The sequence below is a fragment of the Phaseolus vulgaris genome, chromosome 2 (genome assembly GCF_051622355.1).
Source record: "Phaseolus vulgaris cultivar YP4 chromosome 2, ASM5162235v1, whole genome shotgun sequence".
In the NCBI taxonomy this organism is placed as follows: Eukaryota; Viridiplantae; Streptophyta; class Magnoliopsida; order Fabales; family Fabaceae; genus Phaseolus; species Phaseolus vulgaris.
In genome coordinates this window covers 24,436,709-24,508,797 of record NC_143499.1, presented here as the reverse complement: position 1 = coordinate 24,508,797, position 72,089 = coordinate 24,436,709, and the positions used below count along the sequence as shown (strand labels likewise).

The following is a 72,089-nucleotide window of genomic DNA, read 5'->3' as shown; positions in this document are numbered from 1 at the left end:
TATGTGAATTTTCTTGTCTTTAGTCGTTCGGATGCTAAGTTAATGGGGTTTAATTTTACACGTTTTTTGCAGAAATTGTTCTGAAGATGGATCCGGGTTTGAGCAAGTTTATGAAAAGTTTGAAGAGGCAAGCGGACGATCGTAAGATCTCCAGTATAGCTAGGATTTTGCCCCCACCCGTTGTCGCAAAGGTGGTGCCGGCCGAGACTACTATCGCTACTCCGGTCGTGAGTAAGAATAGGGGGCGTCCCTCTAAAGCACAAAAGTTAGAGACGGGCACGTCGTCTAGCAAGTCAGTCAGTATGCTGGGCTTGGGACTAAGAGTCACTCCCACAGTGCAGTATGAGCTCCTGCCAGAGGACGAAGGGATATTGGCTGCCATTCCCACCTTGGATTTGATCGAAGAGATGGTTGAACTCCAGTGTCAGGCGACAGTGGTAAGTAGGGCCATTGGAGATGAGTTAAAGAGGGTCGAGTCGGTCGTGATTCCAAAACTGAGAACCAGACTCGACGACTCGACCCTTTCTTTGAAAAGGGCTTTGCAAGCCGTTGACAAATGCCGGGAGGAAAAAGAGAAGGAGAAACAGTTGGCTAAAGAAGAACATGAGGCTCTGAAAGCTACACTTGCTAAAGTGATGGCCGAACAGGACCAACTGACGAAGGAGAAAACTGAGATAACGGCTGAGAAAGATTCCCTCAACTCCCAAATTGAGTAGTACCAGGGGTACATGCTACGTATTAACGAGGAAAGCTTTAATCAAGACGTTCGTCAGGTAGCATTCTTTCATGGTGTGCCGGCCGAGGACTCACGATATGACCTGGGTATGGATGTGGTGAACGACCAATTGGTGCCACTTAGAGGAGATGATGCTGATGATGCCGACCAAGTTATGGTAAACCTGGCAGTAGAAGCCTCCCAACCAGACGAAACCATTGAAATCATTTGAGTTTGAATTCACCTGGACCTGGGGTGTGGGCTTAAAACAGTTTTATTTTCGCCTTTACTTTAATTGTGTTTGAACAATCGCCTGTACGTTCTTTCTTTTATATAACTATGCTTTTCTTCCTGTACGAATGGTATGAATGATGTAGTTTCTGACCAAACGCTTCGGTTAATTAATTAATAATTAACATCATTAACTTCTGACCAAAATAGGTAAATAACGTTTAAGTTATAACTATGACCGAACGCTTCAGTTAATTAATTAATAATTAACATTATTAATTTCTAATCAAAATTGGTGAATAACGTGTAAGTTATAATTCTGACCGAACGCTTCGGTTAATTAACTAATAATTAGCATTATTAATTTCTGACCAAAATAGGTGAATAACGATTAAGTTATGATTCTGACCGAACGCTTCGGTTAATTAATTAACATTATTAATTTCTGACCAAAATAGGTGAATAACGATTAAGTTATGATTATGACCGAACGCTTCGGTTAATTAATTAACATTATTAATTTCTGACCAAAATAGGTGAATAGTGATTCTGACCGAACCGCTTGGTTAATTAATTAATAATTATGATTATTAATTAATGACCTGAATAGGTGAATAACGACTAGTTATGATTCTGACCGAACGCCTCGGTTAATTAATTAACATTATTAATTTCTGACCATGATTAGTGAATGCTCTATAGAGACAGATTTTTTAAAGTGCCTCGTTAAAACCTTCTCGGCCGAAAATCCTCCTTAGGGATAAAATGACCGAGCGAAGAAAGACTGCACGAACTTTATTTATCAGCTGTAATAGAATTTGAGATGCGTGGCATTCCACGTTCTCGATACAGATTTTCCTGACAAATGTTCTAAGTAATATGCCCATCCGGTCGCTGTGTCGGCAATGCAGAAGGGTCCTTCCCAGTTACTTGAAAACTTTTCGCAGTCCTTCCGAGCGTCATTGCGCATGCGTCAGACTAAGTTTCCTTTTTGAAAACTTCGTGGCTTCACCTTCAAGTTATACCTTCTTATCGCCCGTATCTTGCATGCTTCTTCTCGTATCCTGCACTTGTCCCTCAACTCGTTGATGAGGTCGAGGCCGACCAATAGACTCTCTTTATTTAGGTCCAAATCTAACTTTTGGCGACATAGTGAGGGCTCGCCTATCTCGACCGGAATCATGGCTTCGGTGCCATACGTCAGACTGAAGGGCGTTTCTTCAGTTGTTGACTGTGGGGTACACCGGTAGGCCCACAGGACTTCCAAAAGTTCTTTGGTCCAAATTCCTTTAGTTGGATCAAGTCTTTTCTTAAGCTTGTTGAGGATGACTTTATTGGCAGCCTCAGCTTGACCGTTGGTTTGCGGATGCTCGACCAAGCTTGTAATATGTTTGATGCTGAGTTTTTCATAGAATTATGCTAACCCTCGTTCGGTGAATTGTCGATCGTTATCTGTGATAATAACTTGAGGTAGACCAAACCTGCATACAATATTCTTCCATACGAACCTCGGTCGGTGATGGCCGTCAAAGGTTCGGCCTCGATCCACTTGGTGAAGTAATCGATGCCGACCATTGTCCCTTGCCAGGTGCGAAGGGTCCAATGATATCCATTCCCCACTTCACGAATGGTCAGGGAGATAGGATGTAATGTAAGTTTTCTGGTTTTTGATGTGACAGGGTGCCAAACTCTTGGCATTTCAAGCATTTCTGGACGTACTCGGTGCAATCCCCTTGCACGGCCGGCCAGTAGTATTCGGCTTGCAGTATTTTGGTAGCCATAATTCGAGCTCCAAAATGGGTCCCACATACCCCTTAGTGCAATTCAGTCATCACGTAAGTGACTTGTTCAGGGTCAAGACACTTTGGGAGTGGACGAGAGTATCCTCTCCTATAGAGATCTTGGTCAATGAGTATGTGTCGTGCGACCTGTTGTTTCATCGTTTTTTCCAGGTGCGAGTCACATACTCCTTTTGTCAAGTATTGTTTGATGGGGGTCATCCAGTTAGGTTGAGTGTCGGTCGCCATGCATTCTTCAGCTCCAACACTTGGCTTGATCAGAGTCACGTGTATGACCGACCGATGAACTCCCTTCTGTTTGACGGTGGCTAGCCTTGAGAGAGCGTCTGCTCGGGTATTATTCTCCCTTTGAACGTGTTGGAATGAGATTTCCTTAAATCTGCTTAAGAGATTTTTTACAAAATGAAAATACTGTTGAAGCAAGGTTTCTCTTACCTCATACTCTTCTATAAGTTGTCCAATGACTAGGCGGGAGTCACTTTTACAAATTAGAGCAATTATTTCTAATTCGATTGCCAGGTGAAGACCGACAATTATAGCTTCATACTCGACTTGGTTGTTTGAAGTTTTGAACTCGAACTTCATGGCCTGTTCAATAACAATCTCACCCTGTCCTTCCAGCACAACTCCTGCTCCGCACGAACGATTGTTCGAGGAACCGTCTACGTACAATGTCCATCTGGATTCCCCTTCTTCGGTCGAGCGGGGAGTGAGCTCTGTTGCGAAATCGGCAAGGGCCTGAGATTTAATGGTCCCCCTGGGTTGGTATTCGATATGGAACTCTGATAGTTCGATCGTCCAACTTATCATTCGTCCGGCTAAATCAGGTTTAGTGAGGATCTTCATAATGGGATAGTTAGTTTTAACTATGACTCGATGATTTTGGAAATACATCCGCATCCGTCGTGCAGTGATGACTAAAGCCAATGCGACTTTTTCAACCATTTGGTATCGGACTTCTGCACCATGCAATACTCGGCAAACAAAATATATCGGTCGTTCCTTTGCTTCTATTTCCTGTAAAAGGACAAAACTTACTGCTTCGTTGGAGACAGCGAGATATACTATGATGGGCTCGCCTGTGTTCGGTTTTTGGATAACCGAAGAGGATGCTAGAAATGCCTTACGCTGGAGGAAATTATGTTCACATTCGCCTGTCCATTCAAACTTGGTTGTCTTCTTTAATAGCTTAATGATGGGTCTCGTTCGTTCGGCAAGCTTAGGTACGAACCGAGACAACGAAGTAAGGCGACCGATCAATCGTTGAATTTCTTTGAGCCCGCTGGGACTTCTCATTTCTGTAATAGCCTTGCACTTCTCAGGATTTGCTTCTATGCCCCGATGGGTGAGCATGAAACCTAAGAATTTTCCACCTTCCACGCCGAATGTACACTTTTTTGGGGTTTAAGCGCCTGCGATATTTACGCAAGGCTTGAAAAACTTCTTTCAAATCTGAGATATGTTGTTCGCACGAGTCTAACTTAACAACAATATCGTCAACATATACCTCTACGTTCCGTCCGATCATGTCATGAAAGACATAGTCCATTAGGCGCTGATAGGTGGCTCCATCATTGTTTAGGCCGAACGGCATGACCTCATAGAAGAAATTGTTGGAGTTTGTTCTAAATGCTTTTTTTTCTCTGTCGTGATGGTGCATCTGAATCTGGTTATATCCTGAGTATGCATAGAGGAAACTTAAGATATGGTGTCCGACCGCGCCGTCGAACAGTTGGTCAATGGTAGGTAAAGGATATGAATCCTTCAGACATGCTTTGTTAAGATCCGTATAGTCTACACACATTCTCCATTTGCCATTTGACTTCTTGACCATTACCACGTTGGCCAACCATGTTGTGTAGCGGGCTTTCTGAATGAAGCCAGCTTGCACCAGTTTATCAGTTTCTTCTCGTGCGGCCTTGCGCCGCTCTTCACCCAATTTTCTTTTCTTCTGAGCGATCAACCTGACTTCTTTATAAACGGACAAGCGATGAGTGATAACATCAGATTTTGCTCCTGGCATATCTGCAGCAGTCCAAGCAAAAAGGTCAGCATTTTTTGTTAGTGTCTTACCGATTGGTTCTCGGTCGTCCTGCTTGAGGGACGTTCCCATGTGTGTTTTGTGATCTTTGTCACGAAGGAATATGGGTTGAAGGTCTTCCCCAGCCTCTATGCGAGGATCGTCCAACCGGGGATCTAGGTCAACGAGAGCAACCAAGTGCCTTCTAGAACCTCTTTCTCTAGAACACCTTTCTGGTGACCCACCTCTTCGACTTGGAGATCGGTTGTTCGTTGTGGTATAGAGTCGTCTAGTTGGCTCGACTTTCAGGCTGGCTACATAACATTCTCGTGCTATTTTCTGATCTACATGCACTGTTGCGATATCTCCATTGACGGAAGGGAATTTCATGGCCAGATGAGGGGTCGAAACAATAGCTTTCAACCTGTAGATGGATGGACGACCGAGCAAGATATTGTAGGATGTATCGGCATTGACCAACAGGTATCGTATGTTGATAGTTTTACTGAGGCAGTCATCACCGAAAGTAGTGAATAAGTCAATATATCCCCTTGTATCTACCCTTTCTCCCGAAAATCCAACTATTTGTTCGTTATAAGGTTGTATTTCTGCCTCTGAAATCTCCATTTTCTTAAATGTTTCCCAATAAAGGATGTCGACCGAACTACCTTGGTCCACAAAAACTTTGGCAATTGCGAACTTGACAATTTCCACGGTTATGACCATGGGATTGTCCTGAGCAGGGTCAATCGCGGTAAAGTCGTTGTCCGTGAACGTGATTGGTGGTATGTGCGATCGGCGATGTCTGGAGGCCGAATGGACGGACTGAATCGCCCTCAAGTGTTTCTTCCTTGCTGAATTGGAGCACCCTCCACTTGCGAAACCGCCTGTTATATAATTAACCTCTTGGGGAGGTACGCTGAGCGACACTGGTCCGGCAATCGTGTTGATAACTTCACGAACTTTCTGCTTGGTTCGGCTTCTACGTTCAGGGCTTTCACTTTGAGGTCTTGTTCGTCTGACCGGACTTTCGCTTTGTTTTCTTCTATTTGTGCGACGATGGTCGTCGCGGTTTCGGTCGTCTCTTCGTCTAGAACGTTCCCTATCTCGAGAATAATCAACGTCGCACTGGGGCGATCGAGGTGTAGACAAGATTGTCTTTACAAACTTGCGAAGATGGCCGGCATGAACAAGTTCTTCTATTTTATCCTTCAACGCTTGACAACCTTCAGTCGTATGACCGTAGTTGCGGTGATATTGGCAACGCTTAGCTGTATCGACATTGGGAGGTGTCTATGTTTGCTTTAATGCCGGGATCAATTCAGTTTGGAAGGCCTCGTCCAAAATCTTCTCTCTAGGTACGATCAACGATGTATAATTGTGGAAGCGTGGGCCTCTATTAGAGCGATACCGGTCTCGAGCGGCCGTTACCATTGGAGGGTGAGTTCCCTTGTTCCTTTCTGTATTTTCCACATGTGTCTTCCTGTGATAGTCAACATGTTCTTCAATGTGCATGAATTTTGTTGCCTTGGTTCTTAACTCATCCATGCTGTACAGTGGTCGTTTGATAAGACTTTCTGTAAACCGTCCAGGCTGTATGGCCGAAACCAAGTGGTGCATTGCTATATCCGGATTCAAATTCCGTATTCCCATACAAACCTTGTTGAACCTGTCCATAAAAGATCTCAAGGACTCGCCTATTTCTTGCTTGACGTTAAGGAGAGACATGGAGGACGTCCGATGGGGTCTACTCGTGGCATATTGAGTAGTGAATTTTAGTTACAAAACGTCAAAGCTAGCGATGGAGTTAGTCGGAAGGTCAGTAAACCATCCGAGATGTCCTTCTCTGAGTGACGTGGGAAAGACTTTGCACCACACCGTTTGATCAACCGTGTACAGAGTCGTCAGCGTTTCGAAAATATTAAAGTGCTCGTCCGGATCGGTGGAACCACCATAAAGGTTCATGGTTAGACCTCTCCATTTGTTAGGGAGAGGCGTAGCGATGATGTCATCTGTGAAGGGATGGCCCCATGGGTTTGCTACTCTGCTTGGGATAACGTGTTTAACGCTTTGATGGGTTTGATGGACGAGTGATGTATGAGGTACCATTTGGGTCAACACTTTTGTCCCATATTGATGTGGTGGTGGTGTGGGTGCACGTGAGTGTCCCTCTCGTTCAGATTGTTCGAGTCGTTCTAGCAATCTTTTATTTTGCTCCTTTAACTGAGCCATTTCTTCTGCTTGTCGTTGTCACTCCTCTTCTTGTTTCCGCCTCTCTTCCTCATGACGCAATTGGTCTCTAACTCCTTTTTGAAGCAACTTCTGCATCTGAGTTTGGAGGGTTTGGAGCATCATCATATGTTCTTCTGCTGTGTTATCATTGTTGGTGTTGTTCACTGCTGAAACCATCTCTGCTTGCTGGATTCCTTGGCTATGGGAAGAGTGATTACCCGAGCCCCACGGTGGGCGCCAATTGTACCTGTGTGGATGTCAAGGCCAGAGTAATGTTGATCCACGTCGATACACATTTGTCTTCGTGCCAGCAACTACCTAATTCACCAAGTCCTTCTTCCTTCCTATGCGCGTTCGTCCGGTCGGCGGGGTACCTGCGATTGCACTCTGACACTCAAGTCAGTGCTATAGTCTCTATGATATTATGTAAACATACCTTTCCCCCTTTCAGAAGTCCCTCTTGTAGGTTGACTTGGGTTTTGGTTGGTGTGGGTCAAGTAACCGGTTCCTCAAGGCATGCGTAATGGTCTCTAGGTCATCTGTAGTGGTCTCCTAATATTAAGGGAGTGCTTCTCAAAGTGTCTTTGACCCACTCAACGTTGGTTACAACCATTGCTCTGCCACATACTTATCATATTGTGTTATTTAATACTTACCTTCGATCTTCCGGAGCCGACCGGTACACTTTGTTTCTTCCTTTCTTCCTGTAACCCTTTATATTCTTATATCACCCTTATAATTTAAAAAGTAATAAGTTTTATATTATATATTTTGACAACTATGTTTTAAATATCCATTTAATTTTTAAAATACATTAATTTTGTTAATAATAATAATGAAAATTATTATTATTAATAATTTTGTATATATATATATATAACATAATTTAAAGAATCATAAATAATATTAAAATTATCTAAATAAATTTACTTAAATAATAAAATTAATTTAAATTAATAAAATGGAAAATAATAAAATTATACTTACATTTAAAATTATATATAATTATTTCTTTGAACTTTACATTTTTTCTTTTATTTATAAATAAAATTTTAAATTATTTTAATTAACTAAAATATGTACAAAATTGATAATTTTTTATTCTTATCTTATATACAAGAAACATAAATAATATTAAAATTATCTTAATAAAATAGAAAATAATAAAATTATTTAAATATACAAATTATTTATTTATTTCTTTGAATTTTAAATTATTTTTTCTTTTATTTATAATTAAAACTTTAATTTCTTTTAATTAAATATAATGTGTACAAAATTAATTATCATTTATTTCTTTTTTTTTTATATACAAGAGTAAATTTGTAATGTTACAATTTACATAATTAAAAATAATTCAAAATATCCTTACAGTCATCACATCACTGACATATTTGAATAAACTTTCCTCACACATTCACTCTAACATACCTAAATTCAAATACCCTCAACTTTCTTCACAAATCTTCACACTTCCACTCTCCCACACCCTCAACTTTCCACTCCCTCATTCCCTCTAATCCAAACATAGCATAAACGTTTTTATTTTATTTTTTTTATTTTATATATATTAAGGCTAGTATATACTTTAGGAAGTGAATTATCGTGACTTATTTAGGGACATAAATATTAAATAATTTATTTAGTACTTGGTAAAAAAATAATCGTTTAAAATAAGAATGATTGTAAATGTTAAAAATATTATGTCAATTACATCTTTAATATAATCGTTTATCTCTTGTTAAAGAATGATATTTTCAAAATATTATGTATCTTTAAAAGAATATGCTTCATGCTAATATTAAGTAAATCTGAAATTTATTAAAAAAAAAAGTGAATAAATAAATTAAACGACATTAATATTTAAAAAATTATTGAAACTCGAAATTACTTTATGCCAATATTATACGTACATAAACAATATTAAATATAGATACAAAAATTGAATAAATATATATTATTCCAAATATTGTATTTATCCATATTTGTAAGAATAAATTTATTATTAACAAGCGAATTATTAAATGACTATTATGTTAATATGTATTTTTACTTCTTCATATAAGATCTGTAAATAATACATTTTTCTATTGTAAAGGTATGGGCGAGGCCGAGGTCCACCTGGCTGACCGAGGCCGAGCCTACTTGACCGAAATCAGGGGAACCTGGCTGAAACTCAAGAGATGTGACCGAGATGCCGAGGCCGATGGCTCACCCGGCCGAGACCTTAGAATACTTGGGCGAGACCACTGGGATTTGGCCGATGGCTGACCCATACCATGGGAACTTGGCTGACGGCCGACCCCTACTACAGTTAACACTCAAACCAAGATCAATGAAGTTAATCCGTCATTAAGAATTAGGTAATGTTACCCTAAGCGGTATCCACCTCGATAAACGGGCCCAACAAGGTAGGCCCATTAGAATAATATAAATAGCACGCATCCCAAGGAGTAAGGTATGTCATTTATTACTGTTCACCTACCTGAGAGCTGACCACCCGCTTTACTGATTTGAGCGTCGGAGTGCCTTCGCAGGTACCCCCACCATCCGGTGTTCATCCGAGGCCGAGTGTCGAAGGAGAAGCAGGAGGAAGAGAAGAATCTGAACTCACCACCCAGTCACCTGACCGACCGAAGGAAGGAGAAGAAGACTTCAATAGTTCTCTAGGTCCCATCTCCCTAGCAGGAACAATTGGCGCCCACCGTGGGGCCGAGGGAAACTAGCTGAAGGAAAAAAGTAGATGGTCTCAACCAGAAGCATGGAGAGAATGACCGAAGCCGACCAGACGGTGCTGCTGCTATCTCTCCAGAGAGAGATGGCCGAGATGAGAAGGAAGACCGAGGAGGCTTCTCAGAAAAACGAGCAAGAGCTGCAAGTCCTCCGTAGGGAGAACAAAGAGATGAAGAAGAAGCTGGGGGAGGGAGGACCCTCCGTCATACCGACGAATGTTGTCGGCAAGTCATACACCTCTCCCCCCGACCCAGATGTGGCTGAAGGGACGAGAGGCCGACCTCCTCCTCGAGACACCGAGATGGGCGACGAGTCGTGCCTAATGAGGTCCCCCCGAACGATCCTAATGGCCGACCCGAACCGCCGACATCCTTTTACCAACACCATCATCGAAGTCCCACTGCCTGAGAAGTGGAAGGGTTTCAACCGAGACCGATATGACGGGTCGACCGACCCGGACGAGCATATGGACGCCTACACCACCCATATAAGTCTCTACACCTCGGACGATGCCATGTTGTGCCGAGTGTTTCCCACATCCTTGAAGGGCGCAACCTTTAGTTGGTTCACCAAGCTTTCACCCAACTCCATCGATAGCTTTGCCACGCTCGTAGCAAAGTTTGAAACTCAGTTTGCGACCAGCCGGCCGCACCACCTAACCTCCATCACCCTGGTAGGCATCCGCAAGGAGAAGGGAGAGTCGCTGAGAACTTTTGTGGATAGGTTCAGTAAAGTGGCAATGAGCATCCAGAATCTGAGTCCGGACGTTGCCATGCACCACATGCTGACGACCCTGCGTCCGGGGCCCTTTGTCGACAACCTGTGCATGCAGCCGACCGACAGCTTGGACGAGCTGAGAAAGAGAGCTGCTAAGTACATGCAACTGGAAGAGCTAAGAGAATTTCGTAACCAGGCCCGTGCTGAGGCCGGTGGGGAGAAAAACAAGGAAGAAAAGGATCGCCAAGGGTGGCCGAGTCAAAGAAATGACCGACGCCGGGACAACCGAGACTGACCGATCCGGTTCTCGAGGTACACACCCCTGACGACCGAGAGGAGGAGGATTCTGGACGAGGCCCTCAACGCCGAGTTGATACCTCCCCCAAGAAAGGTGGCCAACCCAAATAATGCCGATCGAAGGAAGCAGTGTCGGTACCACCAAAACACCGGACACTCAACCGACGAGTGTCAGGCCCTTAAGGATAAGATCGAGGAACTTATCCAGGCTGGGCATCTCCGCCGTTTCGTCAGGAATGGCCGAGACACACCCGGCCGGGCGGATCCACCCAAGCGGACGAGGTCACCTCAACGCGGCCGAAATGACCAAGATAACAGAGGCAACCGATAACCCGCGAGAGCCGACCCCACTCGAAGAGACGATCCCCCAGGGAGGCCGATAGGAGAGGTAACCGAGAGGTTATCAACACTATAGCCGGCGGCTTCGTCGGGGGAGGAAGCACGAACAACGCCTGGAAGAAACACCTCCAGGCGGTACACCAGGTAAACACAGGGGCATTCCGACCGAGGATGCCACCCATCACGTTCACGAACGAGGACTTTAAGGGTGTAGACTACCGTCAGCAGGACGACCCGATGGTGATAGCGGTCGACATAGACCGATTCACCATACGGAAGACACTTGTGGACTAAGGAAGTTCGGTAGACATCCTCTACTGGAAAACCTTCAAGGCTACGAGGATGGCCGAGGCCGAGATGATGCCATACGACGACCACGTGGTAGGATTCTCGGGCCAGAGGGTGGGTACCAAGGGTTACATCGAGTTGTACACCATCTTCGGAGAGGGGAAGAACACCAGGACCATCAAAATCCGATACCTGGTCATCGACGCCAACACCTCCTACAACATCCTGCTTGGTCGACGATCCATCAACCGGCTAATGGTCATAGTGTCAACCCCTCACCTCGCAATGAAATTCCCTTCGAGGACAAAGGACATTCTCACAGTCCACGTAGACCAGAAAGAAGCACGAGAGTGCTACACCGAGAGCCTCCGGGTGGAGCCTTTAAGGCCCGACACCTCTCCCCTCAAGGTGAGAAAGTCCTCCTGAAAGGACTGCAACCCCAGGAAGGATCGGCCGAGGATGGTCCAGCCAACCGTGGCACTAGTAGACCTCGACCCCCGGGCGACCGAGGACAGGCTAGAGGCGAGAGAGGAGCTGAGGAGAGTCCCCCTCCTCGACGAAGAGCACAGCACGGTTGAAAAAGAATATCGACATGTTCGCATGGACGCTGACCGACGTGCCGGGGGTGAGCCCGGATGTCATCACCCATCGACTGTCAATATTCAAGGAAGCCCGCCCGATCTCCCAAAAGAAGAGGGACTTGGGCGACGAAAAGCTCCTGTCGGCCGGGTTCATAAGGGAGGCCCGATGCACGACATGGTTGGCCAACGTCGTCATGGTCACCAAACCGAATGGTAACTGGAGGATGTGCGTCAACTATAGAAACATCAACAGCGCATGTCCGAAGCGCACCTACCCCCTCCCGAACATGGACCGACTGGTGGACGGGGGGCAGCCGACCACAAAATTATGAGCTTCTTGGACGTTTACTCTGGCTATAACCAGATAAGCATGCACCCGAGGGACAAGGAGAAAACGACCTTCATGACGGCCGACGCCAACTACTATTACGAGGTCATGCCATTCGGCCTCAAGAGCGCAGGGGTGACCTACCAGCGCCTCATGGACAAAATCTTCAAAGGCTTAATTGGCCGGGCGGTAGAAGTGTACGTGGACGACATAGTCGTGAAGTTCGACTCGTTTGATCAACATCTGAAGGATTCGGACGAGGTCTCCAGGGCCTTAAGGGGAGTCAACATGAAGCTCAACCCCGAAAAATGTACCTTCGGGGTTGAGGGAGGGAAGTTCCTAGGCTTCATGCTCACCCACCGGGGGATAGAGGCCAACCCCGACAAATGTCAGGCCATACTCAACATGAGAAGTCCGAACAGTGTGAGGGAGGTACAACAGCTCCTAGGGCGGCTGACCGCCCTCTCCCGGTTCGTCCCCCGTTTGGCCGAGAGGACGAGGCCGATGGTCCAGCTGCTCCGAAAGGGCAAAAAATTCGCCTGGGACGACCAATACGAGGAAATCTTCAAACAGTTCAATGAGTTCCTCACATCCCCGGCCGTCATCCAGAAGCCGAGACCCGTCCACCCTATCCTTGTATATCTAGCAGTCTCGGAGGAAGCAGTCAGCGCTGCCCTGGTACAAGAGACCGAGGGCGAGGAACGACCGGTGTACTTCGTCAGCTGAACCCTCCACTCGGCCGAGACCAGGTACCAGATGATAGAGAAGGTGGCCCTCGCCCTAGTCCTCACAGCAAGACGGATGCGCCCCTACTTCCAAAATCACTCCATAACTGTAAGAACTGACTACCCTATTTTTAAAATTTTGTCTAAACCGGACCTTGCAGGGAGGATGATAGGATGGTCAGTCAAACTCTCCGAATTCGACATACGCTACGAGCCGAGGGGCGCCATCAAGTCTCAATGCCTGGCCGACTTCTCGGTCGAGCTAACACCACTACCCACCCTCTGGGGCAGGTGGACGCTCTATGTGGACGGCTCCTCAAATAAAACAACCTGTGGGCGGGAGTCGTCCTGGAGCGTCCGGGTGACCTCTTCCTGGAACAAGCTCTCCAATTTGGATTCCGGGCGACCAATAACCAGGCCGAGTACGAGGCCTTGCTTGCTGGGCTGAACCTAGCCTACGACATGGGAGCACGCGAAGTGACATGCAAAAGCGACTCCCGGGTGATGGTCGGCCAAGTCATTGGGGAGTTCGAAGTTAAAGAACCTCTGCTGCATCGATACTACCACGCGGCCAAAAATAGAATCGCCCGCTTCAGCAAAGCACCCTTGGAACATATACCAAGGGAGGACAACAAAAGGGCCGACATCCTGTCCAAACTATCGGTTACCAAGAAGAAGAGCCACCAGAGGTCAGTCATACAAATATGGCTAAGACACCCTAGTGTGACTGAGGCCGAGGCCGACAACTGGATGACACCAGTCATCCAATACCTAACGGTCGGCACATGTAAGGCTGACCAAGAAAAGGCGATGAAGCAACAATGTGCCCGATACACCATGATCAACGAAGACCTGTACCAGAGAGGTTACTCGACCCCCCTACTGAAATGCATCACTAACAAACGGGCCGAGTACATTCTGGCCGAGATCCTCGAAGGGATCTGCGGAAACCACGTTGGGGCAAGGATGATGGCCGCAAGGTTCTGAGGGCCGGATACTATTGGCCGACCGTACAAGGCGACTGTGCCGAATATGTGAAGAAATGTGCCAAGTGCCAGGAGTTCGACCCCCTCCACCACACCAGGCCTGAAGAGCTGCACAACATCATCTCCTCATGGCCGTTCGCCATTAGGGGGGATGGACATCATCGGTCCCTTCTACCTGGGGAAAGGGCAGACCAAGTTCCTCCTGGTGGGAGTCGACTACTTCACCAAATGGATCGAGGCCGAACCCCTTGCCTCCATCTCGACAAAGAATGTGCAGAACTTCGTATGGAGGAACATTGTCTACCGGTTCGGTGTCCCGCACACGATAATAACTGACAATGGCCAACAGTTCATTGACTGAGGCCTACAGTCCTTCTATGACGACCTTGACATCAAGTCCATCACGAGTTCGGTAGAGCACCCTCAAACCAATGGACAGGCCGAGGCCGCCAACAAGGTCATACTCAACGAGCTGAAGAAGCGGCTGGGGAAGGCAAAGGTCCGATGGACCGAGGCGCTGATCGAGGTACTTTGGGCGTACATGTGCACCCCCCAAACTACTACACAAGAGACACCCTACAGCCTGACATACGGGACTGAGGCCATGATCCCGGTCGAAGTGGCCGAGCCCACCATAAGACGGCAGATGTTCGATCTCACCCTAAACGAGGACAGCCTAGCGGTCAACCTCGACCTGGTAAGTGAGTTTCGTGACAAAAGCAGGATTCGGGAGGCCGCTTGCAAAGTCCGGGCATCTAGGCGATACAACACAAAGGTCCGGCCGAGAAGTTTTCAGAAGGGCGACCTTGTCTGGAGAATGCGCAGCGACGCAAGAAAAAATGAAGAGAAGTTCTCATCCAACTGAGAGGAGCCATTCCGAGTCCGAGAAGTCGCACAGGGAGGAGCTTATAATTTAGAATGACTTTCAGGAAAAATTATACCGAGGACGTGGAATGCCACGCACCTCGAGTTCTATTACAGCTAAAGTCAATAAAATCACGCACTCTTTCCTCACCCAACCAGGGAGGTTTTAACGAGGCGTTTTCATCAAAGTGTTGGCAATATTCTGCTACAACCTCTCAGCTACGCACACCCGAGACCGAACAAGCAATGGCCGGCCGTCAACTACACTTGCTCGATTAACATCGCAAGCGCCGACCGACCGCCAACTACACTTGCTCGATTAACATCGCAAGTACCGGCCGGCCGCCAACCACACTTGCAAGATTAACATTGCAAGTACCGGTCGGCCGCCAACCACACTTGCTCGATTAACATCGCAAGTGTTGGGCGAACGCCAACCACACTTGCTCGATTAACATCGCAAGTACCGACCGACCGTCATCCACACTTGCTCGATTACCATCGCAAGTACCGGCCGACCGCCATCCACACTTGCTCGATTAACATCGCAAGTAATGGCCGAACGCCCACTCATATTTGTTCGATTAAATATCACAAGTACTGGCCGACCGCCATCCACACTTGCTCGATTAACATCGTAAGTAATGGCCGAACGCCCACTCATACTTCTTCGATTAAATATCACAATTACCGGTCGACCGCCATCCACACTTGCTCGATCAACATCGCAAGTAATGGCCGAACGCCCACTCATACTTGTTCAATTAAATATCACAAGCAACAGCCGAACGCCCACTCATACTTGTTCGATTAAATATCACAAGCAACAGCCGAACGCCAACCAAACTTGTTCGATTTAACAAATAACCGAGTTCCCAACATTACTCGTTTGATTTTATACGTTATCATTAACGGCCGATCGCCTATGCTTTACTGGTTCGATTAACATCACAATAAGTATGGCCGAACGCCTGATTCAATTAAAGGCCGACTAGTTAACTTGTGAATTTTATGCAAAGCCATTATGAAACGAAGATTGAACGATATATTAAACAAAAAGTGGCCGGTACATCAAAACGAAAGATGGGCGTTACATCAAAAAACAAAATAAGGAGACCACGCCCCGACCTCGGAGGATATCAAAGCAAAGAAAAGGCCACAACCCGGCCAAGAGTGAACCTAATCTTGAATCTCAACACACTCACCCTCCTCAGCCTCAGCCTCCCTACCTTGAGCCTCTGCCTCCCCCCTGGGTTCCGGCCGGATCGGCCTCTTGAGCAGCCAAAGCGACCGCCTCAGCACTTGGCATCAACCGACCCTGATAAACCTCACAATCAAGGTCGAAGCTACCAGTGGCCGGCGGCCCACCATAAAACACGTGCGCTTGACGCACGACCCTCTCGAAGCATTACTTCAGCAACTCCTCAGCCTCCTCGTAATTTTCATCAAGCTCGGCCTCGGCTTGCTCCTTGGCAACTTTAAGGGCGACTATCTCAGTGGCTGAGGCAGAGAGCTGCTCACCCCTCTCCTCGACCAGCTTCTTCAATTTGGCGATCTCGGCAGCCGCCCTCAGCTTCTCGTCCTCCAGCTGACGTCTCGCCTCGGTCGCCTCTCTCTGCGCCAACTCTTTCTCGGCCGCCTCTGTAGCAATCAGGGTCGATAGGTTGGTGTTTGTGGCCAGAGATTGCTTCAGGTCTTGGGTAGCCTCAGAAAGTTTATGCTCCAAGGCCGACACATCCTCGGCCTGACGGTCTCGGCCTTGAAGCCCGTTCTGGACGAGGACGACCGAGCGGCACATCAGTTCGAAGCCGCTTTTTAGGAGGTCCAAGGGAGAGACGTCGCAAAAGGAGTCTCGGGCCTCATCCGGAAGAGCCACGCGAACTCTCCGGGAAAACTGATACCCACCCCCAAGAGGTCGAAGGGCGTGGGCGCTACCCGGGTGTCTGCCTTCGATGGACCGGCCTCCGCGTGCACCAAGGTCCCGGGCGAGTGCACCGCCACCTCGACCACCCCCCGTCAAGAAGGAGGGGGCGTTGGCATGGACCCGGGCGATCGGGTGGTGGTGGCAATGTTGCTGACGTCCCTCGGACGCTTCTTGGACTTATGGGTGGGGCCAGCCGACCCCTTGGACTTGTGAGAAAGGCCAGCCACCCCTTTATCACTCGGCGACGGTATCACCTCCAAGCTTCGACGACCCTTGCGATCGGCCGCCTTCTGCCGATGGTTGTCGAGTACGCTAACGACGCTCGGTCGTTCGTTAACCATGATTTCTGCAAAACAAAGCAAGCAAGTTAAAACAGATAAAGTGACCGACCGAACGACAAAGACAAACCAAGATACGTATCCCTCACGGCCGCCCATCGCACAGACTCGGCATACGCACTGATCAGCTCCCGGCACGGAAGCCTCCTCGGGAGGGCGTCAAAAAGGGCAAGGACACCCAGCTCGTCCTCACCCTCCTTCGGCCTCGGCCACTCCTTAAAATCACAAGGCCGCCGAGTCCAAAAAAGGGGGAACCTCGACCGACCGGTCGAGTAAAAAAAAAGGAGGTCGCCTCAGGCCGAATCACGACCTTCACAAACCTCTCCTTGAAACGCTTATAGGAAAGGGCAAAGAGATAAAAAAGAACACTACCAGGCCGGCCGAATGCCAAGCAGCCTTCTTGGCAGGGTGGGAGTTATAGTGAGAAAGAAAGCACGAGGGCGTGGGGTGAAGACGCATAACGTCACACAACAAGCGAAAGGCTTGAAGGGACGCCCATGTATTTGGATGAACCTGGGTGGGAGAAACGTTAAGCGTCCGAAGGACACCCATCGTAAAATCATCAAAAGGAAGAGAAACAAAAAGGTCAACAAAAAGACAAGTGTACATGTAAAAGAAAGGGGGGCCGGAACCAGGCCGCCCCATGCTCACTCTCTCGGCCGCCCCACAGGGTAGGATGCTAAAGTGGGAAGAATACTCCTCCGCCTTTAAAACCGGATGCCTAAGCAAAAAATTTGCCACAGACTCCTCGGTCCCATAGGCGGAAGAAATATCCAATACCCTAGGATCCACCCACCTAAGATCCTCTAGGGGGACGGCCATTGGGGGCAAGCCCGATCGATCAACAGCGTTGGCCGGGGCGTCCTCCCTGACAACCTCCACCAGGGGTGGTGCCTCGGCCACCCCAATCGAAACAGGGTCGATGGTGAATGACGAAGAGGAAGAAGAGGAAGAGGATGATGACTTAGAAGACTCCCTCGAAGAAGAGTGACCGATGGGAGAAGGCGGGTCACCCAAGGGAGGGGGGGAAAGACAAGGCTCACAAGACATAACTAACCTCGGCTGGTAAGCTAAACTGGGCGAGAGAGGATGACTGAAAGGTCACTCGGGCCTCAGAGCTAAGGGCGAGAAGTCACTCGACTATCAATTTGCGCAAACAAAGGAAACACAAGGTTTCGGCACTGTAGAGGACCCCTATTTATAGGGCCCATGGGCCTCGGAATTCGAAACGTCGAATCAATCTCAATCGTTAGATCTTTTAGATCAAACGGTCCATAAGCGATCCCGCCCAAAAAAACCCCTCATCAATGCACATCACGTCATGCCGTCTGAGGTCACGTCACACCTCGAGAAATGGAATAGCCGCACGATCAAGGGAGACCAACCGACACCCATCATTGAAGACTCATCGGGCACATCTAACATATTTGCCCTTGAGCCTGGGGGGCAAGTGTACAGGTATGGGCGAGGCCGAGGCCCACCTGGTTGACCGAGGTCGAGCCTACTTGACCGAAACCAGGGGAACCTGGCTGAAACTCAAGAGATGTGGCCGAGATGCCGAGGCCGATGGCCCACCCGGCCGAGACCTTAGAAGACTTGGGCGAGACCACTGGGATTTGCCCGATGGTTGTCCCATACCATGGGAACTTGGCCAACGGCCGACCCCTACTACAGTTAACGCTCAAACCAAGATCAGTGAAGTTAATCCGTCATTAAGAATTAGGTAATGCAATCCTAAGCGGTATCCACCTCGATAAACGGGCCCAACAAGGTAGGTCCATTAGAATAATATAAATAGCACGCATCCCAAGGAGTAAGGTATGTCATTTATTACTGTTCACCTACCTGAGAGTTGACCACCCGCTTTACTGACTTGAGCGTCGGAGTGTCTTCGCAGGTACCCCACCATCCGGTGTTCATCCGAGGCCGAGTGTCGAAGGAGAAGCAGGAGGACGAGAAGAATCCCAACTCACCACCCAGTCACCTGACCGACCGAAGGAAGGAGAAGAAGACTTCAATAGTTCTCTAGGTCCCATCTCCCTAGCAGGAACATCTACTATATTAAAACGTATTGTATTATAACCACTATTTTTTGAATTTTTTTTTTCAAAAATAAGTATCACATTTTTTTTGAAGCACGCCAAGTTCAAACTAATTTAGATTGATTTGGTTTGGATCTAATTATATTAAAGATCTCAAAATGTTTAATTATTTAATTTAGATTATCGAATTGATCTAATGAATAAACATCTCTATAGTCTTGTGATCTTAATTTCTTTAAATTTGTTTTTATACAGTTTATTTAATATTCCAATATTTAATAAATAATTGAATTCAATTGATCAGGATTATTGGCATTTGATGTTGCCTATTGTTTATCAAATTGTAACCGTATAGTACGAAATTTATTGTTATACCACTAGTAAATATGGTATGAGTTAAGTTAATCATGTAACTATCACTTAATTAAGTTTTAATTTCATTATAATTTTACATATTTTAAATTAAGTTATTTTTTAAAAAATATTTATAGAGCGTCCAACAAATTTTGTTCGTCTAAAAGTTTATATACTTTTTAATTGAATCTCAACTATTTGATTGTATCGTTTACTATAACGACGTGATTGTTATATTGTATGATATTTCTGTTTTTAAATAACTATATTATCTTTTTATTTATTTTAAAAGTAAGAGTTAGAAAATCTTGTAATGTGATGAAATTTATATTTTAAAAATATTTTTTATTTTATTAAGTTTGAATATTAAAAAAATAAAATAATTTTTTAAAATAATAATAAGAAGAAGATTTTTTTAAATGCATTTAAAAAATGAATAATTATAAAAATATTAATTAACTATTAAAAAAATATTTAAAGAAATTTTCTATTTATCTTAAATGTAAAAGATAAAAAATAATAAAAGTATATGATAAGAAGATATGATGTTACATTTAATGCATGTAACATAACTTAGATAAATAAATTTGGATTATAGATAGATTAAGTGAAAGAGGAAAGTGAGGTTAAAATTCTTTTTATATTAATATTATACGTGTTTTATAAATCTTTTATTTTATTTTGAATATATATTATTTTACTTTCTTTATTTTTATATTTTTATTTTTTAACATATTATAGTAATATATCAATAATTTATTTTTATTTGTATTTTTATTATTTAATTTATCTTCAATTAAGTATTGATATTTTTTATATTTATGTTATATAATTTATTTTTAATTATACATTTTTATATTTTTCTTTCTATACTTATGATTTTTTTTTAGTTACCATCTTTATTTATTTATTTAATTTTATGTCATTTTATTTATCTTTAGTTAGACTAATATTTTTTTTAATCATTTAATTTATTTTTTTATACACAAATCATTTTTATTTATTCAAATTTATATAATTTAATTTAGTTTCACTTATCGATTCTCTTAATTTATTTATATTTATGTAATTTGATTTATCTTTAGTTATACACTTATTCTCTTTATTTGTTATATTTATATATTTAATTTATCTTTGAGTTAACTGATATTTTTTTACATTTATACTCATGTCATTTAAGTTATTTTTAATTACTCGACTATTTATTTTTATTTATATCATTCAATTTATCTTCAATTACAAAGTTTTATTTATTTTTATTTACATTACAAGAAAAACATGAAATAAAAATCAATTTTAGAAAAAAAATTAAAATTAGTTGCTATAGTAACTAAATTAAAGAACATTTTAGAAACTAAAAAAATGGTTTATAAATTAATTTTTATTATTGTTAAATGGTTTTTAAATTAATATCTAATTAGCAACAAAGGTTTTAACTATCAATTATTTAGTTTCTTAATTTAGTAGAAAAACCTTGGTTTCTAATTAAATATCAATTTAAAAATCATTTAACAATAATATAAACTAATTTTGAAATAAAAAAATTTTTAGTCTCTAAAATATTCTCTAATTTAGTCACTATAACAATTAATTATTTTTTGTTACTAAAAATAATTTATATTTTATTCATGATTTTCTTGTAGTGTTATGCCATTTAGTTTATCATCAATTATACACAAATTCTCTTTATTAATTTATATTTATGTCATTTAAATTATTTTACTTATGTAATATATAGTTATATTATTATTTAATTTACTTTCAACATGTGGGTGATTTTATTCTTTTTCTTTCGTTTTCAATACAATTATGTTTTTGTTATTTTACTATTTTTTTTTATCTTGGATAATAACTAAAAAAAGTGCTATGAAATTAAATATAAGAATTAACAACAATTTTTCAGTAGTGTGGTATATCACAGTGGGCATTGCTCAAAGTGAATGAATTGTTTTCCCAAGACTACATTGTTTCCTACATTGTCACACTTTTTAGACAACATTTAGAAAACAATTTTGTTCATAATTTTAAACATGTTTTAGTTGTTGCCTTTTGTTTAAATAATGATTTCTTAATTGTTATATTTATTTTTAAGTCATAGTTATTTAATTGTTGTCATTGCATTTTGACCCCTTTACGCATTACTTTTACAAACGTTACTATAAGCTGTATAAAATTAGACTATAAGTAGTATTTGAAAAGTTTCAACACTTATAATAATTTTAAAATGTGATTTATTTCTTTAGACCACATATATCCTATTCTAAAAATATGATTAATGCATTAAGCCACCAATTCATTTTGATCATTATTATGGTAATAGTAAAATATATAAACAATTAAAAATTATTTATTCAATTTTTATAAAATTATTAAATAAATCAATATTCTAAATTTTTGTAACTATAAATAATATAAATAAAATCCGTGGACAAATTTATTGTTGCTTAAAGTAAAAAAAATTATCCTGTTTTATTTTGCATGTGATACTCTAACTCTTATATAATTGTTTATTTAAATTTATTCTTTTGATTTTGATTTTTTGTTTTAAACATCACCTTTTTATAATTCAAATAAATATATATAAAATAACTTAAAAAAAATAAAAGTAAATAATTTTGTTTATTAAATGTTTTGGATAGAAGAAAGTTATTTATATGCTCTACTATCATTTTATACTTTTTTTTTTATATATGTTTGAATGATGTATATGAATTATTAATTAAGATAAATATGAGTGAATTTTAATCATCATCGTCTTATGTGATATTTGAAAAGGTTATAGAGTTTGTCAATCGAAAAATGATTTTTCTTGTATTAAGTTAAGATCATGCCAATACATGTGTATTTGTGTTTGAAAGGTCACATTTGGATGTCCTGTCCTGCATGATGAATTGTTCACTATAAGTAAGAGTTGAAAATTTTACAGTGAATAGAAATGATAAAATTGAATGACATGAAAAAAAACTCAAACATTAAGTCTTAAAGAGTTAAAGGTGGTGTCGCAATCTCTTATATGGTCAACTCATAGTTCATTGGTGGTGAATCTTTTCCGTCTCTCCCCTATTAGAAAATCTCAAGAGGAGGTACTTATCAAGTAGGTGAATATATAGGCCAAACTTGAGACTATTTAATATCTACTCAACATTGTTATTTTTTTATAGGGTATATAAATGTATTTTGTAGGCTGACAAATGATTGATATTATCCAAAAAAAAATTTATGATTGTACCAATATTTTTAATGAAAAATACTTAACTACACAATTTCTACTTAATTAAGTTTTGATGTTCATAGTGAATCATCAAAAGTGGAAATATGAATCTATATATTTAATAAAATGAGATTTAGTATTATAGTTGTAAGTCAAATTTGAGAGATGACAATGTGGAATGACTTGCCTCGCTTGCTCCACATAATGAAAAAATGAAACTTTAACATACAAGTTTAACTAGAAACTAATGCCATGTCAACTTTGGCACGATGAGCATATTTATGATATGATTAGTTTATACTCCAACTTTTCTTAAGCCACAGAAAATTCTAATATTCTTATTCCTAGATATAAAAATTTCTAAACAGAAAATACCGAAAGAAAAAAATTTAAGAAAAAATGTTGCTTAAACTAGATACTAAATCCATGCATAAAACTATCAGTTCCTTGTCAGCATAGGCTCACAAACCTCATCGAGCTTCAACGCAGGAACATAACCCAAATATTTCATGGTAACAGGCTCTTAGCATTGAACTTTGTCATTCCCCTTGGAGGCACCTGATTAGGAATCAATCATCGAAGACACTGAATCAACCATAAATATTCTCCACAACACAAAAACCTAAATTACAAACCTCTAACTCCAATAAATAATATTCAAAGTGACACGTCGGGAAGAAGCTAATTCCTACATCTATCGATTATGATGACAACTTTTTGGTTTGGAAACAGCAAATACTTGAGACGATTTGGGGCCTCAAACTTCTCAGATTTCTTAATGCTTCCACTGTTCATCCGGGCTTACTTTCTTCTGCCGACAGTACTTTTTCTACGCTAATTTTTTATGAGAAAAAATTAATTTAATATTATATGAACATTTAAGGGGTGTTCTTAAACTCTTATACGCTAATTTTTTTTATCAGCAAAGAATTAATTTAATATTATATGAACATTTAAGGGGTGTTCTTAAACCCTTATACAAAAGTTGCAGCTTCTACACCTAATCCTGAGTTTCTTCACTACGATCAGCAGGACCAATTAATTGTAGGATGGCTGCTTGCTTCAATGTCATCGCAGATCTTCAACAAGATGGTGGATTTAGACACTGCCTTTGAAATCTGGAGTCGTTATACATGGTTGTTTCTTATTTCCCATAAATTGCATGCTTCTATTATTTTATCCTGTTTTAAGATCTTTTTTAAAAATCAAACTAGATATAAACTAAAAGCTATACAAACTCACAAGGCTAAAGAATTTCTAAGTTTCAATCAATTCACCACTGATTTTGGCATCCATCATCGTCTCATATGCCCTCACACACACGAACAAAATGGGTCAATAGAAAGAAAGCATAAACACATTACTGATATGGGGCTCACTCTTCTTTCTGCTGCTACCTTACCTATCAAGTTCTGGGCTGAAGCTTTCATGACAGTTGTGCACATCATTAATCTTCTCCCCTCCCTGTTCTTGGTAACAAATCCCTCCATTCTCTTCTTTTTCCCAATACCCTCGACTATACTCTTTTACGCACCTTTGGTTGTGCATGCTATCCTCTTCTTTGACCTTATAACAGACACAAACTAGATTTTTCGCTCTTCATGATGTATTTTTCTTGGATATAGCATACACAACCGTGGCTACATCTGTCTTTCTTCATCTGGAAAAGTTTATATCTCTCAACATGTTGTTTTTCAGGAATATCTATTTCCTTATAATCTACCGCAATACAATTTTATCCAACCTCCTGCCACTGACATTTCTACTTCTCATCCACCGCCTATTCCTTTAATTCTTTCGCAACCCTCATCTGTTCTTCCTCATCATTCTACATCTATCTCCACACCTCCACCCACTAATGATATTGATAATAATCTTACTACCATAATAAAATCTCCCTCTTCTACTACTTCTTCCAATGATCCACACACCAATAATCATCCTATGATAACACGATCCAAAGCAGGTATTTTTAAACCCAAAGCTTTCACCACTAACACTGATATGCACTCTTTTATTCCTGCCACTATCACTGAAGCTCTTCACTCACCACACTGGTTTCAAGCTATGCGTGATGAATATAATGAACTTATTCAAAACAAAACTTGGCTTCTCACGACTCTTCCCAACAGATCCAAAGTCGTTGGCTGCAAGTGGGTTTTGAAAAACAAGTATAATGTTGATGGCTCCTTCCAGAGGCACAAGGCACGTCTTGTTGCCAAAGGATTCAGTCAAACTGCAGGTACCGGCTACACTGAAACCTATATCCCTGTTGTCAAGCCATCAACCATAAGTGTTGTCCTCTCCACGTCGTGTTTGCTGCATGACCCATACATCAAATTGATGTTAACAATGCCTTCTTGAATGGTGATCTTCGCGAAAATGTGTACATGTAGCAACCCCTAGGATTCGAATCTTCCTCTCCCAACCTCGTGTGCAAGTTACAAAAAGCTATATACGGCTTGAAGCAAGCATCGCGCTCAGGTTTGAAAAGCTACGTTCCACTTTAGAATCATTTGGTTTTAATTCTACTAAGAGTGATACATCTCTTTTTGTTAAGTTTCTTCAATCTTTCACTATCTTTATTTTAATTTATGTAGATGACATTGTCATTATCGGGTCTTCACCTACTCAAATTCAAGCCTTAATAGAATGACTTGGCTCCTTCTTTGCACTCAAAGACTTAGGCCATCTCCACTACTTTCTTGGCATCGAAGTTCAGCACCTCAAAGATGGCAATATTCTTTTTTCTCAAACCAGATATATCAATGATCTTCTTCAACGCACTCATATAACAGATGCTCACCCTTCCCATGCAATCTGTACTTCGTCTCTCCAAAGATGCATGCATCTTCTGATGTTCAAGATCCCACCTTATACTGTTTTGTTGTTGTTGGTGCCCTTCAGTACATCCTCGTCACACGTCCCGACCTCTCCTACCTGTAAACAAAGCCTGCCAATTTATGCAAAATTCACAGGAACACCACTGGAAGGCAGTCAAACGTATCTCAGATACCTTGCTGGAACCACTGCTCACGGGTTGCATATCAGAAGCAGCCCATCCATGGACATTCTCGCATTCAGTGGCGCAGACTAGGGAAGCGACGTCGACGATCGCAAATCTACAACTTGGTACTGTGTTTATCTTGGAGCTAATCTTATCATATGGTCCTCTCATAAACAAAAACTTGTCTCAAGGAGTAGTACATATGCATAGTACCGAAGCATAGCAACTGTTCTCACTTAAGCCATTTGGATTCATTCTCTTCTTCGTGAACTCCACATATCCACTGGCCAACCCAAACTGTTCTTTGATAACTTGGGTGTTGTTTTACTCAGTGCAAATCCCATTATGCACTCTCGTACAAAACACTTTGAACTGGATATTCACTTTGTTAGAGACTACGTTCAAAAACAATTTGTCAAACTACTCCATCTTCCAGCTTGTTTTCAGGTTGTGGATGCCTTTACAAAGACAATCTCTGGGCCTTCTTTCATTAATGTGAAACCGTAACTTAGGGGAGGATATTAGGCAGTTAGAATATGTTTCGGTTATTATAGTTATAACTACTTCCATATATATATATATGCACCATGCATCTTATATGCAGAATATAATATCTTATTTTTCACTGTATCTTTCTTTCTCTCTATTTCCTTTAACATCTTGATACATATTATGCCTCTCATACGCGTGCCAAGATCAAGACTTCGACTTCAATTTAAAAATCCAAAGAATAAATGAGATTACTCCACTTATCTTCTTGATATCAAGAAGACTATGAACACGCTTTCCATTGTGGGTGCCCCTGTTTCTACCGAAGAACACATTGAATCTATCCTTGACGGCCTATCGGAAGAATATGATTCTTTTGTCACCTCCGTCACCTCGCGTACTGATCTTTATTCTGTTGATGAAATCGAAGTCTTAATTCTTGATCAAGAGGCAATATTTGAAAGATATCAAATAACTGACCTTCTAAATAAGACTATTTCCGTTATTTTTTTCCGCATAATCAATAAGTGAAAGAGATGTATGTAGATTAATGAAATGTTCTCTTGTTCAGTTATTCAACTTAAAATTAACCATTCAACCAATATGGTCACCGTACAAAATAAATGTTTATCATATAAAATAAATGTTCATCGTACAAAATAATCTGTTTCCATTAATGTAATTTCTTAATTAGCGTTCCTTCCTGCAACTGTGTGGTGGCCTTATGCTTGCGCATTGTCAGGTAAACATTACACAAAACATTTATTGTCAGAGACATAGAGACATGAAAGAGACAGAAAGGGATAGAAATTGACCGAAAGATTCGAATGAGATAGTAAGACTATCTATCATTTAAAGTTTCATAATTACTATTACTATTTGATTGATCTCTTGTTCTTTATTTTTTAGCAAGTCATCAGACATAAGGAATTCTCCATGAAAATTATTTGATATTCTTACACTAAAAAAATTAGTATTATCTATAGATTTTTACCCATGAATCTATAGATAAATTCAGCATTACCTATGTATATTCCTAGTATCAAGTACAGTGAAGTTATTTTGTAGACAACTGTTGCATGCAGTTTGTTTCAAAGTTTGAGCAGTTTGATGTCATGGTATGCAAATTTGCTATTTAATCATGATTTTCAATTATTTATCAGCTTTTGATTAATTCACGGTGTAATTATGAGGGATCGACACTGATTTACTTTAAAAAAAAAAATTTAACTTAGTACAATCACTCCCTTGGTGAAATAAGGTACTTTTATTGTGATTAGGAATGACAACAGTGTGTGAGATTGACCATTCTCATCCCCGAAGTAAAATATCCATAAGGTATGAAATTTTTGTCCAACCTGAACGGTAGCTGTCCCTTAATGTTTTAAATATTAAATTGATAAATTGTTTAAAAAAATTGCGCGCAACAGACATGATATGACATAATATTATTAAGGATTCATTCTTAAAAGGACAAATTTATTTTCTTCAATATCATATACCAATATAAAAATATTAATTGCATAAATATCAAAACACGAGTACTAGAGTGTTTACACATTTGAGTACTTAAAATTGAGAGTCAAATATTCTGATGTGGAAAAAATAAACCAATACATAAAATATTAAAAAGTAATAGAAATAATTAAATGGGTATCCTATAAACTATTGGATTCAATGAAATTGAAGTTTGTTTTTCCTGAACTACAATACATCATCTGAAAAAAAAATTGTATAAAGAGAAACAATGTTAATCAAGGTTGTGATAAGAAAAAAAATATATGGTGGATGTGAGTGAACTATGTGGATGTTGAACAAGTCAAACAATTGAAAGAGAGAATTACAAGTCAAACAATTTGCAAATTAAAATTCTGTTGAAAAATATAAATTAAACATATAATCTAAAAAGAATTTAAAAAACGTATTAATAGTATGTATATTAATGAATGTTTGTGGTTTAACATTCAACCAATATGTCATCGTACAAAATAATCTGTACAAAATAATTTGTGTAATTTATTATTCAAGGCTCCTTTTGGTCTTATGCTCGTGAGACAAAATATTTCTTGTCAGAGACCTGAAACATATGTTGCACAAGAAGGAGAGTTGTTTAAGAAATTACATTAATGGAAACCTATTATTTTGTATGATCACCATTTATTTTGTACGGTGACCATACTGGTTGAACCATTAATTTTAATTTAATTTACATCATTGAAATGAAACATTTAACTTCATTAATCTACGTACATATTTCTCACCCACTTATTTATTATTAATTATTATTATTTCTTCTGATATAAAATACCTCTTTTTTAATTATTTTTATATTATATGTTTATTCTATATTTTTCGATAAAATCTTAATTTACAAATTGGGATGGATGAGTAATGTTGTACTAACATGTCCCTCTGAGTTTGAAATTGAGAAAAATGATACTGAAAACCATACGTACATGTAGCAATGGATGATACTGACCTTATGCGTGACGGGAACATCCGCATTCATTACGCAGGACCAACCTGACTCACATTTTGCTTGCGGGTCAACCCGACTCGCATTTTGTGGGCCAAATACGAGACAAACTAACCCACATTATCAGTAACTCATTGACAACTTAGTTCTATTATCCTTGAGAGTTATTAAATATATAAATAATCATCTATTGAAATATAAAATGGTGAATTTATATATTATTTTAATATATTATAAATAATTATAAAAATATAAAATATTGACACACATAAATAAAAAAATAAAAATATATATATATATATATATATATATATATATATATTGTGTCAGTGTATACGGAGTTATATTGTGATGAATGTTTTCTCTAAAAAAAATCCTATACGCACAAATAAAATCTTTCAATTTCTAATTGAAGAACAAATACTTATATAGTAGTCAGGTGTTTACTCTTTGCACATGTCTTTCACATGCAAAATAAAAAAGAAATATTTTTTTAAAACCAACAAAATATTTAAAGTCCTAATTATCTTTGTTAAAAGTGACACTTTTTCATTTTTTAAATTAAATACTGAAACAAAAACCCAACCAATTATACAAAGACATAAAATAATGTCACTTATAAAAAAATCATTAAGAGTTTAGTGCTTTATTTTTTAGAATAAAATGACTATGCCTCATATAATGATAGATATCTAAGTGTAAGATGTAAAGATTTTGAACAATAGAATAAAATATTAAAGATAAAATTAGAATATAAATTCGTTCTATTCAAATATAATTTATTAATAAACCACTTACAAGTAAAATATTTTTATAAGTTAAAATGAGTTTATAAAAAATTTAAAATATGGAAGATTTTACATTGACAAAGATAAAGACATATATACTATAAATCAAATTTTATAAAATTGAATTACACTAAAATTCACTTTTAATATAAAATTATTTTTAATATAAATGAAAAAAAATTATAAATAAAATTAAAATTCATTTTTTAATATAAATTTATTTTTAATATAAATGAAAGTGTTGTTATAAATACAATTAGACTTAAATTGATTTTAACTCATTTCTTATTACTTTTTTTTATTTCTGTCTTCTAAGAAATTTTTAAAATCTGTGTCTTCATCTTTCCCTTTTTACAATTTGAAACATAACCTGATAAACTTTTAGGCAGAGAATAAAGTTTGCATACTGTGATCCAATCATCAAAACTCAGTAACAAGACCAGTTTGCATCATTCAAACTAAACCATCCAAAGTAAAAGTAGTCTTTGGTAGGAAAACAACTCTAAAAAATTACAAGTTTGAAATTGGTGATAGCAAGGTGTTAGTCACTTGAGATGAACATGTGTATGATGTTAATCACCTCCTAAGGACATGTCTGTGCGAGTTTTTCTTCTAGCCAATGTTTTTCTGCAACTTCTTTTGGTCTCATCAAACTCTGCAAGTTCATGGAACCTGTGTGCCATTCAATCCAAAACAACAACATACAAATTCATCCCTCCTTAACATAATTCCCCAAAACTTCATCCACCCTCCCCAAATCTCACATTATTCTCTTAATCACACATACACCCATAATATTCAAACTACACACTAACATGGAAAATGTACTAAAAAATGTTCATTCATACAAAGTAGTTGTCATTACTCAATCACAAATAGCAAATCTTATTCATGACAACTGAGAAACACAATCTAAAAGGGAATGAAGTAAACATGAAAATCTTGGTATTGCTATGTAAAAGAACAAGTGGAACAAAAAGTAAACATTGTTTGAGATGATATGATATGATACATACTTGCTACATTGTTGGCAGAACCTCTGACGAATGCTAGAAACTAAAACAACAGGAGCCTTAGAATGTCTCTCACAAACCTTGTGACGGCGGTTGTATCTCTTTGCCATGTTCAATTTCACACCACATTCATCTGCCTGACAAAAACTAGAAGATGATGACCCTGTTCTTGAACCCTTCCCATTACCACAAACTAACATTATCGTTATCTTCTGCACCATTTTAGCCCCATTCTCTGCTTCCCCTTCACTACTCTCCTCCTTGTCATCTCCATTATCCATGCTTTTCTCTTCTGATCTTGTTTTTTCTACTGCAAACAAACACTGCACTCAGTTTAGACTTATCTTGTGTAACTTCAACAGTAACATCAAAAAGTTGAATAATAAAAACAATATATATTTTTAATCCATAAATATAAAACTTGTATACGAAAATATAAAAATAAGTTCAAACTTATTGGTGTTTTAAAAAGTTACTATTAATGATATACGAATTTTACTTCTATCAATCATCATTAAAATGCGGTAGATGATAGGATCAAGACATTAAAATTAAAAATTCAATGCATCACAATCAATAAAACAAATAAATAGTAAATACCTTAAATATTATTCCTTGTAGTTCTCTCTTCCATAAATCGAAAAAGTAGGTTGATGATGAAGATTTTGCATGTGAAATATGAAATAGGTGAGGAGAATAGGGTTTTTTATTGTGTGGTCAAAGAACGTGTATATTAAGAGGTTCTGGAAGGATCTATGAAATCAAACAAAGAAACAGAAAAGCAGTACTTGTACGGTTATTAATTGGGCACACATGAAATTGAAATGCTGGGTGCCGTACATCTATATGCCCATTGAATCTCCACCCTTCATTCTTCTATGCGCTGTTTCATTCCTCACCCTTCGATCTCCACTTCTCCCCAATGTGTACTCTCAATCGCTGTCATTCAATCCACGCTAAGATTCAATATGTAAAATATTCATATCTAAGAATCACCGTTCGATATGCTTTGCTGGCTGCTACTGAAATGTGACGTGTGTTGATCTACCGTTGGATCTCCTCTTCTGGGTCATCTATCGGCAACCCCATCCTTGCCAACATCTATATTCCATGCAAGTTACTGCAGTAAATACTCTCTCATATCATTTTTATTAAATATGAATACATTTTAATTTTAATTTTTATTAATCATAAAAAATAACTATTTTTTCTTTATTTGATGGTATTTTCTTAATTAATTTTAAGTATGTATTTTTTTTTCTATGTATCAATTATAAACTCATTTTTCCTATAAATGAAGCGTAGATTTAAAGCTTTTCTTACATTATTCAGATTCCGTATCAGCTGGACCAATGACAACTTGATTTTTAAAAGGGTAACAATAAACACTTTGTTCCACTTTACAGATATAACAAAATATTAATATTTATAATAAAAAAATTAAAAAATAGAAAAAATATCTTTAATAAAAATATAGGCAAAATATAAAATATTAAAATAAATTTCAAAATTACAAAAATTACAAAAATTAAAAAATTAATATTTAGTGGGATGTAGATAGAGTAATGGATGTCAAATAATTATTTTCCGTTTTAAAGTTGGTTTTTTTTTTGTCTTCATAAATCTATGAGATTAGTGGGTGTTTAGGTTTTACATGTAAACTTGTATATTTAATTTAAATATATCACATTGACTGGTGCAAAATCTATGTGAATTAATGGGCTGGGATTCAACTTAAACCCTGGTTTACATTTTACTTTTAATTATATTAAACTACTTAAAATTATTACTATTTTTTTTAATAAAAGTTTTTGTTAATAATCACTATAAAATTTTGACACTCAACTACACTACAAATCAACCACAAACTAATGTAGAATCACATTCAAGTCAAAAACTATTAAAATTTATCTTTTGAATTTGTTTAATAATATATATAACTATACAACTCAGTGACCAAAATAGTCTGAACATCAAGAAAAGCAAAGAAATCACCAATAAATTCATTCACACTCTCACAAAAAATACTACCACAAATAACAAAGAACTCCTAACAACACTATCAATATTTATTTTAACCAAAACATAAAACTCCTAACAATACTATCAATATTTATTTTAACCAAAACATAAAGAAGAAAACTTTCATAAAAGAAAATAGAAAACTATCACTCATACTTAACTCAAGTAAAGTTCACATAAAAAAAATTAAATAATACCTTGTGTTTCATTTTATTTATTAATTATTTATTGTAAATAAAAAAAATTCTTTCAAATGTAAGATACACTTGTAATATATATATTCATTCCTATGTTCGTTACATTATCAATAAATGGTAAATAGACCATTTTATTAAAATAATTAAAAAATGTAAATATTTATGTTTTGACGAATAAATAACAGGATAATAATGAAAGGGTTTTGGAGGTGGCATGGGTGGGGATTTGGGTTGAGTTTTAAAGTGATTTTTTTTTATATTTTATGGTTGAAATTAATAAATATAACATTTTGAAATTTAATATTAATAGTTTATTAAATATTTATAGAAATACTAAATATTTTAGTCTTGGTGATTGGACTTGACAGTCAATCAATAGTAAGCAATAAGTGGATTCGGGCTTTGTTTGTCTTTTGCAGTAGCAGCAACCATAGTGTCACTTTCCAATTAATTTTATTCATTCTATGTTTCAAACTTTTATACACATGTAATTAACTGATTTACTTATTGCATAACATACTCTAAATTGGTTTTCTATAAGAGAAAATTCATTTTGAGTAGGATATTCTAATTGATAAGTTCATCCGTACAAATAACTTTGAAAAAATTATTGTTCAAAAGAGAAAGAATGAAGTCAAGAAATAACAAGCATCATTCTTCTATCCCATACAAAGATAGAGAGAAAATGAGACATTAACCAAGAAGGAAGATATAACATAAGTTTGAAAACCACGGGTAAGTTAAGTACAAATGCTTTTTCTTATTCCTTCTTTTGTGGAAGCTTGATCCATAATGATTTAACTTCACTTTTTTTTTTTCTTGTAAGGACGAATTGTTGTTACATTGAGGTAGTGCTAATAAGACTTGTTTTTATAAGTTACAAAACTAACTTTCTCTTATAGAAAGTTACATGGAAATGACATAATGACATGTGTTACTTTATATTGAATTTTTCTTACAAAAGATTATTTATAAATTTTTCTCAAAAGATTATGTTTCGATTTCACACCTTTTGGTCAGTCGACCTTTGTTTATGATCTCGTCTTTGATTGGAAGTACACGTGGTACTTGCAATAAGTATTTGGTACTTGCAATAAGTATTCAAACGCTTAGGTCAGTTGTGTCTGAATTAAATTATATGTGATAATTAAAATTTTATTATCTTACAAATTAAGAATGTTAATCTATTTATAGTTTTGGTTATGCACCCCTATCTACGGGGAAGATTATGGCAGATCCATGCAAACTCATATCTTCCTAATCATGCTTTAAGGATATTATTGAGTTTTTTAATCGCTAATTATTTCGGCTTTTTATTAGGTTAAGAGATTGATGGATTGATTTTAGTCGGGAGCTATTTTATTTGGTTGGTGTAACAAGGTCTCATGAGGATTTTAGTTTACCACTCTCACTTGTAGTACAAAACTTCAATATGTTAGTCCTCTCAAATTGGTTCGTCAATGATAATGAATAAGGGTGAGCAAAAATCCAAATTACAAAATCCAATCCATAATTATCCAAATCCATATTAGTTTTAATCCATTTAAATGGATTTATCTCAAATCTAAATCCATATTTTTGGATTCTAAATCCAATCCATTTAATTAGATATGGATTAGATATAGATTGGATACATTTTTGAATTATCCAAATTGCATTTTGGGTTGGATTTTGACTTGGCCCGATCCAGGTTGAGCCAAGACAATTCGAGCCTAGGTTGAACAAAGTTGGCCCAAGTCCACGTCGAGCTGAGTCGTCCGGGCCCAAATCGAATCGAGTTGGTATGGACCAAAGTCGAGCCAAGTCATTTTAGACCAAAGTCAAGCCGAGTCAACCCAGGGCCAAGTCGAGTTGAGTGGCCGATATTGAGTCGACCCGAGTCTTTCAAGACGAGCGGGCCCGTGCCTATGTTGAGCCGAGTGGGTCCGAGCCCATGTCAAGCCAAGCAGTCTCAGGCCCATGTCGAGTCGAGCAGGCCCGGGCCAAAGTCGAGCCGGGCAAGCCCGACCTGATGTCGAGTCATCCGGGCCCAGATCGATGTCGAGTCTCCCGGGCCGATCTCGAGCCAAGCAGGCCCGAGCCAATGTTGAGTCGTTCGGACTTGGGCCCGGGCCGATGTCGAGTCCTACGGGCCCGGGCTGATGTCGAGTCCTTCGGGCCCGGGCTGATGTCGAGTCCTTCGGGTCGGGCCGATATCGAGTCGTTCAGGCCCAGGCTGATGTCGAGTCGTTCGGGCTTGGGCCGATGTCGAGTCGAGCGGGCCCGAGCCAATGTTGAGTCGTTCGGGCCCGAACTTATTTCGAGTCGTCCGGGCCCGGGCTGATGTGGAGCTGAGTGGGCCCGGGCCGATGTCGAGTCGAGCGGACCCAGAAGAATGTCGAGCCAAGGGGGCCTGGGCTGATGTCGAGTTGAGAGGGCCCCGACCAATGTGGAGCTGAGCGGGCCCGGGCCGGTGTCGAGTCGTTCGGTCTCGGGTCGATGTCAAGTCGTTCGGACTCGAGCCGATGTCGAGCCGTCCGGGTCTGGGCTGATGTAGAGCCGAGTTGATCCGCGTCCAGGTTGAGTCGGCTTAGGCTCAGTTCGAGCCAAGTTGGTTTGTGTCCATATCAAAATTGATTTAATGTAATTGACAAAATGGATTTAATATAATTAACGAAGTGAATTTAATCTAGATTTAATTCACTTTAAATGAATTTTAAAAAATTTAAATATATTTGATCCAATTAAAATAAATATGAATTTTATTTAGATTTGGATTGGATCTAGGATTTTGAAAACCACCCTAATAATGAACACCATCAGTTTCTTAACCAAATTGATGGCAAAAATGTCACATGGACGGACCAATTTGATGTCATTGTATCTTTTATATTGAAATGTTCATTCAATCATTTCTGTTGTTTGCTGAGGTAGTTTATGATGCTCAATTTAGAAACCATACTCATGCTTACATTTTTTAATGCTCATGCTTAATCTTTGAAGTGCGCGTTTTCTGTATAAGGAATGAATCTCATGTTGTTTTGAAACATAGTGAGGAAATTAGTTGGATAGTGTATGTGCTCCCACTGAAATCGATAAATATAAAAAAAAATAGCAAGCTTGAGAATTTTCAGCTAGTAAGAATATGGATAAGAAATTACATATTTTCGTTCAAGTCAATTGTGAGACATGACACTTAACTCTCACAGTGAGATTCTAATGTCAAATTCATAGAAAAAAAATATTCTTCTCTAAAACACATTGCAAAATTTCTCACTTAGAAATTATCAATAGTTTTTGGATAAGTTTTGAGGTTTCAAATTCATATACATCATGCTAAAATCGCATACTTTTAAGTTATTGAACAGAGAATTGTGTAACCCTTTTTCTTAAAATTAGAATCAGAACATGTTTTTTTTTTTTAATTCTGTGTAAGAATTGAACATAGAACTTACAACAATTCACAAGCTACTAAACCTTCTTAGTAATAAATAATGTATCTGGAAGAAAGCAACAAATGTGATCAAAATTAATAGATTATTACATTTGTCAATTTTCACTCAACACTTTATTTGTAATCATACAAAGCACATCCTATCATTGAGTAACACCATTCTCGCTTTTGATCTTCTCCCTGATTCGAAATTTCTGAACCTTCCCAGTTGAATTAACAGGTAAATCTCCAAATACCACACTCCTTGGAACCATATGACTAGCCAAATGATCTTCACAGAACTTGATGACTTCTTCAACAGTGGCACTACATCCCTCCCTCAATTTGACAATTGCAAATGGTGATTCCAACAAGTATTCATCACATCTCCCCACAACAGCAGCTTTCAAAACCTTTGGATGATTCAACAACACTGCTTCCACCTCTAGTGAGCTCACAGCCTCTCCCTTACAGTACATAATATCCTTTCTTCTATCCTTCATTGTTATGGAACCATTTGGTTGTCTAACCCCAAGGTCCCCAGTCATATACCATCCATCCCTAATAGCCTCTTTAGTTGCTTCCGGATTCTTAAGGTACCCCACCATCAATGCATCCCCTTTGAACACAATTTCACCTATGGTTTTCCCATCACAAGGTGTACTTTCATTAGTCTTTGGATCCTTCACATCAACGTTTTGCATAAACCCTGACATACCATAATTCAACTTTGTATGTTCACTGTCTGAAGTGGGGTTCCATGGTCTAACAATGAAAGGACCATAAGTCTCTGTCATACCATATCCTATGTTCACATCAAATCCCAGTTGTGACACCTTGTTAAGAACATGGATAGGTGGTAGCACACCAGCAACTGTGGCTTTCACCCTATGAGGAAGAGGCCTCTGGTCACAGGGTGATGTATTTGCAATCATGTCCAAAAGGGTAGGTGCGCCACAAAAATGAGTTACCTTGTAACGGTGAATTGCATCAAATATGCTTTTTGCTGAGACATTCCTTAGGCAAATATTGGTGCCACCAATAGCAGGCATGACCCAAGGAAAGCACCATCCATTGCAACGAAACATGTCAACTGTCCATAGGAACACTGCCATTTGTTTCATCTCAAAACGAGCAATTGCTGCAAGTGAATTAAGATAAGCACCTTTATGACTATACACAACCCCTTTAGGAAGGGTCCCTGTGGTGCCTGAGGTGTAGTTCACTGATATGGGATTGCATTCATTGCTTGGTTTCAAAGTCTCAAAATCCTTTTGTCCAGTTGCAAGAAGTTCATTGTAGTTTAAGGTACCTGGGGAGATATCCTTCACTGAGAAAGATGGTTCTAGATCATAACGTGGTATTAGGACAATATGGGGTGGCTTGCATTTCCTCTGGTATAGAATTTCACATGCTTTGAGAGCAGAATCAATGAACTGGTAGTCCACAAACATGATTTTGCATGGCTCTAATTGTTCCAATATCAGAGCCAATGCTGTCACATCCAATTGGGTATTCAGCGCAGAAAGAACACCCCCTGCCATAGGAACACCAAAATGAAGCTCGTACAGTGCTGGAATATTTGGTGCCAAAGCTGCAACCTGCTTATATTTATCAAAGAAAATCAAAGTCTCATGGGCTTAACACCTTTGGTATAAAACATAAATGGTTAGTTTCATGAACATTGGTGAAAATATATTTAAACTAAAACAAGTACAAATTCAAGTACAAAATGAACCAATAATCGTATACATTTAATTAGATCACTGAGTTCCCAAAGAACGATTAATTAAGTGAGTGTAATCTTCTAGAGAAGCTGTACTTTATTTTAATATGTTTAATGCAGTTCTGCTTTTTTTATCAATAATTTTTTTTCAGTTATTATTTTTTAAAGGTGTGGAAACCATTATCGCACTTCACTATTGTTTGAAAATGTAAAAATTTAGATAAGGGTTTAATTTTAATACATCAGTGTAAATTTACACTAACTATTAGGATATAATAACCCCTTTAATACTAAACAGAACATATTTAGCTTGTTATAATAGTTTATCTGTCTTGTATTTATTAGTATATAAATATTGTACAAATAATCAATAACGGGTTTCAATCTCATTTTTCTCACTTTAAGCTTAACTCTCCTAATACTAACAACCAATTAAAAATTACCTTAAATATAAGCTTTAGAAAAAATATTTTTAATTATATAAAAATTTGTAAATTAATGCAAGTGTACCTTTTCAAACTAGCAATATGTTATAGTGTGTAATTGTTAAAAGAATAAAATTATTGGGAAGTATAATATAAACAAAAATTAGTGAAAATAACAATAACAATCTCAAGATATTATACTAAATATGACTATTAATTATTATTGTTAAAACTTAAAAGACTATTAACATAAAGATGACATAGTGGAATTTGAGATGTAAGAAACTAGAAAATAACTTTTTTTTAGTATAAATGATATAACTAAAATCATATATGCATATTTTATTCTTAAAATAAAAAATTTATATAAATAGAAAAATCAATTATTTAATTTTTATTTTTAAAATAATTATCATCTTATTAGAATTTTTTTTTTTCTCTTATGCATTCTCTATAGATTTCTAACCCCATCATTTATCAAATTGATTATCGAAGACCACATTTAGACTCCTGGTAGTGAATAGAATAAAACTGCCCAATAAGATTGTTTATTAGAATAAGTTCAATTTTGGTTATGTTTCCTTTTATCCACACACGCCTTATATGTGAGGTATTTGACCCTGGGATTTCAGGGTCCTAATGATGTGTTTATATCGTTGATCAGGAATTTGTGATGCATGTTAGGTCATCTCTATGTCTTTAGGTGTTGGAGCTCTTTTGGGTATTCACTCATCTAATAAGGTAAAGGAAGCTAGATTTAACTTTTCAATAGTACCATAGGCTAGAGGATGTAGTTACAACTTCTAAATTTCTCTTGTAGCTGTGTAATTTGATGAAAATTGTTTGAATCTATATCTTTTAAATGTGTTGAGATATTACATTTTGATAGTTTGATATCTAAATGTTGGTTTAGATGTTGAAAAGGTTCTTGAATGTGTTGAGTGGTGTTATGAATTGTTTGAAGTTTAAATAATAATGAAAATTGATTGCTTGAGTTTGAATTTAGGTAATCATGTTTAAAAATATGCTTGCATATGAGTTCAATGAGAGTACAATTCATAATATGAATAAGGTGGTATCATATTGATTTTGTAGGTTATATAAAGTACAAATTGAGGTATTGATTTTGGGTGAAGACTTGAAATTAAGTTAGTTATGTTACTTAAATTTTTTATATTTTTGCTCAAACAATAAAATTTTGCTCAAGAAAAAATATAACAAAAAACTTACCTTGCTCTCAAATTCATTTTTGCTAAAGTAAAAATGGAGTAGAAATTGTCTCTTTTTTCAATTCTATTTTCTCTTAAGTGAAGGAATTTTCGCTCAAGTAAAAATAGTATTGGAAATGAAGTCTTGTCTCGGGTTTATTTTTGCCCAAGTTAATGAAAACACTTCTAATTTTTGTTTGTTTGGTTATTTTGTAATGATTTTAGTTGACTTAAAAGTGAATGTTTATTTATACATGTAAATTGAATATTGATTTACAAGAATTGTATGATGTGTGATATGAATTATGAATCATGTTGCAGTGTGATTGAGACATAATATTTTTAGGAAAGAACATACCGTGTTGAGATGTTTAGGTGGTGTATTGATTTTGGGACTTTGTGAAATAGATGATCACGACTCTCCTAATACAGTGAAACACATAGATGAAGGTGTTCATTTGTTAAGAATTGAAGGAGATTTCTATGTTCCTGCCGGTTGACTCGGTTGCCTTCGTACGTGCCTTTCTCTCGATCAAACACCTGAAATCACAAAGATAGAGGGCGCCCTAGAGGCCGTTTGCACTCCGACGCTCAAGTCAATCTTAGGGTTAGGAAACACCAAAACTCTTAAACGTAAAGCTCTGAGTAACTGTGTGCGTTAAGCGGTGTAAAATGAATAACGTACCTTACTAAGTTTGTTACTTCCCTTTATATAGCCTAGGGTTTCCATTGTTTCCGCTTCCCAAAATAGGCTTTCTGAGGGGGTAGGCCCCACGCCGCTGTTACCCACTCATAAGGCAACCTAGCGCTTGGGGTTCCCTAACTGGAGTACAACCTTTGACAGGAGGACCACCTGGATGCCTCCTCGTGCACCTGATCCCTGGGGTCACCAGTCCTGGGAGCGCCCTAGCTGTTCACGTGCCACACATGCAGCTCACCCCTGGAACGTGACCCTCACATGTCGTATCTTTTCCAGTGGCTCTTTACTTGTGTTACGTCTGAACGCGTCATCCACACCACACGCATGGACCCTCGTGACCTAGGCTTCTCCCTAACTGATAACTGGTGCCTGGTCTGGGGTCCACCTTTTATGGCCCAGTTTTACTGTTTGAGTCATCGATGTCCGATCTCTCATCGTCCTCACTATACTACCGAGGACACATCAGTACATCCTGGTGATCATCGCCTGACCACTTCCTTGGCACCTTGGTTCAAGTGCCTTGAGAGACACTGGTCCACGGCGCTCGTGGGACCCAACTTACGTGGACCCATCATTACTAGTGGTCAACGACGCCCGAGGACTGGTCAGTACACAAGCCCCTTAGTCTCGAGTTGTAACTTGTTCAGTGAAGAGACTAAGTCCATGCCCCTTACGACCTACGTGGCTCTGTGTGACAGGGCGTGAACAGTGTGCCGAAGTGACGCCTCTCAGTGCGCGTTTTAATCTGTGCAAACGTGTTTTGATCAACGACCAAGGCTTAACGTCGTTTGCGCTTCTTAGTTTACGTTAAGTATTCGAAAACGCGCCCTCCCAATCACTGTTCCACTATTCTCAGAAACACCTTTGATCGCTTCGTCTTCTTCCTCGAGCGCTCTCGCGTTTCCCTCTACAAAGTCCAGAACTTTCATCCTGTTTCGATCAAAAGGTACGAACTTTACCCATCGATCGCCCTTATTTATCGACTTTGATGCTTGATAGCTGCCTGAGACTGTTTAGATTCCTTGCATTTTAAGCTTTCCCTGTTTTTTCTCCGTACCTTTGTTTTCCTGGGTTTTCTTCGAGTGCGGGGTTTTTCTGAGTTTTCGTTGAGTTACGCCATAGTCCCTTTCTGAACCTTCGTTTCCCTCTTTTTCTTGTTTTTCTAGCTTTCTTAGACATGGCTCGAACGAAAATGACATCCAACCCTCCACCCCAAGTAAATTACAAAGCCTTGTACCCCTGGGCCTCTGCGGAGCTTCTCGCCGATGTTGAACCAAGTGGTGTTCAAGTTTTGAAGGATCCAAATCCTTTGAAGGATGTTGAAGCCTCTGCTATGCTTGATGTTACTGTGCTGGTTTACGCTTTGTTCTGGGGTAGTTTATATGTTGTAATCCACCCTATGATTAAATCTAAAGCATTAGCATTCTCAATCTTTGTGAAAGTAAAATGTTTTCAAACTAAGTTAAAACAACCGATTGTTTTGTCGAAACAACCGATTGTTTATACTTAGGTGTTTTGAGAAAAAGATTGAAAACTGTTTTGAATGGTTGAACTGTTAAGTACCAAAACAACCGATTGATTCGAGGAAACAACCGATTGCTTGTTTTGGGACCATAACAGAAAAACTGTTTTCTTTGACTGAGCTTTAAATGTTTTAACTGCTTACGCTCCAGTCATTAAATGCTTTGACCAATCTTTTAATGCAATTTAAGAGTTTGTTAAGATTTGATAACAAACTACATCTTTAAAAAAATTCAAAAAGACAGATTTGACAATTAAGAATCTTTGACAAAGTCTTTCAAGAGAGTTTTTCAAAGTGCTGAGATTGCTAAGAGTTTATGGTTAATCAAAGTGTTGGAATAGGATTCTGCTTGTATTGATTTATCTTCTGTAACAAGTGTAATCCTTGTACTTTATTGAACAATTCGTTTCTGTGTTTGCTGAGATTGGCTGTGTGTTCTTGAGGTGTTCAAGATCAACAATCTTAGTGTTGGCCAAGAAGAGTGTGTTTCTTGAGGTGTTTAAGGTCATTCTCTTGGTTGTGGTGTAAGTGATCAAGTGGTGATTGCTTAGTGGAGTATCCTCAGGGTTCTGAGAAGACTGGATGTAGCTCTGGATTTGGAGTGAACCAGTATAAACAACTGTGTACAAGCTCTCTATCCCTATCTCTTTAAATTCAGTTTTGTCAATTAATAACTGGTATAAACAACCGATTGTTTCGGTAAAACAACCGATTGTTTCGGTAAAACAACCGATTGTTTCGGTAAAACAACCGATTGTTTCGGTAAAACAACCGATTGTTTTTCCATTATTGTGCTTTTGCTTTATGTTTTGAAAAACTGAATTCTTAATCAAGGTTTTCTTGGAGTATTTTTCATTCTAAGCTTAAAAGTTTACTAAAATCTTTCTTAAACAATTCACCCCCCTCTCGTTTAAGGCCATATATTCTAACAGCCGAGACCTCTACCCTCACCTCTAGCGAGGATGTGAGGAAACACAGGGACGGAGAGCTTGACTGTGTAGGGCGTGTCTTCGGGCGTGAGAGTGACGCATACGTTTTCGTTTGACCCTGCGCTAAGGGCGAACCCGTGTGCTCCGACGAACAAACCAACGATGGAGAGCCCTACTTTTTCCTGTACCAAACCGTCTTCAAACGGATTAAGCTGCATCTCCCTCTTACTGGCTTTGAGAGGGCATTGTTGACAGAAATCAACGTGGCCCCCGCCTAGCTGCATCCCAACAGTTGGGCCTTCGTGAGGGCCTTCTCAATTTTGAGCAATAACTTTGGGCATCCTCACTCAGTGGATGTCTTCCTCCATTTTTTCGAGGCTAAGAGTCCGGGGAAGAATCTCTGGGTGAGTTTCAATGGCGTGGTAGGAAGAGTTCTCCTCACGCTGTTCCAACAACCGTATAAGGGCTTCAAAGGGAAGTTCTTCAGAGTGTGTTGCACCGACCACGACTGCACCCTCCTGGGTGGCTTACCACTCTATTGGGTGAGAAAGTTAGAGTTCAAGAAACCTAGGACTGTTGAGGAACTAACTCCTCATGATCGTGAGTTCTGCCAGGTCTTTGCTAGTTTGGGAGCAGTGTTCAACACTGTTCAACTGATCAAGCATGAGTATGATGCAGAGGCCCTCAAGGGCTACATTGGTATCGTCTTCACCCTGTCTTGCTTGGTTATGCATGTTACCATACTATTATGCTTGTACATTCTGCCTCTTCATATTCGTATGTTTACCCCCGTGTTCTGGATTTATTTCTAATCTCTTATATTATGAATTTTGGGCATAGGTATGGTGCTGAATGAGGAGAAACAGGCCAAGCTGGTTGACTCCCTTACTTGCCGCTAAGGGGTGTCTGGGGCTGTGGGCACCTCTGCTCCTCACGCCCTTGTCTCTACTGCTGCGCCCTCCCCCACTCCTTGCAACCCTATTGTCGCGGTCCCTCTCGTTGCCGCTCAAGCATCACCAGCTCCGCCTCCCCGTGAGGAAGACAAAGCGGTAGTGGAGATCAAATCTGATGAGAACTTCACAGAGGGGCCGGTCTTCAAGAGGCGTAGGCCAATGACGGCGACGACCTTCCAGTCCTCCACTGCTGGTAGCCCTGCATCGCTCTGAGGCCAACCGCCAAATGCTTCCTCGCCCCCTGGCCTCCTTGCACTTGAAGGTGGTGGTGAGAGCGTCCCTGCAACCCCATCCGCCCCCGAACTGCCCGCTGTCCTTCAACATGCCCTCAAAGGCTTCCAAATAGGGGTGACAGAGGACTCGGATGAGGTCACGACAAGGGAAAGACTGGTTCTCAACTTTGGTGCTCTCCTTGCTCAATCCAACACCCTCATAACCAAGACTGAGGTGAGGGTTACGGAACATGTGGCACTAGTAGAGGCCAAAGCTAAGGAGGAAATGATCCTGCTGGCCTGTGCGTTCACCACCTGCGAGACTACCCTGAAGGAGGAGTTGACCAGCCTCCGCCAAACTGAAAATGACCTCTCCAAACGGCTTCATGACAAGAGTCAAGAGGTTGTCGAGCTGGAGGCCAAGATCCAGCCCCTGTGAACCCAGGCCATCGAGTTGGAAGAGGCGGCTGAGGCAACTAAGGCCAAGATGGCGAGGCTTGAAGAAAGGTCCACCAATCAAGAAGTTCAGTTGGGTCGTGTAGAGGCCGAGCTCCTTCAACAAGCCGAGAAATTCAAAAAAGCTGAGGCTGAGCTAACCGAGGACAATGTTGATGCATATGACGCGGGTTCGAGGACGCCCTTGCTCAGGTTGCCTGCACGCACCCCGAGATGGACGCCTCACCCTTCGCAGCATTGAACTATGTTGTAGATAGACAGATCATTCCAAGGGCTCTTCCCTCTTAGCTTGTATTTGGTTACCAAACGAACAATTTCTATTATTCACTTGTAACTTACTTGTTTGGATGCCTCAGACTCTTGGCTACTGTAACTTCCTTTGTCTTGATTTGTCTGAAAATGGCTCTTCTATCTTGCTCAACTATTAACTGTTGTGCCTCGTGTCACGATGCTTCTACTAGTGCTTTTGACGACACTCGAGCTTTAGGTAGCGCGCTTCCCCGCCCCACCCTACCGTATACTCCGTTAGGTAGGGGGTTTGCCTACTAACCTGTGCTAACCCCACCCTTGCTGTATAAAGCCCAAGGAGGGTTTAACTGTGAATTGGGTTGTTCAGCCTTGGTGTTCTCACTCAGGGGAGGGAGGTGTTCTCTGCGAACCTACCTTTCCCACTCTTGTTGAGACTTCTAACCCAAGGGACAACTTATAACTGACCTCGTCTCCGCTCGAAGGCGGAAGAGGAGCTGTTTGGTTCACTGTTTCGTTTGTTTTTGGTGTTCTCGCTCGAGGGGGAGGTGTTCTCTACGAACCTACCCTTTCCACACTCGAGGCTTCTAACCCAAGCGAACGGTGCACAACTGACCTCATTCTCGCTCAAGGACGAGGAGGATTTAACTGGTGAACTATTTCGTTCGACCTTAGTGTTCTCACTCGAAGGGGGAGGTGTTCTCTACGAACCTACCTTTCCGCTCTCGAGACCTCTAACTTTAAGGAAACAAGTTCTTAACTGACCTGAGCTTTGCTCAAGGGCGAGGAGGATTTAACTGGTTAACTATTTCGTTCGACCTTGGCGTTCTCACTCGAGGGGGGAGGTGCTCTCTACGAACCTACCTTTCCGCGCTCGAGACCTCTAACGCAAGGGAAACAAATTCTTAACTAACCTCAGCTTCGCTCAAGGGCGAGGAGGATTTAACTGGTGAACTATTTCGTTCGACCTTGGCGTTCTCACTCGAGGGGGGAGGTGTTATCTACAAACCTACCTTTCTACTCTCGAGACCTCTAACGCAAGGGAAACAAGTTCTTAACTAACCTTAGCTTCGCTCAAGGGCGAGGAGGATTTAACTTGTGAACTATTTCGTTCGACCTTGGTGTTCTCACTCGAGGGGGGAGGTGTTCTCTACGAACCTACCTTTCCGCTCTCGAGACCTCTAACGCAAGGGAAACGAGTTCTTAACTGACCTCAGCTTCGCTTAAGGGCGAGGAGGATTTAATTGGTGAACTATTTCGTTCAACCTTGACTTTCTCACTTGAGGGGGGAGGTGTTCTCTATGAACCTACCATTTCGCTCTCGAGACCTCTAACGCAAAGGAAACAAGTTCTTAACTACATTGTACAAAATTCGAGAAAATATTTCAATCAAAATTTATTGGGTGACCTCATTAAAAAACCTTTATAAGGGAAAAAGAGCGTCCCCTAAGACAATGTACAATGTTATTGTTTAACTGAAATACACTTTGAGGTTGACAGCATCCCATGCACGAGGAATCGAGCCTCCCTCCAGCGTGTCAAGCCTGTATGCTCCATTCCCAAGAGCCTTTTTCACTCTGAAAGGACTAGTCCACTTGGGGGAGAGCTTGTTGTGTAGTTGATATGGGACCGCCAGGGCCGCATTTTCCAGCGCCTGGTATCTTACCTCAGGCCCGTGCAATACTTTGCTCACGAAGTATATGGGTTTTTGAACCTGATCTTCTTCCTGAACAAGGACTGAACTGATCGCCCAGTCAGTCACTGCAAAATACAGGCGAAACAATGTGCTTGGTTGTGGTTTGCACAGGACTGAAGGGTTGGCTAGGTACTCCTTCAATATGAGGAACGCCTTTTTACACTCTTGGGAAGGGTGACCCTTGTCTCCTTCAGCTGATACGAATCTGGACAGGGCGATCATGCGCCCTGTCAACTGCTGTACCTCCCTCACTGAACTTGGGCTTCTCATCACCACAATTGTCGCGCGCTTTTCTGGGTTTGCTTCTATCCCACGTTTGGTGAGCAAGAAACCCAGAAACTTCCCTGCTTCCATTGCGAACACGCACTTCTCGGGATTCAGCTTGGCAATCTGATCCTGTGTCGTTTGGTCGAGAGCGCTCCTAAGCTTGGAGACCTTTCCTCCAATCTATCTTTCCCTCACATCGCTGACCGGCTTCGGTCGCCTCTCCCGGGCGATTTTTGCATGATTGATCTCGGGCTGGGCGACCTCTTCTGAGTGCGGTGCAGCGTAGTGACCATGAATACCCCTCTCTTCGTTTTGTGGCTGTTCTCATAATACCTCTTGGCCTCCTTTTGATCTGACTTGATGGTAATAGCCTTTCCCGCCAAGTCAGGTAGCTTCTTATTCATGTGTCTTGTCGACGGTACCGCCCCCAACCTATTCAGTGTAGGTCTACCTAGCAGCATGTTATAAGCGAAGGGGGCATTGACGATGAGGTACTTGATGTTCTCCGTACGGGACGTAGTACCATCCGTGAAGGTGGACCTCAGTTCTTAGTGCCCACGCATCTCCACCTGGTCTCTCGCGAAACTGTACTGGCAGTCTGTATAAGTCCTTAACATGTCAGGGGACAGCTGGAGCTTGTTGAAAGTCGTCCATAACATCACGTCTGTCGAGCTTCCTTGCTCCACCAGTACATGGTGCACCTTCCTCCCAGCGGTTACTACTGAGATGATCATCGGATCATTGTCGTGGGGAACGACATCTTATAGGTCGGCTTTGGTGAAGACAAGGTCAACGCCAAAGGCATCGTCTGCCCTTTGTGCTTCTACCGACATCACCGCCCGTGCATACTTCTTCCGCTGAGAAGCGGTGCAACCTCCTCCTGAAAAACCTCCCGCAATGGTGTGAATTTCAACCATGCATGGGGATTTCATGCCCCTGGTCACCCCTTGTCACCGCCACGTCCTCGACACCTTGCTTTTCCTGCAAGTAATCCCTCAGGAAGCCGTTCTTCACCAACTCATCTAGTTGGTGTCCCAGTGCCAAACAATTGCGTATGGGGTGGCCGAACGATTGGGGGAACTCACACCAGGCGTTCTTGTTAGGCCCAAGCTTCTTGTCGGTCTTGGGGGGTATCTTCAGCCTCTCCGCTATGTTGGCGATAGCGATGAGGTCCTTTAACTCTACCATGAAGTCGTGCCTTGGTGGCACATTCTCCCTTGCACGCCCCCTGGTTTGGGCCTTTCTTGGTTTGTAGGGCTACTGCTTCACGGGGTCCTTCTTCTATGTCGTTGCCTCGTGCACCCTTAGGGGTTGAGGTCGACCTGATGCACGCGGGCGCGTGGAAACCACACACGTGTGCTTCTCGTTAACTTCCCCTTCCACCGCGATATGAGCCACTACACGACACCTTATCTCGGTGAAAGTTTTGGGGCGGTTTCTGATGAGTGATTCACTGAAAGGCCCTGGCACAATGCCCTTTCTGAACATGTGCACCATCATCGTTTCATCCTTGGTGTTCAACATCACCACCTATGCTCCGAAACGATGAAGAAACTCCTTCAAGGACTCTCCCTCATATTGTCTTATGTCAAAGAGATCATAAGAGATAGGTGGAGGAGCCCGATTCGCAATGTACTATGCTCTGAACAACTTAGTGAGTTGTGGGAACGACGTCACGTGGCCATCAGGGAGGTGATGAACCAATCCAACGTTGTTTTCACCAGCGTGCTCATGAACAACTTTCATCTCACCGCGTCAGAGCCCCTAACCAGCATCATCTGCGTATGAAAAATCGTGAGATGGTATCTTTGGGCCCTAGAAACGTGGCTGGTATCACGACATCCATGATATCTTGTGAGAACGGCATCGGGAACTCCTTGGGTGGTGTCGCAGATTCTTGATCCTCCACCTCACGTTCCCTTGCCTAGTTTTGCAAATCCCTATGCAACTCCTCATTCGATCGGTGCAGTTCTTCGTTTATTGCCCGCGACGCAACCAAATCAGCCTGGATGCGTTCTTGATCCGTTCTTGATGCAACCACTTCTTCTTGGAGGGCCTGCATCATTTCCATAATCTGTTGTAGGGTGAGGCTTTCGCCCCCGTTTGGTGCAACAGATCCTTGCCTCGTATTTCTCATCTTCTTGATCTTTCTGGTTCTTGCTGGTGGGATAGTGTTTTAGATCGTGTCCCATGGTGGGCGACAAATGGTTTTGCCAGTTGACTCGGTTGCCTTCGTACGTGCCTCTCTCTCGATCAAACACCTGAAATCACAAAGACAGAGGGCGCCCTAGAGGTCGTTTGCACTCCGACGCTCAAGTCAATCTTAGGGCTAGGAAACACCAAAACTCTTAAGCGTAAAGCTCTGTGTAACTGTGTGTGTTAAGCGACGTAAAATGAATAGCGTACCTTACTAAGTTTGTTACTTCCCTTTATATAGCCTAGGGTTTCCACTGTTTTCGCTTCCCAAAATAGGCTTTCTGAGGGGGTGGGTCTCGCGTCACTGTTACCCACTCTTAGGGCAACCTAGCGCGTGAGGTTCCCTAACTAGAGTGCAACCTCTGACGGGATGACCACCTGGATGTCTCCTCGTGCACCTGATCTCTGGGGTCACCCATCCTGGAAGCGCCCTAGCTGTTCACGTGCCATGCGTGCAGCTCACCCCTGGAACGTGACCCTCACATGTCGTATCTTTTCCAGTGGCTCTTTACTTGTGTTATGTCTGAACGCGTCATCCACACCACACGCATAGACCCTTGTAACCTAGGCTTCTCCCTAACTGATAACTGGTGTGTGGTCTGGGGTCCACCTTTAATGGCCCAGTTCTACTGTTTGAGTCACCGATGTCTGATCTCTCATCGTCCTCACTATACTACCGAGGATACATCAGTACATCCTAGTGATCGTCGCCTGATCACGTGCCTTGCGAGACACTGGCCCACGCCGCTTGTGGGACCCAGCTTATGTGGCCCCATCATTACTAGTGGTCAACGACGCCCGAGGACTGGTCGGTACAATGGTGTATTGATTTTGGGACTTTGTGAAATAGATTATCACGACTCTTCTAATATAATGAAACACATAGATGAAGGTGTTCAGTTGTTAAGAGTTGAAGGAGATTTCTATGATCCATCATGTGGTGTGAAAGGAAATTGTATCACGTAGATAATAAGAAATACATATGATATAAAGATGAACTTCCTAATTTGAGTATTTGTTGTGAGGACAACTTAGTGATATGACAAGTGTACATCTCTTAGTATAATTTTAATGTATGAGTCTTCCAGAAGTATAGTCAAGTATATGTTGTTGTATGTTAGTGAATTTATGACAGGAATGGTAAATGTGATATGAAAATAGAGAATTAAAACTTGATTGTTAAATAATATGTTATAATGTAAATTAAGAGATATGAGAAAATTCTCTAATAATTATTGATTATAAAGTTATTTTGAAAATTAAAAAATAATAATAATATTAACTTACACTATTTCCTTGTTTTGTGTTTGTTTGTAAAAATTTGTAATAATTATATATGAGAGTAGAGATTATAGGTGATGATGAATCTCAACACTAAAAACCTAGGAGTTAGTATAGAAAATAGAAAAAAAAATTATCTTATAATATATTTCAAAGTTCTTATAAAAGAATATTATTTTGTAGTATAATATTATAAACATGTAAATTATATATATATATATATATATTATTTTATGATATAATCATTAGGGAAAGTAACTTGGATGTCAGAAATAAGGTAATACAATATAAAATAAAAAATTTATACTCTTGTAACAAAATATGAATTCTTTTACACACTTGTTTAACAAAAAATAACCTTCAATTTTCATCAATGGAAAATTATTTTTCTTTCTATTAGATAGTCTCTAAAAATAATAAAATTATATAAACAATCTTCTTACTATTAAATATTTATCATTTTAGTTCCTCGATGTATGTCAGTATCAATTTTAAATAATTAAATTTAAGAGATTACATAGTATAATTTTTTAGGGTTGAAACATTATTTATATAACTTTTATATAGTAAGGACCACGGCACCTCTTAGTAGACAATATTATCCTTTAAAATAAAATTGATGGTTTATTACATCGTTTAAAGGAGAGGAACAATTTTTTTTCAAACTCGTTTATATTTTAATAGTAATTTTAGTGTATACCGCATTGGTTAAGTTTTATTTTCGAACGGATGTGGGGATCTAGAGAATGATTACTTTGCTCCTCCACTTGGTCGGTCGTTCCATCATTCTGTTTTCTGCTTCTCCTTCCTTCTCTCGGTCGTATGGTAGAACAGGCTCGGATGGTACTTGCAGAAGGCACTCCAACGATCAAGTTAGTAAGGGTGTCGACACTCGGTTGTTAGAGTACTTAAGACAATGACGTACCTGATTCTTGGAATATGCATTATTTATATCACCTTAATGGGCCTTCGTTGGTGGACCGGATTAGGAGGTTGGTTCGTGTTTAGGGTTGCATTAAACAACCCTTAATTATGAGTTAGCCCTGCTGACTTGGTCAACCCATGATCTGCCGTCATGGGTCAGTCGGCCACGTGTTATCACGCGGTCTTTCTTATCGTGGGTGAGCGTTCAGATGGTTTAGGGTTTCTGACCAACTCATGGTATCGTCTAGTTATACAGGTACACTTGCCTCCCAGGCTCGAGGGTTGATGAAGCCGAAGAGTCTAATAATTGAGTGGCGTTCGGTGACGTAATGATGGGTGACGTGATGGAAAGCGACGCCTGAACGGATGACGTGACATGCATTTATGAGGGGGGTTTTGGGCGCCAAATGACGTGGGCCATTGGATCAAGTAGATCCAACGATTGAGGATGTTGCGACATTTCGACTTTCGAGACTCCCTCGGGCTATAAATAGGGGCTCTCAACAATGGCATCTTACGCTTCCTTCCTTGAATCTTGCTCCGAGTCCCGAACGACTTTCATCCATTTGTGCTGCTTTTGTCGTCCTTCCAAGGTTATTGATGTTGTCCCTATCTCGTCCCACTTCTTCTTATTTGGTCGCTCCCTCTCCTCTCCCCAAACCCCCTTCGTGTTCGTCATCTTTGTCTTCCTCGTCCGCTTCCTCTTCTACCCTAATCCTCTCGGTCGGGGCAATTCAAACTATTTTCCCTGAAGGGGAAGAAGTGAGGGGTGATGACCCGAGCAGTGCGTCTGACCGGTCAAGCACCTCCGAGCGGTCGTGCCCTCATGAGGACCCTAGCTGGATTGATCCCAAAGTATTTGGGATCACATCTGTCTTTCTAATGGACGTCTCTGTCTTCGATTTTTTTAGGAGGGTTCCCGTTTTGGAGCCTCTGCCAAGGAATCTCTCTTATCTTTCGGTCCTTGTTCGTTCACTGACCGTGTGTACAGGGAACGATCATCCACCGAACCCTCTTTCTTCTTCATGTACACCTGCTTTTTTTTTTTCTGATTTACATGTGTCGCTTCCTTTAGACACGTTCACGGTGGACGTCCTTCAGGCGCTCAAGGTTGCTTCGAGTCAATTGCACCCGAACACATGGGCGTCCATGCAGGCCTTCCGCCTGATATGTCAAATTTTTGGTGTGCACCCTTCTTCTTCTTGTTTTTTGCATTTCTACACATCTCACCCGTCTGACCCTGTTAGTTGGAATTTTCTAGTCATTCGGTCGGGCAATGTTTTGTTTAAAGCCTTCACGGCCTCGTACAAAAACTTTAAAGAAATATTCTTTAAAGTGTTCGTGGAGCCCGCGGGTATGCCGCACTTTTTTTATGTCGTCAGTTAACCTAGGTTTTCTATGTCTTCGAATGGGAAGCCTACAAAGAATAAGGATTGGCCTCGTTCGGTCAACCCAAGTGCTGGTGAGCAGGAGATCTTCCTACAAAACTCCCTGCACGGTCGTTGATGGCTTTGTACACCGAGTCTGATCGAGAGGCGGCTTTTGAGGGTATGTTAACATCTTAGACTTTCGGTTGTTCGTCAAAATTTTAACTAACGCTTTGTGTTTTTCGTTGCACCGATCGTGAAAAGAGAAGTCCTCTAGGTGGTCGATATGTTGAAGGCTTTTAAGGACCGCGTCAAGGAGAAAAAGAGTCGTTCGGGAATACGAGAGCATGAGACGGTGGAAACATCGCACGGACATACCGCTCTCCCGGCGAGATGCCCGTCCCCCTTCCAAGCCGAGCCACCATCAACCTTGACTCCACACCGGCTGGGGAAGAGGATCGGTCCATCCCAACAACGATCACCATGCCGGTGGGGGCCGTCCAGCAGTCACCCCTCTTGGTGTTAAGGGGTGACTTGAGTTTTTCTGGGGGGGTAAGTGTGAATCTGCCCCCCAGTACTGAAGAAGTAATCTGGGCGGTGCCCAAGGACGACCTGCTCGAAGATGGCATAAAAATGGTTTGTCGAGGTCAGGTGTTTACCCGCCTTGGAGCATGTGCCCGCGGTCGGCACGTGGAGGAGATTTCTCGTTTGGAGCATGAGCTCCTCGAGGCGTCGAGCAGAATGAAGAAAGTTGTTGATGCTAACACAGCTTATGAGAAGAAGCTGTGCGATCAGGCTGCCATTCCGGAGCTGACCGTGGCTCGGATAGCCGAGTTGGAGCGGCTTGAGGCCGATAGGGTAGCTGAGAATGCCCGGATGAAGAATGACGTCCAAAGATTGTAGACCGCCTTTGAGCGAGGATGCTGAAGACCGTAGCTTAGGTTTTTAGTTTTCGTTTCCCTCAGTCGGGATGCAACCGCTCATTTTATTCCCTTGAGGCCAGGGTGTGGCCTCCTCTTTAGTTTAATATCAATGCAATCAGTTGTTTCTAAAAATATATTCAAGTTATCCTTATCGGTCGGTGTTGCGATGTGAATTGAATAACTAAAACTGGATCAAACAATGACTTTTGCTTAAGTTATTCTTATCGGTCGGTGTGGCGATGTGAATCGAATAGTCGCTCGGTTGATGACATCTAATAAGATGATGAGTGTTTTGACGAGTTGACTTGTGCGATCGGTGTGGCGTTTAGCGTTATCGGGATTGATCGATGTGCTTGTATGATAATCGAGAGGGTATGCCTTTTGAGGCTTCATCCTGACCGAACCGTGTAGATGAAGTGTCGAAAGGGTATGTCTCATCCAGGCTGACACTTGCGTTTTGGGTAGCGGGAGGGTATGTCAATTAAGGCTTCATCCTTGTCGAACCATGTGGTTGGAGTGCCAGAGGGTATGCCGGTTAAGGCTTCATCCTAGCTGACACTTGCGTTTAGGTATCAAGAAGGTATGTCAGTGAGGGCTTCATCATGGTCGAACCGTGTGGTTGGAGTGTCGAGAGGGTATGTCGGTTAAGGCTTCATCCTGGCCGACACTTGTGTTTAGGTGTCGGGAGGGTATGCCGGTTAGGGCTTCATCCTGGCTGAATCGTGTCTTTTAGGTTGATTTTAAAATTTGCATATTGCTTGATAGAAATGCCTCGTTAAAACCTCTCCGACTGAAGTGCGTTGCCGAGCGAGGAAAGAGTGTGTAGATTTTATTCATCATTCAACTAAAATAAAATTTGAGGTGTGTGGCATTCCACGTCCTCAGTACAACCTTGCCTGATAGCCACTCTAGGTGGTAAGCCCCCCCTTCACCTACTTCACGGATTCGGAATGGACCTTCTCAATTTGATGAGAACTTGTCGTTCGTCTTCCTGGCATCGCTGCGCATCCTCCAGAAAAGGTCTCCTTTGTGAAAGCTTCTCGGTCGAACCTTCGTGTTGTACCTTCTTGCCGCCAGCAGTTTGCATGCGACCTCGTGGATTTTGCTCTTGTCGTGGAGTTCGTTGATGAGGTCAAGCCCGACCGCCAGGCTTTCTTGATTTAGAGATAAATCAAAGAGTTGTCGTCTGATGGACAGCTCACCCACTTCTATCGGGATCATAGCTTCAGTGTCATATGTGAGGCTATACAGCGTCTCTTGTGTCGTCGTCTGAGGTGTGCACCGATACGCCCACAAGACTTCTAACAGTTCTTCCATCCATCTTCCCTACGCTGTGCCAAGTCTCTTCTTCAACTCGTTTAAGAGGACTTTGTTAGCGCCTTTGGCTTGACCGTTCGTCTGAGGATGTTCGACTGAGCTGGTCACAGATTTGATGCCAAGATCATCCTAAAAAGTCTCAAACCCTCAATCGATGAATTGTCGTCCGTTGTCAGATATGATCGTGTGCGACACTCTAAACCAACACACGAAGTTCTTCCAAACAAAACTCTGGACAGTTTTGACCGATATAGAAGCGAGAGGCTCAAGCTCTATCCACTTCGTGAAGTACTCCACTACGACCAATAGGTGTTTCGTCTGACCTTTGTCGGGTGAGAAAGGGTCGATGATGTCCATCCCCTATACGACAAACGGCCAGGGCGACGTCATGTTGTGGAGCTCCTCCGGCTTCGAATGACGCAGGGGACCACACTCTTGGCACTTCGAGCAGTCTTCACGTACTCTGCACAATCTCCCTGAACGGTCAGCCAATAGTACCCTGCTCAGATGACCTTGGCCGCCATCATTGGTTCTCCATAGTGGTTGCCACACGCTCCGTCGTGAATCTCTTGTAGCACGTATTGTGCTTGCTCTTTGGTGATGCATTTTAGGAGCGGTGTTGAATAGCCTCTCTCATATAGATCCTGACCGATCATCATGTATCGGGCACACTACAGTCTGATTGCTTTCTCATCACCCGAATTGCACGTTCCATGCTCTAAGTATTAGATGATTGGACCCATCCAAGTATCGGTTTCCGTAATGGCCAAACATTCGGCATCACCCACGCTCGGCTGCTTTAGATGAATCTGAACGACAGACCGATGGTGGCTTTGTTTCTTTTTGGATGTGAGGCGAGATAATGTGTCTGCCTGTTCGTTGTCCTGCCGGCGTATGTGTTTGATAGTGACTTTATCGAATTTGGCAATTGAATTGCCGACCATATGGTAGTATCTCTGGAGGAGGGGCTCCTTTACTTCGAATTCACCTTTGATCTGCCCAACAACGAGTTGGAAGTCACTTTTGCATATCACCTCGCGAGCTCCGAGGTCTTGGGCAAGGTTTAGGCTGACCAAGATGGCTTCGTTCTCGGCCTGATTATTTGTCGTCTTGAAGAAGAACTACAATGTTTTTTCAATCAGAAGGTCACCTGGTCCTTCCAGAATGACCCCAACGTCGCAGACAGTCTTATTGGATGATCCATCCACGTACAACGTCCACTCGGTCGAGACGTCTTGTTGTGGCGTTAACTCTGTCGAGAAGTCTGCCAAGCACTGGGACTTGATGGCGCCTCTCGATTCGTATCGGATGTCAAACTCTGATAGCTCGACTGACCACCCTATCATTCGTCCTGCAAGATCGGGATTATACAATATTTCATATATGGGTAGTTGGTTTTTACCGTTATGGCATGGTTTTGAAAGTATGGTCGCGTCCGCCTTGCGGTCAGAACCAATGCTAGTGCCACTCTCTATCATCTGGTACCTTGTCTCGGCCGCGTGGAGCGTGTGACTCACAAAGTACACTGGTCGTTCTTCTTTGTTGACCTCTTGTACCAAGGTCGCACTGACCACTTCTTCCAGTACTTGCAGGTACACCTCGATCAGCTAATCCTGCCTTGGCTTTTGAATGATGGCTGGTGATGAAAGAAATTCCTTTAGCTGGTTGAAAATGTCTTCATAGGTTTCGTTCCAACTAAACTTTGTTGTTTTTCGGAGCATATGTGCCATCGTTCTGATTTGCTCGGCAAGCCGAGGAACAAATCTGGATAGTGTTGTTAATTGGCCGAGCAGTTGTTGCACCTCTTTCAGATTTTTCGGGCTTCTCATCTCAGTTATTGCTTTGCACTTATCGGGATTGGCCTCGATTCCCCGATGGGTTAGCATAAAACCTAGGAACTTGCCCCCCTCAACCCCAGACACACATTTCTCGAGGTTGAGGCGCATGGTGGTCCTTCTCAAAGCGTTAAAGACTTCTTGCAGGTCTTTGATGTGCTGGTCACACGAGTCATACTTGATGACTATGTCGTCCACGTAGACCTCCACGCTCTTGCCGATCATCCCTTTGAAGATTGTATCCATCAGTTGCTCCTGCATTCTTTAGGCCGAACGACATTACTTCATAGAAGTAATTTGCGCCATCGGTCGTGAATGTCGTCTTCTCCTTGTCCCTGGGGTGCATGCTTATCTGGTTGTAACCAGAGTAAGCGTCCAAGAAGCTTAATACTTTGTGTCTGGCTGCCCCATCAACCAGCTGGTTGATGTTGGGCAGGGGATAGGAGTCCTTCGAGCATGCTTTGTTCAGGTCTTTGTAGTCAACACACATTCGCCACTTGCCGTTGAACTTGGTGACCGTGACCACATTGGCCAACCAAGTGGTATACCGAGCCTCTCGGATGAACTCGGTTGTTAGAAGCTTCTTAGCTTCCACTTGGGCCACGAGCCTATTCTCTTCTCTGTGATTTCTCTTCTTTTGCACGACCGGGTGCACTTCTTTGTACATCGATAGCCTATGGGTGATGACTTCAGGGTTGACACCTGGTACCTTTGCGGCTATCCAAGTGAAAAGATCGAAGTTCTTCTTTAAAGCTTGGTTTATGAGTTCGGCAAGTTCGGCATCAACAACTGCCATTGTCGTGCCGATACTCGTATAACGTTCTTTGTCGATAAGCGGGACATGACACAACTCGTCCTTGGCTTTGAACCTCGGTTCCACCTCTCGAGGGTCGAGGTCAATCATGGCGACCATGTGCTCTATTGGCCGTCCTCCTCTTCAGGGGGACTTCCTTCGTCCAGGCATCTTACTCCTGGGTGGCCGACTACCTAACGCCTTCTGACAAGTGGGTTCCACTCTCAGGCTCTCTGTGTAGCATTCCCTTGCGACCTTCTGGTCCACATGGATGGTCAAGATATCTCCCGACAGAGATGGGAACTTCATCGCGAGATGTGGGGTGGACACGATCGCTCCAAGCTTGTTGAGAGACGATCGCCCGAGCAGAATGTTGTACGAGGTATTGGCGTCAATAACCAAATACCTAATCTTCAGGGTTTTGGTCTCCTTTTTCAGGCCGAAGGTGGTGTATAGCTCGATATACCCCTTCGTGCCCACTCGCTCTCTGAAGAAGCCGACCATGTGATCAACGTAGGGTGTCATTTCTTATATTGGTATCCTCATGGCCTTAACGGTCTTCCAATAGAGGATGTCGACCGAACTCCCCTGGTCTATAAGGGTCTTCATGATGGTGAAGTTGTCAATGTTGACCGATATCACCATCGGGTCGTCTTGAGAGGGGTCGACACCCTTGAAGTCTTCTTCGGTGAACGTGATATGAGGCATCCTTGGTCGGATGGCAACATAATTGACCTGGTATATGCATGTTTGTGGTATACACATCCATGTGCTCGTTTAGGTCAGTCGTCCCATCGTAATGATCCCTGTTGAACCCTTTCCACTTGTCCAGCAGGGGAGCTTGCATGACAAAGTCAGTGAAAGGGTGGCGACAACCAGTGATAGCAGTTCTGGTCGTGTTCAGCAACTTGTTGGGGTGGTATTCACCACCCATTTCCAAGGTAAGGACCAGTGGTGGCAAAAGACCTACCGACCTGGTTGGTCGGATCTACAAACGGTCCTCCCTCCACAAGCTTCTTCATCTCCTGATTCTCCTTCCTGAGGCTCTTAATCTCGTCCTCGTTCCTTTTGGTGGTCTCCTCGTGCGTCCTCTTCATTTCAGCCAACTCCTTCAGCTAAGTCATCAACATTGCTGCCTGATCTGTTTCCAACATCCTTTCGCTTGTCATACTTCGGGTTGATACCATCTACTAACGTTTCTCACGCCGACTCTCTTGGGCCCCACGGTGGGCGCCAATTGTTCTCAAACGGATGTTGGGGCCCAGAGAACGATTGCTTTGCTCCTTCACTCGGTCGGTCGTTCCAGCACTCTGCTTTCTGCTTCTCCTTCTCCTTCCTCCTCTCGGTCGTTTGGTAGCACAGGCTTGGCTGGTACCTGCAGAAGGCACTTCGACGATCAAGTCAGTAAGGGTGTCGGTACTGTAGATAATGACGTACCTGATTCTTGAAATCTGCGTTATTTATATTACCTTAATGAGCCTTCGTTGATGGGTCGGATTAGGAGGTTGGTTCGTGTTTAGGGTTGAACTAAACCATCCTTAATTATGAGTTAGCCATGTTGACTTGGTCAACCCATGATTCGTCGTCATGGGTCGGTCGACCACGTGTTATCATGCGATTTTTCTTATCATGGGTGAGCGTTTAGATGGTTAGGGTTTCTTACCAACTTACGGTATCATCCGACTATACCAATACAAGTTTGTTTCAAATTTAATTTGTGTGCCTAAGTTTGGGTGTTATTATATCAAGTAATATTTGTAAAAAAAAAATATAATAAATAGTTTCTGATATTTTAAATTTGGGTTTAGGTAGTTTCTTCTGTCAAATTTAAATATTATTATTTTGGTCTTTGTAGTCTAAATAACTCAAATTTAAACTTTAAGAGTTTTTGTTTGGAATTATAATTTTTGTGTAATAGGTTTGTAAAAATAGTTGTTATATGTGATATGGATTTGAAGTAGGAATAAGTATGAAAACGATAAAAGAAAGTGAGAATATCTAAAATGTGAAGTTGATTTGGTGAATTAAAATAGAAAAAAAGAATGAGTGACTTTTTCCTCCAGAAAAAGGTGTACCTGAGAGGTGACTTTATCATATGGACACAGAATTTTCATGATACCCTAACAACCATACCATGTATGTACCACGTGGTCAAGTCAATATACTACTAACTATAAGGTCACTCCAATAATATTATATAAATTAAGTTTATTCTTTTTTAATATAATATTCTAGATATATTAAAATATTTAACATAAAATATGATGAGTTTTTTACTCAAATAATTAAACAGAGTAGTTTTGAAAGTCTAACACAATTCTCAGCATTATAAAACTTTATGGTGTAACAATTAGTAAGATTTATTTTTATTTTTATTTGTTGGGTTAATTAATTTCAGCACTTAACTATATACGAAAATATTTCAGATATTTTTCTAACTACCTAGCAACACTAAAAAATGGCTTAAAAAATAGGATATTTTTCAAGCATTATATATATAAGACTAGACCATTGACTTTCCACATTGCAATGTTCTTGATTGGCGTACAATTAGGGTATGGAAAAATAATGTTACAAGAAAAATGAAGACAAATTGAAATTAGGATGTTTTGGATATATATTACTATATATATAATTAACAAATTGAAAACATGTGAATCTAGTTAGGATAAGAATTCACATTTTTAAATTTATAATATGTAATCTAGACGACCAAGATCACCAGCATATCATAAACATTTTTAATAAATTAGGCTCTCAAGGATTGTAGATGATCGAAATTAATGACTTGTCAAGATTATATTGAGGTTGAGACTACATCGTAAACCTAAAATACCAATAGGTCTAAATAGTGATTAAAGTTCAATTAATATTCTAATTAGTTCATATTGTTAAGATTAAATAAGGTTAATCTAAAGAACTATGATAATATATATTCCATATGAATTGTGTTCTTGTTGATCACCTTTAGTGAATGTTACTAGATACATTTTTTCAACCTATTTTCTGCTCTAATTTTAAATACTAATTTATACTAGATAATTTTTTCAAGTAATTAAACATCTTATATGTTATATGTGATAAGATTCAAGATTCCAAGAGCAAAATTAAAGGAGAAGACATCTTCCTACTCCATACAAAAACAACATACATGCAATTTGTTATGCATACACATGAAGTATTCATGTAGGCATACAAGAAATATTGATGAAAGCAGGAGGGAGAGAAGTTTTGAAGGCATTATCTTTTTTCTGAATCTCAGAAAATGCAGAGAAAAAATGTATAGAGAGATAGAGAGATTGGAAGGTGAATAAACTTACATTATCTTTGTGAGAAAGTCCTAAGTTAAGCAAAGCAGAAGCAAGTTTGAGGCATCTCTGATGGGTTTGTCTCCATGAAAATCTGACATTATCATTGAAGATGATAGAGATGTTGTCACCATAGACAGTGGAAGCTTGTTCCAAGAAATTGATAGGTGACAATGGCATGGTCTTTCTGGAGCACTCAACCAACTCTTCTTCACTCATCGTGTAAAATGATTCTAAAATTATTTCTCAGTGCATCATATTTTTTATACCATCTCATTTCTATATGATTTGTGTTTTTGGTTTTCCTAGTCAGACTCATTTTGCAAAAAAATCATTTTTTTTATTATTACTTTAAATGGTTGTTCAGAAAAGAAATGTTTTTTTATAAATAAACTAAATTAATTGGATCTAACGTGTCAAATTGGGTGTGACCGTTCCAGAAGAAGACGCAAGTTTTATTAATGGAGTATTCATGCATCATCACACTAATTCATCTGCACCAGTAACTAACTTATCGTCTTCTTAATTTTAATTTTTACCTAATTGCTATCTGACGTATATGGGCACATACGTATTAGAGGGAATAATCCCAGTTCATCAAAAAGGTTCTTTGAATTAAATATACAAAAAAAAATTATCTTATATGGTTTCATTAGTTTTATAATGTAATATTAAACTCAAACTGGTTTACTGAACTCGATTTAGATTATTATTTGGTTTAACTAATTAGATTCCTTAATTTCTTCAACATTTGACTTTTAAACTATGTTTTACGATTTAGATTAATAATTTGCATTAATTATTTAGATTCTTGAATTTCTTAAACATCTTACATTTGACTTTTAAAATAATTTTTAACCTTATTATTAATAAAAATAACTTTACACCATACAAAATTTAGAAATGACATACTTGGAATACAACCCATTGTCAATTAAAAATAAAATTTAATGGATGTTATACTTATTAAGGAGAGAAAAAATAATAATAGGATACTTGTTAGAGAGAAAATAAAATAATTTATTTTCTGTATAACTATATATTAATAAATTATTTATTTTAGTGTAAATGTATATACATTTTTTTAGTTTACTCTTATCTTAACGTTTGTATTTTAATAAATATCAACATAGATTCCTAGTACTCGTAAATGTATAAATTTCATGGCTATTTGTTTACAACATGGCCATATAACATTAACTTCCCCTTTTCTGTAATTATTTTAATGAGAACTTTTAAAATGTGTGTTTTAATAAGAAAATTTAATAAGTTTTAAAAAAAATACGATTTGAAATATTTTATAACAAAATATGTTATTTGGATAAAACATTTCAAAAATACATTGAAAAATTAGGATTTTATGAGAATAATTTTAAAATTTGAGAATTTTAAATATCAAATAAAAAAGTAAAATTTTAAAATTTTCCGTATTCTTAAATTTGTTTATTTTTTTTTCTATTATTTCCTTAACTTTATTTTTGTGTCAAGATGTTATTGACCTCATTAAGATTGGAATATTATTAGAAAAATTATTTTTGTTTATGTTAACTAGAGTGGTTGCTTAAGAGTTTTTCTTTTTAATATGTGAGCTTATTTTTTTATTTACATTTGTTCTAATTTATTGTTTTTTTAATGTTTTTTTTTTGTAACCAATAATGTTGTAAAAGTAATTTAAATAAATTTAAATAATTATAGTCAACATTTGCAAAAAAAAAATAATGTTAGCGAATCTAAATTAAATGTCAATTAAAAAATATTGACGGACATACCAAAAAGTAGCATCAACAAAGATTGATTAATAAAGATTAACAATATTATTTATATTTTTAAATTATTAATATTTATTTAATATTTGAAATCAAATTTATATTTTGTGATTAGTGAAATAATTTATTCAAAATAATAAAATTAAAATTTAATAATTTTTTTATCTCAACAAAATGATTAAAAAAAATTGGAAAGGGATTTAAATTTAATTTGTTTTGAATATCATAGATATGTTGATTGAAATACTTTCCTATTAAACAGTGATATATAATTTAAGAAACAGAAAATGCATTAATTAAAACAATTTAGCATTGATTATATGATATATTCCCTATCATAACAGGTCATCACCCAAATTATTTATTACTTAGTTCTACTGAAAATATGGATATCAGTTCGCTAATATAAAATTATTATTGTTATTTGTTTAAAGTATGTGTTAACATTTTTCAAGTAAAATTTAATAACGTTGGATCTAACTATTCATCAGAACTAGACCAAATTGTTATTAATTAGATTAATATAATTTAAATCATCTAAAAATTTGAAAATTTTAAATAAATTAAAGACACTAAAAAAATTATTATCTGCTTATAAATTCGATCTAAACCTCCCAGGTGAACATAGTTTCAACAACCCAAAATTTATCACACTACAAGTAGAAATATGGAATAACTATGGAATAGAAATCAATTTTAAAAATAAAAAATAATTAATTATTATATTAATTAAATTATAAATTATTTTAATAATTAAAGTTATTGATAAATAATTTATAAATTAATATTTAATTAGTTATCAAACTATCAAATTTAAAATGTAAATAATTAGTAGTTAAAATCTTGTTAGTTAATTAAATACCAATTTAAAAATTATTATTAATAATAAAAATTAATTTAAAAACTAATAATTTTTTTAATCTTTAAAATAATTTTTAAATATATATTATTTTTAAAATTGATTTTTATTTAATGTCCCTCCAAAATTATTAATATAGTTTAAGAGTAAAAAAACAGTTTATATACAATTTTTCTTCTATCAAAACAATTTTAAAAGATAAAATTATAATAAAACATCAACTTTCAAAATAAATAAAAATTCAAATACGATGATATTGAGTAGCTCACTTCAAGTCAAAATAATTTTAAAAAAATAAAATTATAATAAAACATCAACTTCCAAAATAAATAACCATTCAAATACGATTGACTTATCTCTCACTTCAAGTAAAAAAAAAAAAAGGCAGAAAAACTGAATGTTTTTGTTTCTTATTATTACGTGAAAAATCACGCACGGTGCCAAACAAACACGCTTTAAGGCGCAGAATGACAATGCAAAACGCGAATTAGATCTTCGTTTCGGTGTGTGAACACTGGGAAGTGGCAGTGGCTAGCGTGTTGTGTAGGATAAGTTATAAGAAGTTCATTGAGGTCAATGGGTAACTAGAATCACAAAATTAATGTTGAAAAAACTGTTCAGAAAAATACTTATTATAAAATTTCATTTTCGTATTTATCGGTATATTTTTTACTGTTAATTAAATAAAACATTAAGAACTACTTAATTTTAAAATAATCATTATAAAAAAAACAATTAAATTATAGTTATGAAGAATAACTTTTTCACGTGAAACCTTTTGCTTCCACCGTTCCCTTCTCTGCCATCTTTAAATTCCTTTATCAGTCACTTTAATCTTTTGTGTCACCACAATCCAACTTTCTTTCCTTTCTAAGGAAATACCTTTTCACACCATTATTCAAAAAATAAATCTACCCTATAACTATTTTTCCAAATAAAATTTTATATTATAATTAAATAATAATTTCTTTAAATATAAAATAAATGTAAATTACATTTATGAGTACTATGCCTGCTTTTTAAACTTTTTTGTCTTGCATGTTTTTTTTTCCCTTTTGTGTGTTGCAACCATAGGCACACAGGTGTTGCACATGTCAAATGACACCGATTTAGCATTGCTTGCCTCAACACTAAGGTTTTTTTCTTCCCGGACCTTCATAATTTTTAAAGATAAAAAAGTGATTTTTATATTATTTGTTCAGAAAATCTTTTATAACAAGCTTTATCAACACATGATTTCTATACCATGATTTTTAGAAGAATTCTCAAACATGATTTTTAGAAGAGACTTTTCGAAATAAATTTTTCTGAACACATAAAATACATTTTGCAATGAAATTTGTAGAACAAAATTTGTAGAACATATGCGATACATTTTGAAAAGGACTTTCTAAAACGAATTTTCTTGAACAAGTTTTTTAGAATAAAATTTTCAAACACAAACTCTTCAAAACGTAAATAATAATTTTTGTAACAAGTTTTTCAAACATATAAAATGAATTCTGAAAAAAGTTTTTGAAATAAAATTTCTAAAACAACTTTTTCAAAACGTAAATGATAACTTCTAGAACAAGTTTTTTTTTTTTTCTCTTTTTCTATCTCTCCAAAAGTGCAACACCATATGGATAATGAAGTTATAGGTGGCGAAAGAAGTGGCAGCGATGGAGGAAATGAAAGCAGAATGGTGAACAATGAAGAATATTTTAATTTTTTTTTCTTAATTTGGAGGTGTAGTTATTAATTATTAAAGTGCTGAGAGCAAATTTGGTTTGTAATTTGCACTGCCTAATGAAATAGTACCTTGGTAATCCCTTTTGGACATCTTTATTTTCTGTTTGTTTCTTATGATAAAGAGTACCTCAATCTTTTATGAAGAGGGCAAGAGAAACAATTCGGGCTAAAAAATGATTTTTTATATGGATTAAAATTAGGCAATTGTTTCTGCATTCAATTATTTTTTACTTGCACCCAATCAGCTCTCAAATTTCTAAAATTGTCTTGAAATTGAAAATTCAGAATTAAAAAATACATTAAAAAAATCCAAAATATATATAAGAAAATTATATAAGATGGTAAGAAAAATGAAGATGTGTTTATTCTTTTGCGTGTATTTACATCGCTCCGTGTATAGGAAAAATATATACAAGTGTATGGTGTTGAAGATGGGAAGCTTTAATGTGCCAAATCCAAGTGAAGCCTCAAGCTGGGTGATGTTTTAGGTTTAGGTTTTGGTTTGGGGTTTAGAATCTTTGTAAGATCAGTTTTGAATCTCAGACAAAGCTCATTTCAATCAGTTTTAGAGATTAAAGTGTTTTTCCATGCAAAGGGAAAAACAACCGACTAAAATGTCGAGATAATCGGTTGTTTGTAACTTAGCTGGCAAAGAAGGTTTTAAAACTGTTTTATAACTGACAAGAGCATTCAACGGTTAATTTGTGGTTTTAACCGATTAAATGTGTGTGCTTGTAACAGTTTTTTGAAAATATGTTTTTAACTGATTTGCTCCAACGTTAGCATTTCGAGTATTATAAATATGTGTTTGGTTCAAACGTTTAAAAGAATTGATGAAAGTGATTAAGATTGATGAAACAAAAATCTTTTGATACTCTGAGTTGAGACTGATTTGAGAGATTACCAAAACTGTCTGTGAAAAGGTTTCAACCAAGTTGTTTAGCAAGATTGCCTTGTGCTTTGTTGTCTTTGAAAGAACTGATCAATAGGGTGTTGGTGTTGTGCGTCTTACCAGGTGTTTTCTAATCTTGTTCAAGTTCTTGTAATTGTTCATGTAACTTTCTGTATAATTGTGTAAAATCCTGTAAAGTCAGTGGGATTCTGGCTTGAGGTGGTTGTTGTGTGCAAGAAGGGTGAGTAGGCTTTGTGGGATTCAAAGTCACCTTCTTGTGTGTGGTGTTTGTGTAATCTGTGATTGATTGCATAGTGAAAACTCAGTGGTTTGACTGAGGACTAGATGTAGCTCTGTGATTGAATGAACCAGTATAATCTTTGTGTGTAATTCTCTCTATCTCATCTCCTATTAAACTGTTTGTATTTTCCGTTGTCATAAACAACCAGTTAAATCGTAACTTTAATCGATTAAATTTCTAATTCCAGTTGTTGTTTGGCTATTGAATTGGTTTTCTGAACTGCTTTTGTGTGTTGTTTGTTAAAGCTTCATTCTTAGCAAAGTATTTGCGAAAAGAGTTTGAAAACAATTCCCCCCCCCCCCTCTCCTCTTGTTGTAGCCATCAAACCTAACAATTGGCATCAAGAGCAGGTTCTTGAAAGTTATTCAAGTTTTTTATTTTTAGTTTTTGAAAATCTTTTGATGGTTGATAAAATGCCCTTTGGGGAAGGAGCCTCAATAAACAGACCACCTTTGTTTTGTGGAGTTAATTACCAATTCTGAAAAGTTAGAACGAAGATTTTTATACATTCAACTGACAAAGGCATTTGGGAATCAATTGAAAATGGTCCTTTTGTACCTCAAGTTAAGAAAGATGATGTTTTAGTTGATAAACCTTCATCTGAATGGACAGAGGCAGAATCTAAGAAAGCTAAATTTGATTGGATAGCTAAGAACATTATAACATCTGCTTTGAGTAGTGATGAATTTTTCAGGGTTTCGCAATGTAGCTCAGCCAAAGAAATGTGGGACATCTTAGAGGTCACACATGAAGGCACAAATGATGTAAAGAGAGCTAGGAAACATGCTCTAATCCAAGAGTATGCACTCTTCAGAATGCAGAAGGGGGAATCAATATGTGATGTGCAAAAGAGGTTCTCTCATATTGTGAATCACCTCATAAGTCTTGGCAAGAAGTTTGATGAAGAGGAACTCAACATCAAGGTGTTGAAGTGTCTTGACAGAACATGGCAACCAAAGGTGACTGCCATTTCAGAATCAAAGGATCTCTCCTCATTGACTATGGCATCTCTTTTTGGCAAACTAAGAGAGCATGAAATGGAGATTCAAAGGTTTGTTGTTCAAGAGAGTGAAGACAAGCATAACAAGAGCATAGCACTCAAAGCTAGCAAACAACAACATGTTTCCCGTGAAAGTGAAGAGGAAAACATAAGCTTGTTGTCAAGAAAATTCAGCAAGTTCTTGAGAAAGAAACAAGCTTCTCAAAGGTATGACTCAAAGAAACCTAGTGAATTCAATTCTAACAAGTATACCTGTTATGGTTGTGGTGAACAGGGACATATTAAGTCTGAATGTCCAAATATTGAAGTCAAAGAAAATGGAGACTTCAAAAGGGAGAAAAAGGGAAAAACAAAGAAAGCTTATATAGCATGGGATGACAATGATGCCTCATCCTCAAGCTCTTCAGATGATGAGGAAGCAAATCTGTGTCTTCTAGCATCAGTAACAAGTAGTGTAGGTTCTACTTCAACAAGTAAAGGTACCACCTATGATCAATTGCTTAATGTTTTTTATGAAACTCATGATGAAGTCAACTGATTAGCCCTTTCTCTCTACTGGTTGAAAGGATTAAATAACTGGTTAGAAAATAAAGTTAAGGATCTTGAGAAAGAGTTGTACAACACCAAAGAAGATTTAGAACATCTGGATTTAATCTACAAGAATTCTTCTTGTAGTTGTGAAAAAATGAATTGTGAAAATTGTGAACTTCTTGAAGAGAAGGTTTGTTATCTTTTGAAAACCTTGGACAAGCTTACAACTGGAAGGTCCAACTTTGAAGATATTTTAGCCTCACAGAAATGTGTGTTTGGAAAATCAGGTTTGGGATTTTATCCCCAAAGCAAAGAGAAAAGAATTGCAAAACCTTTTTCAAATTTTCCAGAAAAACAATCGGTTAAAAAATTGTTTCAACCAGTTGTTACATGTTTCTATTGCATGAAGAAAGGTCATTCTGTCAGGTATTGCAGGTTTTGTAAATCTCTTGTACCTAAAGGCATCTATAAGTGGATTTCAAGATATATTTTCAATACAAAAGATAAATCTAACACTGAAGGTCCCAAATTTTTCAAGGGATCAAATCTTAAGATTTGACAAAGTTCTATTTTGCAGATTTATGATTTCTTTTGAAAGGTTCAACAAGGACTGGATGTTTTGTACTTGTCAACATATCAGGATCTTGTGCTGATTTCCTTGAGCTTCTGTAATTAGAAAATCAGTAATCTATGGATTTAAACTCTTATTCTTTGTTAAGAGTTATAAATGTACGAAATTCAGTTCAATATGCTGCTTTGTGTCTCTACGAATGATTTCTATGTGCTCCATCTTCTCTGCTTATGTTTTATAGCTTGCAATTATATGAAAACCTAATAATTACATGCAACATGTGTTTCTGGTTTAAAATAATGTTTTTTTTTTCAGAACAAAAATTTAAACGATTGTTTCCTCGAAATAACCGATTATTTCTGTCAGGTAAGCTCTGGATGGATCTATTTTTTTATTTTTTTAATTCTGGGTTTTGTGATTTTGTTAAACCTAATGACATGTATGGTCAAACTTGTTTTAATTGATGTTTGAGTACAGTTTAACACTAGTACATTAGCTTTTAATAGATCAGATCTCTACCTATCTTGAAAATCAAATTTGTCTTAAATGCTTGGTCAAATATCACATGTGAATTTGTACTTTTTGATTTGACTATGTCAGCTTTATTGTTCAGATTTGATTCGTTTTTGTGTTGAATACATTCAACTTTGACCAGGGGTTCTCTACTATAAAACCCAATGCATTTAGCTGCAATTTTCACTCACAAATAACCGGTTAAACTAGAACTGTTATTTCTTTCTTCAACAATTTTCTTTGCAAAAACTATTTCTGATTCAAGCAATGGCTGGAACTCCTCCATCTGCAAAAATAATGAAGTCCAGGGGTGTCAAAAGTTCTGGAAAGCTTGAAGGTTGGTTTGCAGGGGATACCAATCTCATCAACAAATACCTACTAGAGACTAGTAGAAAAAATGTGAATACTCCAAAGGTTGTTTCCCTCTCTTGGATGAAACAACAGAAGTTAGATTCTGTAAGGAGTGTCCTCAAAGAACAAAAGTTGAAAAGATTTCTGGAAATCACAGGGAACATTTATCCTGATCTTGTAAAGGTATTCTACACTAACCTTACTTTTGATGGTGACTCACTTGTTTCTCATGTCAAAGGTGTAGATATGGTTATTACAAATGAGGTATGGTCTGCTATGACCGAGCTGAAGTCTTCTGGTCTAAGAATCAATAGGGGAAACCTTGGAATTGTGGAAGATTTCAACAAAATCCAGTTTTACAAGAGTTGTCTCAAGAATGCCCACTCCAAAGGCTTGTGGCCTTCATAGTTTCATGGATTATCACACCTAGGGGGAGCAACCACTCAACTCTTTCTGAAGAAGATCTCCTCATGATCTACTGCATCACGAATAAAGTGAATATCAATTGGATTCACACTATCAAAGAGCAAATGCAAAAAGCCATGAGGTTATGTGATTTTCATTATCCTTATGCTATTTTGATTTCTAAGTTCCTTCACTATTTTGAAGTGGATATAGAAGGAGAGCTAGCAGAATTTATCAAGCCCTCCAGCGAAGTCAATAGTGGATCCCTAAGAAAAATGGGGTTTACTAAGATTGGTGGAAGATGGGTAAGCAAAGATGGTGATTATGTTGGCCCAAGTGGAACCAATGAAGGAAATGAAGCTGAAGAGGCAACAATGCAAGATGATCATGCTGCTGGACCTCAAGAAGGAATGCATCATGATATCAACATGGAGGAAAGGATGCCAAGCATGTCATCCTTTGAAATGCAAATTTTGAATAGAATGGACACCTTTGCCGATAATCAAAGGAATCTCTATGAGATGTGCGAATCGAGGTTTACAAACATGGATACAAGGTTCTCTACTCTGGATAAACAGATTGAAGAAGTTCAAAGGCAGATTCTAGAATTACAATTTCAAAGGGAGGATAGCCCTTCCTTTTAGTTCAAAAGTTTTTCTTTTATGTTGTTTTTTAATCCTACCTTTTTGTTTATTTGATGAGACAAATAGGGGGAGAAGTAGTGGGATTTGTAAAGTTCTTAATATTGCTTTATTGCTTTTGAACATTGCTTTATTACTTGCCTTTATAAACTGTTGTATATGGTTTATTGTTTAGCTGTTATTTCTGGTTTTTAGCATAATATCAACCGGTTATCTCTGTATTATAACTGATTGTTCTTGTATGGTTCTGCTTGTTTTGAGAACTGATATAAAGTGTACATCTGTTTGGACAAGACTATTTTGTGTTTGTTCAGTGCTTGAAGGATTCAACAGATTCTAAACAAAGAACATTTCCAAAAGCTCTCAGGGATTTGTCTCCATCAAATAGAGGGAGATTGTTGAAGATGGGAAGCTTTGATGTGTCGAATCCAAGTGAAGCCTAAAGCTAGGGTGATGTTTTAGGTTTAGGTTTTGGTTTGGGGTTTATAATCTTTGTAAGATCAGTTTTGAATCTCAGACAAAGCTCATTTCAACCAGTTTTAAAGATTAAAGTGTTTTTCCATGCAAAGGGAAAAACAAACGATTAAAATGTCGAGATAATCGGTTGTTTGTAACTTAGCTGGCAAAGAAGGTTTTAAAACTGTTTTATAACTGACAAGAGCATTCAACCAGTTAATTCGTGGTTTTAACCGATTAAGTGTGTGTGTGCTTGTAACAGTTTTTTGAAAATATGTTTTTAACTGATTTGCTCCAACGTTAGCATTTCAAGTATTGTAAATATGTGTTTGGTTCAAACGTTTAAAATAATTGATGAAAGTGATTAAGATTGATGAAACAAAAACCTTTTGATACTCTGAGTTGAGACTGATTTGAGAGATTACCAAAACTGTTTGTGAAAAGGTTTCAACCAAGTTTTTTAGCAAGATTTCCTTATGCTTTGCTGGCTTTGAAAGAACGATCAATAGGGTGCTGGTGTTGTGCGTCTTACCAGGTGTTTTCTAACCCTGTTCAAGTTCTTGTATTGTTCATGTAACTTTCTGTATAACTGTGTAAAATCCTGTAAAGTTAGTGGGATTCTGGCTTGAGGTGGTTGTTGTGTGCAAGAAGGGTGAATAAGCTTTGTGGGATTCAAAGTCACCTTCTTGTGTGTGGTGTTTGTGTAATCTGTGATTGATTGCATAGTGAAAACTCAGTGGTTTGACTGAGGCTGGATGTAGCTATGTGATTGAGTGAACCAGTATAATCTCTGTGTGTAATTCTCTCTATCTCATCTCTTATTAAATTGTTTGTATATTCCGTTGTCATAAACAACCGGTTAAATCGAAACTTTAACCGATTAAATTTCTGATTCCAATTTCTGTTTGGCTATTGAATTGGTTTTCTGAACTGCTTTTGTGTGTTGTTTGTTAAAGCTTCATTCTAAGCAAAGTATTTGTGAAAATAGTTTGAAAACAATTCACCCCCCCCCTCCCATCTTGTTGTAGCCATCAAACCTAATATATGGAGACTTTCTCTCTCCAAATTACAAGTTAATTAGGTAGGGATTCACTAATCATGGGATTCTATAATTATTAAATTAATTGCATATAATTGCATACAATATCGTACAATAATTGCATATAAATTTTATAATTATTATTTCTTTAATACTCCCCCTCAAGTTGCACTAGTGCAGAAAGACAAAAGGAATGCGGCTATTTTACATTTATAAGGACAGCTATATAGTCGCGCTTGATCAGCACGCATTCTTAAATCGGAAATTTACAAGTGCGGCTCTTTAGCTGCATTCGTAAATGCGATTTATAAATGCGGCTATAGTAAATAGCCGCATTCTTATTTAAAAGAAAATTTAAAACCCTAAACCCTGAGGCAACAATAGCGGTGGCAACAGGAACAACGGAGCAAATATGGCATAGCAATAACCCAAACAACAGGCAATGAAGCAGTGGTGACCTTCGTCGCAACCAAACTATCTCCAAACAAGTATTGGCCATCGCGTGGTATTCTGCTTCTGCAAATGATCTTGATACGTTTGTCTGTTTTTTTTTTTATTTCCATGACATAATAGAGGAACCAAGAAAAATGCAATACCCAGATACTGATCTCCGAGTTGTGT

The 72,089-nt window shown here is 39.1% G+C and overlaps 3 protein-coding genes across 5 annotated transcripts; 1 reads left to right on the top strand and 2 right to left on the bottom strand.

Moving 5' to 3' along the window:
• The first annotated feature begins 10,196 nt into the window (after positions 1-10,196).
• LOC150029063 (uncharacterized) lies at positions 10,197-10,742 on the top strand. The gene has a single exon (XM_090297911.1). The coding sequence runs from the start codon at positions 10,197-10,199 to the stop codon at positions 10,740-10,742; it is 546 nt and encodes a 181-aa protein (XP_090154037.1).
• A 19,121-nt stretch (positions 10,743-29,863) lies between these two features.
• LOC137809663 (squamosa promoter-binding-like protein 5) lies at positions 29,864-31,229 on the bottom strand. Of its 2 annotated transcripts, XM_068610763.2 has the most exons (3): positions 31,098-31,229; positions 30,501-30,807; positions 29,864-30,156 (listed from the first exon to the last, which is right to left on the bottom strand). In XM_068610763.2, exons 2-3 carry the CDS (start codon positions 30,776-30,778, stop codon positions 30,057-30,059), a joined length of 378 nt encoding a protein of 125 aa, XP_068466864.1. In that variant the 5' UTR covers positions 30,779-30,807; positions 31,098-31,229; the 3' UTR covers positions 29,864-30,056. The 2 variants fall into 2 exon arrangements, with proteins under 2 accessions (XP_068466864.1, XP_068466863.1); XM_068610762.2 differs by lacking the exon at positions 31,098-31,229 and having other exon boundaries at positions 30,501-30,866.
• Positions 31,230-36,090: 4,861 nt separating this feature from the next.
• On the bottom strand, positions 36,091-60,657 carry LOC137811015 (butanoate--CoA ligase AAE1). Of its 2 annotated transcripts, none has more exons than XM_068612562.1 (2): positions 60,425-60,657; positions 36,091-37,729 (listed from the first exon to the last, which is right to left on the bottom strand). In XM_068612562.1, the coding sequence occupies exons 1-2, from the start codon at positions 60,629-60,631 to the stop codon at positions 36,293-36,295; spliced, it is 1,644 nt and encodes a 547-aa protein (XP_068468663.1). In that variant the 5' UTR covers positions 60,632-60,657; the 3' UTR covers positions 36,091-36,292. The 2 variants fall into 2 exon arrangements, with proteins under 2 accessions (XP_068468663.1, XP_090154525.1); XM_090298399.1 differs by lacking the exon at positions 60,425-60,657 and adding an exon at positions 39,846-41,459.
• Positions 60,658-72,089: the final 11,432 nt, after the last annotated feature.

Coding starts and splice junctions, on each gene's coding strand:
- LOC150029063 (XM_090297911.1), top strand. CDS start 10,197: ATGGACGCCTACACCACCCATATAAGTCTCTACACCTCGGACGATGCC.
- LOC137809663 (XM_068610763.2), bottom strand. CDS start 30,778: ATGGATAATGGAGATGACAAGGAGGAGAGTAGTGAAGGGGAAGCAGAG. Junction 30,157..30,500: donor TTCTGCCAACAATGTAGCAA/GTATGTATCATA, acceptor AATGGCACACAG/GTTCCATGAACTTGCAGAGT.
- LOC137811015 (XM_068612562.1), bottom strand. CDS start 60,631: ATGAGTGAAGAAGAGTTGGTTGAGTGCTCCAGAAAGACCATGCCATTG. Junction 37,730..60,424: donor GACTTTCTCACAAAGATAAT/GTAAGTTTATTC, acceptor AAATATAAGCAG/GTTGCAGCTTTGGCACCAAA.